Source organism: Solanum dulcamara, chromosome 6 (assembly GCF_947179165.1).
Source record: "Solanum dulcamara chromosome 6, daSolDulc1.2, whole genome shotgun sequence".
In the NCBI taxonomy this organism is placed as follows: domain Eukaryota; kingdom Viridiplantae; phylum Streptophyta; class Magnoliopsida; order Solanales; family Solanaceae; genus Solanum; species Solanum dulcamara.
The window spans coordinates 14,234,850-14,306,938 of NC_077242.1; the positions used below are offsets into that span (position 1 = coordinate 14,234,850).

At 33.9% G+C, this 72,089-nt stretch overlaps 3 protein-coding genes across 6 annotated transcripts; 1 reads left to right on the top strand and 2 right to left on the bottom strand.

The window, feature by feature from the left end:
• Positions 1 to 23,850: 23,850 nt before the first annotated feature.
• Positions 23,851 to 25,806, top strand: LOC129892234 (oxygen-evolving enhancer protein 2, chloroplastic). Its single transcript, XM_055967795.1, has 4 exons — positions 23,851 to 24,226; positions 24,571 to 24,803; positions 24,903 to 24,953; positions 25,346 to 25,806. The coding sequence occupies exons 1-4, from the start codon at positions 23,995 to 23,997 to the stop codon at positions 25,604 to 25,606; spliced, it is 777 nt and encodes a 258-aa protein (XP_055823770.1). The 5' UTR covers positions 23,851 to 23,994; the 3' UTR covers positions 25,607 to 25,806.
• A 711-nt stretch (positions 25,807 to 26,517) lies between these two features.
• On the bottom strand, positions 26,518 to 38,621 carry LOC129892233 (WD repeat-containing protein 26 homolog). Of its 4 annotated transcripts, none has more exons than XM_055967794.1 (6): positions 38,222 to 38,621; positions 37,548 to 37,664; positions 36,256 to 37,128; positions 33,933 to 34,031; positions 28,393 to 29,022; positions 26,518 to 26,887 (listed from the first exon to the last, which is right to left on the bottom strand). In XM_055967794.1, the coding sequence occupies exons 3-6, from the start codon at positions 37,051 to 37,053 to the stop codon at positions 26,675 to 26,677; spliced, it is 1,740 nt and encodes a 579-aa protein (XP_055823769.1). In that variant the 5' UTR covers positions 37,054 to 37,128; positions 37,548 to 37,664; positions 38,222 to 38,621; the 3' UTR covers positions 26,518 to 26,674. The 4 variants fall into 4 exon arrangements, with proteins under 4 accessions (XP_055823769.1, XP_055823768.1, XP_055823767.1 ...); XM_055967793.1 differs by having other exon boundaries at positions 36,256 to 37,155; XM_055967792.1 differs by lacking the exon at positions 37,548 to 37,664.
• Positions 38,622 to 41,897: 3,276 nt separating this feature from the next.
• Positions 41,898 to 47,516, bottom strand: LOC129892237 (2,3-bisphosphoglycerate-independent phosphoglycerate mutase). The gene is made up of 10 exons (XM_055967798.1): positions 47,317 to 47,516; positions 47,040 to 47,221; positions 46,818 to 46,945; positions 46,165 to 46,315; positions 45,788 to 45,991; positions 44,148 to 44,572; positions 43,681 to 43,873; positions 43,493 to 43,588; positions 42,935 to 43,090; positions 41,898 to 42,345 (listed from the first exon to the last, which is right to left on the bottom strand). The coding sequence occupies exons 2-10, from the start codon at positions 47,199 to 47,201 to the stop codon at positions 42,181 to 42,183; spliced, it is 1,680 nt and encodes a 559-aa protein (XP_055823773.1). The 5' UTR covers positions 47,202 to 47,221; positions 47,317 to 47,516; the 3' UTR covers positions 41,898 to 42,180.
• Between the last annotated feature and the right edge of the window lie 24,573 nt (positions 47,517 to 72,089).

The following is a 72,089-nucleotide window of genomic DNA, read 5'->3' on the forward strand; positions in this document are numbered from 1 at the left end:
AATCCCAACTTGGAAATGGGAAAATGTGAATATGGATTTTGTAGTGGGTTTGCCTCATACTCGGAAACGTCATGACTCGATTTGGGTAATTATTGATAGAATGACTAAGTGAGCTCACTTCTTACCGGTTAAAACTTCCTATAGTGCCGAAGACTATGCCAAGTTGTATATTCGGGAGTTGGTGAGGTTGCATGGTGTGCCATTATCCATTATTTCGGATCGTGGTACCCAATTCACTTCTCACTTCTGGAGATCATTTCAAAAAGGCCTCGGTACTAAGGTAAAGTTGAGCACAGCATTCCATCCTCAAACGGATGGGCAAGCCGAAAGGACGATTCAAACACTAGAGGATATGTTAAGGGCTTGTGTGTTGGAGTTTAAAGGGAATTGGGATGATCATCTACCTCTCATCGAGTTTGCCTATAATAATAGTTACCACTCAAGTATTGAGATGGCACCGTTTGAGGCTATGTATGGGAGACGATGTAGATCACCGGTAGGTTGGTACGAAGTAGGTGAGATGACCTTGTTGGGCCCCGATTTGGTACTTGATGCTTTAGAGAAGGTGAAGATCATTAGAGAGAGGTTGAAGACGGCTCAAAGTCGTCAAAAGTCCTATTCTGACACTAGAAGAAGGGATCTTGAGTTTAATGTGGATGATTGGGTGTATCTGAAGGTTTCACCCATGAAAGGTGTGGTTCGATTTGGTAAGAAAGGGAAATTTAGCCCTAGATATGTAAGGCCTTATAGAATTGTGAGACGTGTTGGTAAGGTTGCATATGAGTTGGAATTACCATTGGAAATGGCCATGGTTCATCCGGTGTTTCACGTGTCTATGTTGAAAAAACATGTGGGTGATTCTAGTTCCATTGTACCTATGGCAGTAGTGAATATTGAAGAAAACTTGACCTATGAAGAAGTTCCTGTGGAAATTTTGGACCGGCAAGTTAAGAGATTGAGGAACAAAGAAATTGCATCTGTTAAAGTCCTTTGGAGGAATCAACAAATAGAAAGTGTAACATGGGAAGCGGAAGCGGATATGATTAAGAGATACCCTCATCTTTTCCCCTCTACCCAAACCTAAGGTATTAAGTTGTCCTTGCTCAATTACTTGAAATCCTTACATCTCAACTTTTCTTGTCATATGCTTGCAAAATTATGAAATATATTTTAAATTACACTGTTGCATTAATGATAAGTTGTTTGTTAATACTCTACTCTACTCAAGCTAAGTCTTTTCTCATTCGAGGACGAATGTTCCCAAGGGGGAGATAATGTAATATCCCCTAAAAACGTTGTATACGATGTTTCAATTTTTGCCTAAACATGATACAGCCTCTGTATTTTGGTCATAACTTTTCATAGAAATATCCAAATTGAGTGATTCAAATTTCTGAGTAACCACAAGATCATTACCTACAACTTTTATGAAGACCATATTTTAAGATTCGAAGGTTAAGTAGGTCAAATAAATTAATCTTTGTAAGGTAGGATGCTGTTACGGAAATGAGTGTTTATAGAAGAAAAATCATATATCACTGTAGATTTATCCAAATTGGTTGATTCTTAAACGATATGAAACTAGACTTCCATATCTACAATTCTTATGAAGACACCAAATCCTAATAAGGAATTTATCTTATTCAAACGCAGCTCCCAAAAATAGTATTCTGTCAAAGATAACTCATTTCACCTACCATAGAAAGATCTAGATACATTTGACATCACTCATGACATAAATTGTCCTCCATTTAACATCATCCATGACATCAATATATTCCACTAAATTTTCAGATTTTTATTTATAATTATTTTATTTATTGTTAGGTCATCTTTTCCACCTATAAATACCCACCTTATTTCCTCATTTTATTCATCAAGCTTTCTCAAGCAAATCTTCTCTCTATACACATTCTCAAATATAGTTTTAGTTCTTAGTAGTGAAGAAATACTATTCAGGTGATTCATATATTCCGGGTAGTACACAAAACGTTCCGGCAAGGAGAGAAGCTAGGACTCAAGAGTGTTCATTAAGTCTTCCGGTACCAACTAAAGCTTCGGTTTCCAGGTATGTAAGGTTTCAATGAGAGTATTCCTTCCACTTCATGTCTAAATTATTTTGATTATATGATAAATTATGTTTATTTTCTTTAAGCTTTACTCTAAGTTATGTGGGTGTTTATCCATGGGTTCTTCCACCCATGTAGTCCAAAAACTCTTTCAATTAAATATCTTGATTTCAAGTAATATTTTCTTATGTAAATTCTTAATTTTACTTAATAGTATGAATTATGGTTAAACTAATGATTATTGGTCTATTTTGATGCAACATAATTTTATATGTATGAATTGATGGTTTACAAGTAATTCCTCTATTTATCTATTTAAAAGTTCTTGAAATTCATGGTGGGTTGTTTAAATCATGATTTTTAATTAATGGATTTCAAAGTATTTATGTATATTTATTTACATACATATTTGCAAGTTGAAGTGATTTGAACCCACCTAGTTTTACTATGTTTTTAATAAAGTTTGACTTGAAAGCTTTGACTCCAAATAAATATTTATGAAAGCAATATATATGATCAAAAAGAGAGTCTTATGGAATGAAAGAATGATGAAATGATATGAATCATGGATTCTTTATGCAATAAGGACAATTCTTGCATATTTGAATTATCAAATGTTTTAATGAGCTATTCTACCGAATATGATGTTTGAATTCTCAAGTTATATGCTATGAATATTTTGAAGTATTAAACTATTCCGTGGGATTGACTTAGCACCGAATGAGGCATTGATGTGGGATTCGGTAAGAGAATCCTAGTAGCAACCCCTTGTCTCATTAACTATGTGCCAACATAGGAGCCCTTGTAGGCTTAGGCTAATGGATCCATAAATAGCCCTTAAAGTTAAAGTTAAAGAAATGAATGAAGTTGACGGAGTTCTACCTGGCAAGTAGTCTCCCCGGCCAACGTAGGGGGTTATGTTGGATTCCATGTAATAGCTCGCATGGTCTTAAATGTCGGTTATGGTTAGCTTCCCACAAAATGAATGTTTTAAAGGATATCCATATGATTTATTATGCATGTATTACATTATGTTCCATATTACATAAATGTTATAATATTTTCTCAATGTTCATGCATCCTTATATACTTAGTACATTCAAAGTACTAACGCATACTCTTTTGCCTACATGATATCACCATGTAGGGATCGGTGCTCCTCCTCGTTCTCCTCCACGTGGCTAGTTGATATTCTATTGAAGACTACTTTTGGTGAGTTCCCATGTTCCGGGAACAATACTCCTTTGTCTTTCTAGCTTATGATATGTTAAGATATTTTATTATGGCATTTCTTCTATTATGATTGAGGGTGAGCTAGGAACTTGTCTTAGCCCCATTAAATCTAATAGTTAGAGGTATTGTTGGACATATGTAAGTTGAAGATTTATTATTATGATTTCCGCTTGTCTATTTATCATCATTACCTATGAAAGGCTAAAAGAATACTAAGAGGCTTGTTTGAGGTACTTTCGGGTTCCTCATTCGCCATGTCACGTCTAGGCCCTAGGCTTGGGTCGTGACATCTTCACTGCTTCAATCTTTTGGGGATCCACCATCACTCCATCCTTGGAAACCACGTGCCCTAAGAAAGACACTGAATCAAGCCAGAAGTCACACTTGGAGAATTTGGCATATAACCTTTTCTCCCTTAACAATTCCAGAACAATCCTCAGATGCTCTTCATGTTCTTTTCTGCTCTTTGAGTAGATTAATATATCATCAATAAAAACAATAACAAAGAGATCCAAATATGGCTTAAAGATTCCATTCATCAGACTCATGAAAGCAACAGGTGCATTTGTAAGCCCAAAAGACATTACTAAGAATTCATAGTGTCCATACCTGGTTCGAAAAGCAGTCTTCGGTATATCTGTTGCCCGTATTTTCAGTTGATGGTAACCAGACCTCAAATCAATTTTTGAGAAAACACAAGCACCCTCCAACTGATCGAATAAGTCATCAATGCGGGGAAAGGGATACCTATTTTTAATAGTCACCTTGTTCAGCTACCTGTAGTCTATGCACATACGAAGGCTACCATCCTTCTTCTTCACAAATAAGACTGGAGCACCCCAAGTAGAGGCACTCAGTCTAATAAAACCTTTACCCAGCAACTCCTGAAGTTGGACTTTCAACTCCCTCAACTCAGCCGGGGCCATTCTATAAGATGGAATGGAAATAGGGCGAGTGTCGGGCTCCAGGTCGATATAAAAATCTATATCCCTATCAGGTGGCATACCAGGTAAGTCTACGGGGAAAACATCTATAAACTCACGTACTATCGAAATAGACTCAATCGATGGCACTTCAGAACTATCATCCCTGAGATGTGCTAGGAAGGCTAAACAACCTTTACTCACCAACCTTTTAGCATGAAGAAAAGAGATAATCCGAACTGGGGCGGGAAGATAGTCACCCTCCCACACCAACTGATCCATCCCAGGCTTGGCTAATGTCACAGTCTTAGCATTGTAGTCTAAGATAGCAAAATTTGGAGAGAGCCAAGTCATACCCAAGATTATATCAAAGTCAACCATCTCCAGAATAATCAAATCTATATAAGTTCTGCTCCCTACAAAAGTCACAAGACAAGACCTATACAATTTCTCAACTAGCACAGACTCACCAACAGGTGTAGAAACACGAATAGGCATGTCAAGTAAGTCACAATGTAAATCAAGTCCATCAGCAAATGCGGAAGATACATAAGAAAATGTAGATCCAGGATCAAATAATATGAAGGCCAAGCTATCGCAGACCAGAAGAGTACCTGTGATAACAGCATTGGATGCCTCTGCCTCTGACCTCCTGGGGAAAGCATAACAATGGGCTCTGTCACCTGTCTGACCATTTCCCATGCTGGGTTGTACTCTAGTAGTTCCAACCTGCCCGCCACCCCGGTTGGAATGGCGACCACCACGACCTTGACCACCACGTCCTCCAGAATGACGGCCCCTCCTATAGCCGTCGCCTCCACCTCTAACTGTTGGGGCTCTATAACCCTGGTCATGCCAAGTCTGACTCTATCTTGGACAATATTTTCTGATATGCCCAGGCTCACCACATCCGTAACAAGTCTTAGGGTCAAGAATGGGTCTTTGTGAAGACGAAGAAGACTGAAGATAACCCCCAAAATTAGAAAAGGGTTGACTAATCTTTAACGGACCTCCATCTGAAACCTGTAATGAAGACTGAATAGCACGGGTCGAATAATCTCCAGAACTCTGTCCTCTGGAGTAAGAACCACTAAACTCACCTCCCTTATGAAACTTCTTGAACGTTGTCTCTTTAGCGAAGTTATCTGGCTTCACCCCCTCCATCTCTATCACAAAATCAACCACTTCCTGAAAAGATTTTACTGAAGCAGCAACTTGTAAAGTTGGAATCTGTAAATCTGACCTCAATCCCTTCACAAAGCGGCGAATCCTCTCTTTTGGACTGAAGCAAAGTTGAGTAGCATATCTGGCTAAAGCACGAAACTTGGCCTCATAAGCGGCAACAGACATCCTCTCCTGCTCTATATTCAGGAACTCGTCTCTCCTCCTGTCTCTTAAGGTCTGGGGAATATACTTCTCCATAAAACAGTCAGAAAAGGTTGCCCAGGTCATAGGTGGTGCCTCTGCTGGTCGGCACTCCATATGAGACCGCCACCACATTTTGGCGTCTCCTTGAAACTGGTATATCACAAACTCAACACCAAATCACTCTACTATATCCATTTTATGAAGCATCTCATGACAATCAACAAGGAAATCATAGGCATCCTCAGATTCAGTACCCCTGAAGACTGGGGGTTTCAACTTCAAGAACTTAACAAAGAGATCATGCTGGTCACTAGGCATTACTGACCCTGTAGTCAATTGAGGAAGCATGTTTGTTCCCAATGAAGCAGTGATGCGGGGAGCCACAACAGCTGCATGCTGAACTCTTAGAATATGAGGTGCTGGGGGAGCTTGTCCCTGATCGGATAACCCACTGAGATAAGTGAGAACCTGGTGGATCATCTCTGGAGTAGGCTGGGGTGGTGCTTCTCTCTCATGAACCAGTTCCTCCTCTACCTCAACATCATCTCTAACTACCTCATCAACTGGTGGAGGGTCGCTGCTCTCTCCCTGGCTGGCCCAGCTATCTGGACCCTGCCCCTGGTGGGCTTTCTCCCGCGGCCTCTCGTTGCTACTCTTCCTTTGCCTACAGCCCCAATGGCTGGCTCAGGTGCTCTTGTTTCTCTAGTTCTAACCATCTGCGAAAGTAAAGTGAAGAAGGTCAGATACTAATTTGTATCACCTAGATACCAATTGGATTCAAGTAATAGCATGAAAGAAAGAAGGAATAGAGTTTTCCTAAAGTCCCGTAGCCTCTCAAAGAAAAACTAAATTCGTCCCCGTACTGTTCCACAAGACTCTACTAGACATATCCTTGTGTGATGAGATCACTGAACCTAAAGCTCTGATACCAAGTTTGTCACGACCCAAAATGGGCCGTGAGTGGCACCCACACTTAACCTTCTAGGTGGGAGAACCAACGATACAAACCCCAACTAATAAATATAATAATAACGCAGAAACTTAAATAAATATGTTTTCCCCGAAACCTGAAAGTCATCACATGAAGGACATCTATATTTTAAAACTAAGTCTTAAAATGTCAAACACAAAAATAAACAAATAACAAGATATGTCCAAAAACTAAGGACATTATTCCATGACCGAGATAATCCATCACGAGCTAGAAGGATAGCTCACCCCGAAATCTGACGAACTAGAGACTGACTAGAGCTGAGGTCGAGTCAAAGCTGATGGAAGACTCGCTGCACTCCACAAAATAAAACAAAGAAAGATACAAGTAGGGGTTAGTACAGGACAACATGCACTGAGTAGATATCATCGGCCGACTCAAAATAGAAATCAACATGCATAAAGTAGTAGCGGGAAATCAACCATAGCACTAAACAGGTGGCAACCAACCAGATCAAGTGACAACACAATGAATAATTTCAGAACCAGTCAACAACATCAAGATCACACATGAGGACTCAAGCCTCCACATCACACTCTTTTGAAAAATGAGTTTTGGAGATTGGGTAGTATTAAGTCATTTTGATTTGTTTTTCCTTAATATTATCATGCCGGAACGTGACACCCAATCCAAATATACCGTATCAAAATGTGACACCCGATCCAAATATATCATGCCGGAATGTGACACTCAATCCAAATATAATTAATTTATCATTCTTCATTATTACATTCCACTTCATTAAAAATATTTCACCAAGCCTTCTTTATTCAAGGAACCATTTTTTTTGATAGGGCAAGTTCAAGATTATTGATTTCATGGCCTTGGAATTTCAGACCAATCACAACAACAATCAACCATCCAAACCACAACAATTAAATGCACAGTAAACTTCAAACATTACTCAATGAATATGTCACGACCCAAGCCTAGGGCCTAGACGTGACATGGCGAATGAGGAACCCGAAAGTACCTCAAACAAGCCTCTTAGCATTCTTTTAGCCTTTCATAGGTAATGATGATAAATAAACAAGCGGAAATCATAATAAATCTTCAACTTACATATGTCCAACAATACCTCTAACTATTAGATTTAACGGGGCTAAGACAAGTCCCTAGCTCACCCTCAATCATAATAGAAGAAATTCCATAGTAAAATATCTTAACATATCATAAACTAGAAAGATAAAGGAGTATTGTTCCCGGAACATGAGAACTCACCAAAAGTAGTCTTCAATGGAATATCAACTAGCCACGTGGAGGAGAATGAGGAGGAGCACTGATCCCTACATGGTGATATCATGTAGGCAAAAGAGTATGCGTTAGTACTTTGAATGTACTAAGTATGTAAGGATGCATGAACATTGAGGAAACATTAAAACATTTATGTAATATGGAACATAATTTAATGTATGCATAATAAATCATATAGATATCCTTTAAAACATTCATTTTGTGGGAAATTAACCATAACCGACATTTAAGACCATGCAAGCTATTACATGGAATCCAACATAACCCCCTACGTTGGCCGGGGAGACTACTTGCCGGGTAGAACTCCGTCAACTTCATTCGTTTCTTTAACTTTAACTTTAAGGGCTATTTATGGATCCATTATCCTAAGCCTACAAGGGCTCCTATGTTAACACATAGTTAATGAGACAAGGGGTTGCTACTAGGATTCCCTTACCGAATCCCACCTCAATGCCTCATTCGGTGCTAAGTCAATCCCACGGAATAGTTTAATACTTTAAAATATTCATAGCATATAACTTGAGAATTCAAACATCATATTCGGTAGAATAGCTCATTAAAACATTTGATAATTCAAATATGCAAGAATTGTCCTTATTGCCTAAAGAATTCATCATTCATACCATTTCATCATTCTTTCATTTCATAAGACTCCCTTTTTGATCATAGATATTTCTTTCATAAACATTTATTTGGAGTCAAAGCTTTCAAGTCAAACTTTATTAAAAATATAGTAAAACTAGGTGGGTTCAAATCTCTTCAACTTGCAAATATGTATGTAAATAAATATACATAAATACTTTGAAATCCATTAATTAAAAATCATGCTTTAAACAACCCACCATGAATTTCAAGAACCTTTAAATAGATAAATAAAAGAATTACTTGCAAACCATCAATTCATACATATGAAATTATGTTGCATCAAAATAGACCAATAATCATTAGTTTAACCATGATTCATACTATTAAGTAAAATTAAGAATTAACATAAGAAAATATTACTTGAAATCAAGATATTTAATTGAAAGAGTTTTTGGACTACATGGGTGAAAGAACCCATGGATAAATACACACATAACTTAGAATAGAGCTTAAAGAAAATAAGCATAGTTTATCATATAATCAAAATAATTTAGGCATGAGAGTGGAAGGAATACTCTCATTGAAGCCTTACATACCTGGAAACCGAAACTTTAGTTGGTACCGAAAGACTTAATGAACACTCTTGAGTCCTAGCTTCTCTCCTTGCCGGAACGTTTTGTGTACTACCCGGAATATATGAATTACCGGAATAGTATTTCCTCACTACTAAGAACTAAAACTATATTTGAGAATGTGTAAAGAAGTGTATAGAGAGAAGATTTGCTTGAGAAAGCTTGATGAATAAAATGAGGAAATAAGGTGGGTATTTATAGGTGGGAAAGAGAGACCTAACAATAAATAAAATAATTATAAATAAAAATCTGAAAATTTAGTGGAATATATTGATGTCATGGATGATGTTAAATTGAGGACAATTTATGTCATGAGTGATGTCAAATGTATCTAGATCTTTCTATGGTAGGTGAAATGAGTTATCTTTGACAGAATACTCTTTTTGGGAGCTGCGTTTGAATAAGATAAATTCCTTATTAGGATTTGGTGTCTTCATAAGAATTGTAGATATGGAAGTCTAGTTTCATATCGTTCAAGAATCAACCAATTTGGATAAACCTACAGTGAGATATGATTTTTCTTCTATAAACACTCATTTCCGTCACAGCATCCTACCTTACAAAGATTAATTTATTTGACCTACTTAACCTCAGAATATTAAAATATGGTCTTCATAAAAGTTGTAGGTAATGATCTTGTGGTTACTCAGAAATTTGAATCACTCAATTTGGATATTTCTATGAAAAGTTATGACCAAAATACAGAGGTTGTACCATATTTAGGCAAAAATTGAAACATCGTATACAACGTTTTTAGGGGATGTTACAGAATATCAATCACTATTAAGAGTCTATATATGATATAGAATAAAAACCATAACCTACATCAACCGAAGAACCGAAGTAAAGTAAGCTAATCCACCAATGTCTTTTCTTTCTTCAATGCCTTAGACCGTTTCCAATCTATCAAATATATAATATTTATAAGTAAACTAGTCTGTATACACCAATATTATTTATATGTTTAACGTAGACCCCACAACTCACCCATCTCTATAATCAATTTCCTAAAACTCAAGCCTAGGATTAAGTCTTAATTCATCCAAATAACACCAAATCATATTCGTATAATACAATATATTTAATAGTTAATGGTTGCAAGAATCTCGACAAGAATCAAACAAAAACTTTAACACAATATTTATAATGATGAGCCAATCATTTCTATATGAGTGTTGTTCCTAATTAGTCACTATTCTATCCCCGCAACAATCAATAATTTCAAAGAAATACACCCACGTTGCGGCAGCAACCAAGAACTCTAAAGAAATAATTTTATTTTCTTATTCCTTTCCAATCCAAATCTGCCCTACTAATCCTTTGCCAAAAATTTATTATTACTATTATTATTTTATATACTGTATGCATAAGAAGAAGAAAAGTATTCAAATCTATATTTCAAGTTACAAAGACAGTAACTTAAATTCGAGAGAGAGCAGACCATTAACCCTCCATCCTACCCTTCTAATCATTATTCTATAATATGCTAATCATTACCCAATAATTATTTATTATTAATCTACCATTAAACTAAATTTTTCCTTGCTCCAAAGTCCACCATCTTTACTGCAAGTTGACCAAATTTCCTCTTTTTTTCAAATTGTTAATATAATACTAATAAAATCTTCTATCCCCTTTTCTTTCACCATTCACATTATATAATAATGATAGTTATCACTCTATACATATCACAAACATAAAGAATCTTACCTGGAGACTTTGGTTCTTTTTCCTCTTCGGTGTGCAGTTTGGCCGCACTTTATTTGTAGAAAAGACTTGCATTATATTAACTCTATTAACTTAGTTTAATAAATAAAGTGATATAGGGTATTTAATAAATTATCACTTTAGCCCACCAATTAAATTATTTATCTAAAGTTACCCCTTAACTAAATAACTATGGTTATCAAATAGTCCAAATACCCATTAAAAATTTACGGAATGAGTCTTTTATGAAATAAAAAGTCCTAGTACTCAAAACGGCCTAATGGGTCGTTACATAAATATATAGATTATAAGATTGAAGGAGTAATATTTGATGCAAACACCAAATACGAAGGATGGAGTGTATGCATGTAATTCATAACTCGGCCTTAAACATACAATCGAAGGGCTTTCATCACATCTATTGGATTGATTCAGCCTAGGGCTCTTTCTAGTGGAGATAGTTTCCATGGTGTTATTTCTCTTTAACCCTTTAAAAAAAATCTGATAAACTTGAACAACTCAACAATGGAGGTATCAAATTTTTTTTTTGGAAATTAACGATGAACTTGTAAAGAGAGAGAAAATAAATTCTGAAAATTAACGATGAACTTATAAAGAAAGATAATTTTTTTTTTTACAAATATCGAAAAGATATTATTAAAGTGGCTAAAAACTGCATTGATGGTAATAAAAGGAGAGATAAACGTTTTACCTTTGACATAACCAATGTAAAAGATATAATTGAAACTATATTAATAGGCTGCTATTAATGAATATAAAAATAAAGAGAGAGAAAAGAGTTTTATTCTGATTGGAAATTCAAAGAATCATTAATTATCAAACCCCTAAAAATTAGCACGTTGATCAATAAAAAATGAGGAAAAACAAAATTAATAAAAATATATAAAAATAATTTCGAGGTGGATAAAAACTACATTGATGTAATAAGAGGAGAAATAAACTTTCTACCTTTGATATAACCAATGTAAAAATATAATTGAGACTACATTAATAGGCCGCTATTAATGAATATAAAAATAAAAAGAGAGAAAAGAGTTTTATTCTGATTAAAAATCTAAAGAATCATTAATTATGAAACCCCCTAAAAATTAACAAGTAAATCAATAAAAAATGAGAACAACAGAATTAATAAAAATATATAAAATTAATTTTGAAAATTAATTTAACCATTATAGAACTGTTCGTAACTTTGCACTCTAAAGTCTATTGTGTTTATGTCATCCACCGCCCCCTTACATCCTTTTTTATGGACTAGATACATAGAGCTGTGCTAGCTCGAGTCCAATACATATTTTTTTAGAGAAAATTATACAAAATAGACCTGATTGTGAAACTATTTACCCAAATTGGATTCAAGCCAAACTATTTACCCTTAATAGACTTATGACCCAAACTATTTACCCTCTTTCTCTCTTTTAATTTCGTGCATGACGTCATGCTGAAGTTAGCATCACTGCTATGAAATAATTCTCTGTGATACTCCATCGGTATATTGATACCATATAGGATTGAGCTTAATTCTCTGTGATACTCCGTCGGTATATTGATATCATATCGGTATCATATAAAATTGAACTCTTTTTTAAGAAATAAAAATAAAATAATGAATAGAAAATTATTAAAATCACAATCTTATTTATTAAACTCTAAATTAGTAAATATATTCTTTGAGATACTTCGTCGGTATATTGATACCATATTGGTATCATATACGACTGAGTTTAATCCTCTGTGATACTCCGTCGATATATTAATACCATATCAGTATCATGTAGGGTGGCGTTGATGTCAGCATGACGTCACTTTTCCCTTTTTGGGATATAAGTGGTATTTTCCTCTTTTTTATATCAATTTATGTGGCACAATTAGAATTTGAAGAGTCATTCAAATTTTTATATGGTATTTAAATATTTTAAGTTGTTAATTATTATGATTTATAATACTTTTTATATTATAAAATAAATTAACTTAGCAAAACAAGAATAAAGGAAGATATAAAGATAGAGTTAAGAGAATTATTGTATCTGTGTATCATAAATTGCATAAGAGCAATGGATATTTATAGCCACTACAAAGGAAGCAAAATGGAAAAGTTGGGGGACAAAGTTGGGTGGAAAAGTTAGGATAGGTGGAGGAAAATAAAGTGGACATGGACAACTACCAATTTTTGTACAACACTCCCCCTTGGATGTCCACGTGTAATGTGCCTCATTAAAAACTTTACAAGAAATAATATACATAGTTATCCTGAACACCCATAGATGTTGTGCCTCGTTAAAACCTTACTAGGAAAAACTCAGTGGGAAAAAAGCCTAGTGAAGGAAAAAGAGTATACATATCTGGTAATACACCTTGAGTGCTGCCTCATTAAAATCCTTACCAGAAAAATTCAATAGGACAAAACCTTGGTTAAGGAAAAAAAGAGTACAACGCATATTTTACTCCCTCTGATGAAAACTTCATTTGATATTTTGGAGACGATGCATTCCAATCTTATATCTTAGCTTCTCAAAAGTTGATTTTGATAATGCCTTTGTGAATAAATCTGCAAAATTATCACTCGAACGAATTTGTTGTACATCAATTTCACCATTCTTCTAAAGATCATGTGTGAAGAATAATTTTGGTGAAATATATTTCGTTATGTCTCATTTTATTAAGCCACCCATTCAATTGAGTTATGCACGCAGCATTGTCTTCGAATATAACTGTGGGTACTTTAATATCATTTTTCAAGCCGCATCTTTCTTTTGATGAAATTTATCATTGATCTCAACCACACACATTCTCTACTTGATTCATAAATTATTATTATCTCTGCATGATTTGAAGAAGTGGAAACCATAGTTTGCTTTGTTGAATGACATGATATAGTTGTACCACCATATGTAAATAAGTAGTTTGTCTGCGATCGACCTTTATGGAGATCAGACAAATATCCTGCATCTGCATAATCAATTAATTCTGAAGTAGATTTATTTGAGTAGAATAATCCCATATCAGTGGTCCCTCGAAGATATCTGAATATATGCTTAATTCCATTCCAGTATCTTCGTATTGAATAAGAACTAATTCTTCCTAACAAGTTTACAGACAAAGCTATATCTAGTCTAGAATTGTTGGCTAGATACATTAATGTACCAATATCACTAAGAGATGGTATTTCAGCACCAACAAGTTCTTCATCATTTTCATGAAGTCGAAATAGATCTTTAGTAATATCAAGAGATCTTACAACAATTGGGGTACTCAGTGGATGTGCTTTATCCATGTAAAATCTCTTTAAAATATTTTTAGTATATGTTGATTGATAGACAAATATCCCATTTGCAAAATATTCAATTTGTAGACCAAGACAAAAATTTGTCTTTCCGAGGTCTTTCATTTCAAATTTCTTTTTCTAACTTTTTACTTCCTTTGAAAGTTCTTCAGGAGTTTCGATAATATTCAAATCATCAACATATACAACTATTATGACAAATTCAGATCTAGACCTTTTCATAAAGACACAAGGGCAAATTGGATCATTGTTATATCCTTCTTTTAGCAAATATTTGCTAAGACGATTGTACCACATTCACCCTAATTATTTCAGCCCATATAAAGATTTTTGAAATTTTATTGAACAAGTTTCCCAGGAATTTTTATAAATTTCAGGCATTTTAAATCATTCAGGATTTTTCATAAAAATATTATTGTCTAGAGAGCCATATAAATAGGTTGTAACATCATCCATTAGATGCATGCTAAGCTTTTCACGAACTGCCAGATTTATAAGATACTTGAAAGTAATTGCATTTATAAGATACTTGAAAGTAATTGCATACACCACAGGAGAATATGTTTCCATATAATCAATGTCAGGTCTTTACAAAATTTCATGTGCCACAAGTCGTGCTTTATTTCTTACGACTTCATTTTTCACATTTTATTTTCGCACAAAGTCCCATTTGTACCCTACTAGATTTATACCTTCAGGTCTTCGGGACTATCGATTTGAAAACTTCACATTTTTCAAGCGAAGCTAATTCAACTTGAATTGCATCTTTCTAGTTTGGCCAATCATTTCTCTGTCTACATTCCTCTATTTTGTTGCATATTTCAATAGCAACATTATATGCAAAATTATTATCGATAATTATATTATTTCGGTTACATATTTTTTCTGATGAGACATAATTTATTGAAATTTCTTCATTATTTTCAGGCGCCTCAACCTCTTCCAGGGTTTTATCAATTGTTATGTCTTCTCGCTCTTCTTGAGCAGGTTCTTTCATATTATGATCATCTTCATTGTTAGCTCTTTTTCTTTTTTGAGGATTTTATCTTTGAAATTGATCGATCTATCACGTTTTAAGTGTGGTTTAGACTCATTTGCATTAATTAATTGTTCTACTGGGACATCAACTCGAATTAAAGCATTAGCACCTAGAATATGAGAATTAGTAACTCTTGATAGATCAGTGAATGCATCTGACAGTTGATTTGCAATATTTTGCAAATGGATTATCTTTTGAACTTTTAATTCACATTTATTTATATGAGGATCTAAATGAGACAGTGATAATGCATTTCAATCTATTTCCTTTTTCAGTTGCTTATTTTCTCCCCCTAATATTAAGTATACTAATTTATCAAAATGACAATCAACAAATCTTGCAGTAAATAAATCTCCAATCATAGGTTCCAAATATTTTATGATAGAAAGAGATTCATACCCAACATATATCCCCAATCTTCTTTGGGGTCTCATCTTTGTGCGTTGTGGTGGAGCAATTGGAACATATAATGTACATCCAAATATTCTAAGATGGGAAATGTTCGGCTCCTGACCAAAAGCCAATTGTAATATGGAGAATTTATGATAACTTATGGGTCTGATCCGCACAAGACTTGTTGTATGCAAAACCCACAATGAAATGAGAAGTTTTGTTCTCATAAGCATTGGTCTAGCAATTAATTGAAGGCGTTTAATCAATGATTCTGCTAGATCATTTTGAGTATGAACATGAGAAACCGAATGCTCAACTATTATCCCAGTGAAAAAATAATAATCATTAAATACTTGAGATGTGAACTCACCATCATTATCAAGATAAATTATCTTTATTGCATAATCTGGACATTGTTCTCTTAACTTAATTATTTGAGCAAGTAATCTCGAAAATGTCATATTACGAGTTGATAATAAGTACACATGTGACCGTCTTGTAGATGCATCTATTAAAACCATATAATATTTAAATGGTCCATATAATGGGTGAATGGGCCTACATATATCACCTTGTATACGCTACAGAAATGTTGGGGATTCAATTTCCACTTTGATTACTAATGGTCTAATAATCAATTTGCCTTGAGAACATACAACACAAAAAAATTCTTTAAATTGAAGAATCTTAAGATTCTTCAAAAATTGCTCATGTGAACTCTCAATTATTTTGCGCAACATATTAGAATCGGGATGGCCCAACCGGTCATGCCAAATAATAAAATCATTTGAGTTAGTAAACCTTTGATTTACTATGACATGTGTTTCAACCATGCTAATACTTGTGAAGTATAAGCCGGATGAAAGAGCGGGTAACTTTTCAAGTATAAAATTTTTGCCCGACATCATTGTAGTAATATAAAGATATTCATTTTTTTCATCATTTGTAGTCTCAATAAGATAGTCATTTTGACGAATATCTTTGAAACTTAATTAGTTTCTTTGAGACTTAGTGCAATATAAAGTTTCATTAATTGTCAAATTTGTACCTCTGATAAGTACAACTTTAACTTTTCTGGATCCTTCAATTAATCTTGTACTACTAGATATTGTATTAACATTAGCTTCTTTCATAATCAAATAAGAGAAATATTTCTTATCTCTTAAAATAGTGTGTGTTGTGGCACTATCGATAAGACACATATCATCATAATTAATTTTGGATCCAACTGATGACTGGAAATTTCCATATTCTTCATAAACAAAAAGATACATTATAAGAAAACGTGAAAAACTAATTTACGAATGACAACATAATATCAAACATAATGGAAAAACAATAACTATTTTTATCATATTTATCCCTAGTTAAATGATTAAATCTTCAGTCAATATTCATAAAGTCTTCAGCTTCCAAATAAGTAATATTTGGGAGACCTTCAAAATCATCATCTTTATAAGAAAAAATTGTCTTAATATCTTCATATTTATTTGAGGAAGTTGTTTCATTATCATCATTCCGAAAATTCAAGTGTGCCTCCACATTATTATCTCTTCTTTTTAGAGAGGCTTGATACAGTTTCACAAAATGATGGGGCGTACGACATTCATTGCCCAATGACCCTTCATACCACACCGGTGGTAAATATTGGCTTTATCCTTAGAAGGATTATTTTGAGAAACTTTATTGTTCTCATGTTTATTTACACCATGATGACGATAATTGTTTCGTCCTCTACTACGTCCTTGCCCATGTCCATGACCACGGCCATGACCACGATAATTATTGTCTTGATTTAAACTGATTATGTGCTGCTATAACATTCACTTCAGGGAATGGAGCAGACCTAGTGCGACGGACTTCATGATTTTTTATTAGCAAAGTATTATTCTGCTTAGCCACAAGTAGGCATGTAATTAATTCAGAATATTTCTTATACCCTTTTTCACGATATTGTTTTTGTAGTAACACATTCGAAACATGAATAGTGGAAAAAAATTTCTCAAGTAAGTCATCATCAGTGATAGTATCTCCACATAATTTTAACATGGAACTTACCTTGTGAATATCAGAATTATACTTTGTCACAGTTTTAAAATTTTAAAATCGAAGGTGTATCCAGTCATATCAAGCTTTTGGTAACACCGTAAGTTTTAGGTGGTGATATCGATCATTCAAATTATACCATAATTTAAGAGGATCTTTCACAGTTAAATATTCAGTTTTTAATCCTTCATGAATATGATGACGGGAAAAAATTATGGCATTTGCTTTATCTTGGCTTGATGCTTTATTTTTTTGTTTAATAGTATCACCAAGACCTTTAGCGCCAAGGTGAATTTCAGCATCAAGAATCCATGACAAATAATTTTTTTTCGGTAATGTCAAGTGCCACAAACTTAAGTTTTGATAAATTTAACATGATAAAAATTGAGATAAAAATTAATTTAGAAATAACAAAAACAACTAAAATTAAATTTCTTCAGTAGATATACCTGATATAGAAGTTAATTTATCTGGAGAAAATTAGAGTTTTGTGCTGATAACGTATTATGAAATAAATTAACTTATCAAAACAAGGATGAAGGAAGACAGAAAGAGGGAGTTAAGAGAATTATTGTATCTGTGTATCATAAATTGCATAATAGCAATGGCTATTTATAATCACTGCAAAGGAAGAAAAATGGAAAAGTTGGGGGGCAAAGTTGGGTGGAAAAGTTGGGATAGGTGGAGGAAAATAAAGTGGACATGGACAGCCATCAATTTTTGTACATCATTTTATATATTTTCATACATATTACTCTCTCTGTCCTAATTTACGTGGCATAAATAGAATTTCAAGAGTCAACTAAATTTTTTATGTCTTTAAATATTTCAAATTATTAATTGTTGTGATTTATTCTATTTTTCACATCATTTTCAGATATATGTTACTTTTTTCTCAATTTATGTGGCTCTGATAAAGTTGCGAGAGCCAATCACATTTTTTATGTCTTTTAATATTTTAAACTGTTAATTATCATGATTTATAGTAGGCTAGAAACAGATGTGTCGATGAAAAGGTGTCTGCTTCTAAAGTATTCTATGTTATGATTTATAATTGATCGCATTACCTAATAATACATGTTTTACTTTCTTAAACTTTATATCAAATCAAAATCAAGCAAATATTACTATGAAAGGAGCCAACACAGCACGTGGCACCAAAAATTATTGTACATTTTATTTATTATTTATTAAAAATAAAGGTTTTCACTATTCTATTTATTAAAAGTGAAGGTTATGATGCGTAATACACATAATCGGATTCGGATTGGCTAGTAAGCCTTATAGGTTGTGACAAAAACACCCTTCAGTTCAACTTTAATTTCTACAACCTCACATGTTGATCATGACATGTGTGCTTGAAGAGTCTTTTATATATGTATAATATAATGCTTAATAACACAAAATGCCGGTAAAAATATAGAGAACTTTTAATATTATTACTATTACTCTTCCCATTCCATTTCTTTGACACTTTTTCCCATATCAACTTGCTTTAAAAAGAATGACAAGATTTTATATTTTCTCAATCGGAGGCTTGCCACGTAGAATATTTTTAAGAGAGAAAGTTTTAAGTATCTTGAGTCAGTAATTCAGAAAAGTGAAGACATCGATGATGATGTCACACATCACATTGGATCGACATAAATGAAATGAGGCTTGCCTGTGGAATCTTAGGTGATAATTACTAAGCTACCACTTAAAGTTTAAGGTAAGTTCTACAGAGTGGTGGTTAGACCATCCTTGTTGTATGGGGTAGAATGTTGGCTAGTCAAGAACTCACATGTCCGAAAGATGCATGTTGCAGAGATGTGAGTGTTGAGATGGATGTGTGAGCATACTAGGTGCAACAAGATGAGGAATGAGATTATATGGTAGAAGATAAGAGTGGCCTCTGTGGCGTACAATATGAGGGAAGCAAGACTGATATGGATTGGGCATTTGAAGAGAAGGTGCATATATGCCCCAGTGAGGAAGTGCGAAAGTCTAGTTGTAGGGGATACGTGGAGGGTAGAGTAAGGCCAAAAAAGTATTGGGAGTGGTGCTTAGGGGATATGTAGAGGGTAGAGGTAAGCCAAAAAAGTGTTAGAGAGTGGAACTTAGATAGGATATGGTGAAACTTCATATTACCAAAGACATGACTCTAGATAAGAAGGAGTACCAGAGGTCGCGTTTTAGGGTAGAAGGTTTGTAGGGGTAGAGTTTTGTCTTGGCTTGCATTCGTTATCTATCTTCATACGTGTAACAGCCCAAAAATTTTATAACTAAGAGCTGAACCATTCTTCGTATGCATATAGGCCCGAACTCGATGACTTATAAGTTCTGCATAGATGTTAAGATCCTTTCCTCGGTATTTGAAATTTATTGGATGTGGTTTAGGGTCATAAGGAACCTCAAACAACAAGTCAAGTTCAAAGCATTCCTATCGGCTAAGTTTTCTCATGAGTTCATATAAGGGTCAACTTCAAATGATCATATTTCTCATCTATAAAGAGTTAGGTAGCCCATGACCTATCAAATTAAAGATATCTGAGTCTTCTTTCCAAAGCCATTAAGTTGCATCATTCAGAGTTTGGAGTAGAAAGTTATGGTTGTTTTACTGAAGTATATCTGGACTGGGCAATTCGACAAAATGGGGGTGCATCGCCGATTGAGCTCGCTGAATAGACCCGAAAAATGCCAAAAGCAATTATTTTAAGAGATCTAAAGCTCCCCTTCGGCGGTTCACCGAATAGGTCAGTGATGGGACCTCCAGATCGCTGATTTGGTCAATAGGACTCATTAAAAAGTCATATTTTTTCAATTTTTATGGTTTTCTTATCGTTCCTACAAGGGTATTCTTGACCTTTTACCCTAATTAACTTCTCTAAGTCTATCGTATGACCTAATAACCTCCCAATTCATTCTAAACCCTCAAAGAATCAAATTCATATGTTCTAATTTATTTCAAGAGGAGAAAAAATTAGGGTTTCAAAAGCATTCATCGAGTTCTTCAAAGTTCGTCAAGAATTTAATTATTTCAGGTATGTAAGGCTACCATAATGTTGGACTAAGTTCGTCCTTGTGCCCTACATCTCTATATAGTCAAGTTGAGTTTCAAGATTGAGTTTTTAATTCCAATAATACAAATTCTTGAATTTCTATATAATTCTATAGTGTTCTTGTGTATATTCAATTATATATTGATGATTTTCATGAGTTGAGTTTTGAGATTATGGATTCATGGTTGCATTCACATGAACCCTAATTGAGTTTTTTCTTAAATATTTTATGCACTGTTTTGAGTTAAAGAATTATTATTTATATCATATAATTGAGCAAGAGTTTGAGCATGAGTTAAGTTTGAGAAGTCTTTAATTATTATTTTGAGTATGAGTTAAGTTAAGTTTGAAAAGTCTTTAATTATTATTTTGAGCCTGAGTATTCAGAGTATAAATGAGTTGAGTTTTAATACACTTAAGCATCTATTTTTTAGATTGAGTTGAGAAGCTAAAGTATATTTTTAAATGCATTATTGAGTTGAGATGTTATATATCTTAAAGAGAAGACATGAGTTGAGAAAAATTGAGTTTTGAGTTAAGTCCAAAAGAGTCTAAATGAGTTAATTGAGTAAATACACTCATTTGAGTTATGAGCATAATAAATTAAATTTTGGGAGTAGTATTGAGCACCAATTTGGGTAAGAGTATAGAGCAACTCGAACCCCATAAACTACGTAGTCAACGTAGGATAGGATCATACCATTCATTCGGATGACTCCTCATTGTCTAAAAAGAGGACTTTTATTGGAATCAGAGATGAGTTTACGTCCCTTACCCTGGCAAGGTATTGGATGGCTGTGACAATGACAGAAGTTCGCTAGTATCATCACAAAGCTCATAAGTGATGGTTGTCGGTTAGAGAAATTATCCAAGAGAAAAGTATTATATTTTTATAGACAGAGTTGCATTTACTTATTTATATCTTTTGAAGTATCCTTTTACATATATTGCATGCCTTATTAAGTTGAGTTATTTTCAGAGTTGAGTCCTTTAAGTTGAGTATATTTGAGTAAGTTTCTTTTTTGACCCACATCATTTTATAATGCAGATACATGAGTTAGAGATCATCAAACAGGCGCACATTTGAGGATCTGTCTTCTCTAGTTTTTGGTGAGACCTCTTTGTATTCAGAGGACTCCTTCATTGTCATCTTTATGTTATTTCACTATTTCTTGAGGTAGTTGTGGGCTTGTCTTGGTACCTTTCTAGTAGTTAGTAAATATTTCATAGACTGAGTAGAGTGGAGTCATGTCGAGTCTTTTAGAGTTTGTTTTGAAAATACAACTTTCATTATTGAGTTATGATATTGACTTACATCTTTATAGAAGTACTTTAAGTTATTATTTAACTATTGATGAGACTATTTTAAAATGCCCACTTGATGTTACTATTTTATCGAGTTAAGTCTTTCGCTGAGTGAGTTAGCCAGGCCAAGTGGTTTGCTTGGGACCACTAATGGTTTTCGAGTGCAGGTCACATCCAGGGTATAGGCTCGAGGCGTGACGATATGTTGTGTATCGTGTTTCGATTATCACACTATTTTGTTATTGGTATTGTTTCTTTTTTATAGGTTTTACACTACTTTTCGTGTTAATTGTTATGCTTTCTCCATTGTTTTGTTCCTCTTTTACTTGAGTTTGATGCACTCGAGTCGAGAGTTTTTCGAAAACAGTCTCTCTACCTCCACAAGGTAGTGGTAAGGCCTACCTACACTCTACCTTTCCCAGTCCACATTTTGTTCTTGTAATACAGTAAAACCTCTCTAAATTAATATTGTCGGGATCATAAAATACTATTATTTTAGAGAGGTATTATTTAATCGATAAATTAATAATTATTAATTTAAAGAGTTGTTTTGAGATTCAATGAAGGTTGATTTTGATTACATCGTCCGAGGAATGAAGTCTTAAGAAATTTAAATGAACGTACTTGTGAGAATGACATTCATGAATTTGAGGTCATACTAATAATATCGATAGCCGCAATCAAATTGATGTCAATAGCTTGTTAGATTATTCGGATGAAAATGATACATGTTCAGAAGTCTAGAGCTTAGAAGAAATTATGAATACCATCGGAGAAAACAATGTTGATGATGAAGTGAAGATGATACAATACCTTTGAAACCAGTTACGCATAAGGAAGCACCTATCGCATCTAGAACTCTTCACAATTTTTTGGTGCAGTTCAAGAAGACAACATCAGAACTTTTAGATGCAATAAGAAAAGTTAGAGATGAGCTTCACCTAGATTATAATTTTAAAAAAAAATAAAAAAAATACTAGAATCATATTTCACTAAATTGTCTTAGATATTTTTGTAATTTTCAAGAATTATTAATTTATAATATTAATGGGACCATATATTTAGATAAGGGTCTTCTGAAAATGTATTATCTTATCGAAATCAATGATTTTTTCCACTGACCCACATTAGGATCGGAGAAAAATATTATCTTAAAAAGTTTATTAATTTACCGAGTATTTAATTTAGAAAGGTTCTATTGTATCACAAATTTTAAATTTTTTTATTTTTTTTATTAAATTTGTACCAAGTTAAACTCCGACAAACAAAACGAAATGGACAAAATTACTATTTATTTATACATGTTTAACTTATTTTTCACTTTTATTTTTATTTGGTATAATGATAACATGAGTTAAACTAACAAGTTTTGATAGAGAAACATGATCAGTGAAAATTCATATAGGCAATCCAATCTGTTTGGAATTGATATGTAATTATTATTGTTTATTACTCCCTTCGTCCCAATTTATGTGATTTAGTTTAACTTGGCACAGAATTTAAGAACGAAAGAAAAAACTTTTAAAAATTATGGTTTAAAATAAGTCATAAATATTTGTATGACTTTAAATTATTTCAATTTGGGTACAATTGAAATAATGACACGTTTCTATATTTAGTGACAACTTAATTTTAAAATGTCAATTGTACCCAAATTGGGACGAAGAGAATACCAAAATATACTTAGGAACATTAAAAGAAATTTTCGAGTTAATTTCATAGTCCTAAAAAAAATACAGATCATCAAAGGCTGCATTTCTACTATTATAGTATTTTGTATGTTGAAAGGAAGTGTGGTTGAAACAGCCTTACTCCAAAGTAAGCCCCACAAGAGTATGACATGGAGATTGCATTGGAAACTACAACAAACAACAATATTTTGAAAGTCCAGTTGGCACCAATCAAAGCCTCAAGAACCTTATCCCACATCATAAATCTAATCTTCCCCCACATCCAAAAACTAAGCCAATTTCCCTTCACACATCACAAAAGTATCTAAACCATATTGCCCCTCCCCAACATCACCATTCTAACAAAGAATTGGTATCCAATTCCAAGCCAACAAAAGAAAGAAAAGGCTAATTGTTGTTAAGAGTGTAAGTGAGCAATGGCTGCTTCCACACAATGCTTCTTGCACCAATACCATGCACTAAGGTCTAGCCCTGCTAGAACATCCTCTGTTTCATCCCCCAAGCCTAACCAATTGGTTTGCCGTGCCCAAAAGCAAGATGATACCAACAACAACGCCGTCTCTCGCCGATTAGCTCTCACTGTCCTCATTGGTACTGTTGCCATTGGTTCCAAGGTTTCCCCTGCAGATGCTGCTTATGGAGAAGCTGGTACTTTTTCTGCACTGTCATATTCTTATACTAGTTTAACTACGATAAACGCTCTCAAAGAATTTTTACACTATCAGATCAGAGTACATAACCATAATTTTGATAAACTGTCTCAAAGTATTTTATATATATGTTAAATCCTTTTGTGCACATTCATTATGATCTAAATATTGAGCAAATGCGACTATATAAAACAACTATCCATCCCTAACCTATGTTTCTTGGATCCTCAAAAAACTTTGGCATGTCTATATCACTTTCTTTTTGTGGGAGGATCCGAGCAACACTAAATGTAAACATGATTGCTTAATTGTAATCTTAATGATGGTGTTTGTGATATGCAGCAAATGTTTTTGGTAAGCCAAAGGAAAACACCGATTTCTTGCCATACAATGGAGATGGATTCAAGCTGCAAGTCCCAGCCAAATGGAACCCCAGCAAAGAAGTTGAGTACCCTGGTCAGGTTCTCAGATATGAAGACAACTTTGATTCCACCAGTAATCTCATTGTTGCAATCACTCCAACTGACAAGAAGTCCATCACCGACTATGGCTCCCCCGAAGACTTCCTCTCTAAAGTAATACTCTCTCCCTCTAAAAGCATGCATTTTATAGTTCAGCACAAGTGGTTAGCTCACAACTGAGTTTTGGTCTTGTTTTCTTTTGTTACTGAGCAGGTGGACTACCTGCTAGGAAAGCAAGCTTACTTTGGTAAAACTGATTCAGAGGTAAGTAATCATAACTACTAGCTGCTTTTCATATGAGATGAGTAAAGGTCACTAGCATTAAACCTCGTGGTAATCAAGCACTCTGCACTTCTATATAACTTGAGCAAGAGCATCTTCAATAATCTACCCGAAAAAGGCTCTCCATTTGTCCCCAACAAAGAAAAGATAGAATGGTAGCTTCGATTCAGTCACTATATAAGCTACCCCGTAAATTAGTCCTCAAGTGGCAGAATCACTTGGAATGAGTGAAGTACAAAACCATGTGTCAGTCCCAAGGAAGTTGAAGTTGGTTATATGGGTCCTCGTTGTCTATGTTGTTGATGAAAAGCACTTACTGAACTAATGTATAGAAGAATTATGACACAAGATGAACTGGGAATTTGTTTGTGCAGGGTGGATTTGAATCTGGTGCAGTGGCAACTGCTAACCTCTTGGAGGCATCAAGCTCAACAGTGGGAGGAAAACAGTACTACTACTTGTCAGTATTGACAAGAACTGCAGATGGAGATGAAGGTGGGAAGCACCAGTTGATCACAGCCACAGTGAATGATGGCAAACTTTACATTTGCAAGGCACAAGCTGGTGACAAGAGATGGTTTAAGGGTGCTAGAAAGTTTGTGGAGAGTGCTGCCAGTTCTTTCAGTATTGCTTAAGAATGGGAAAACAAAAGAACACTATTTAAGTTTGTATCTACTTAGTTCTTCCCCCCTCTACAAAACATATGGTGCTGAGATGAGTTGCTTAATTGGACTTCTTTTTTGCTCTTTCCAACCAACCCCAAAAAAGTTCTTAAGACATGTTTCAAGTACTGTTGGAGGAAGCTTAATGTTAATAATTTCATATTTTCTTTGCATATATTTGACACCCTCTACCGCCTCCCCCCCCCCCCCCCCAAAAAAAAAAAAAACACCCACACACACACTTCAAAATCCCAAGAACATATGTTGATGGGCTACTCTATGTGTTAAAAGGTCTAGAACCACGGAGTGATGTAGTAGGATGGATCCCTTCACTTTTAATCAGAGATCTTGAATTCAAATTTTATTAATAGAGAAATTCCCAATAAGGGCAGCATCACCCTTAGATGGGCAGCCAATAGTTAAATGAAAAAAGATCATTTCAAGAAGAGAAGTCTATTCTAACAACAAGGTTTTAGTAATAGATGTAAATCTTGTGGAAACTGGATCATCTCAATAGGAAAACTAGAAGCTTTACTCTTGCAAATTGGATATAAGAGTAAACAAAGGGAGTTTTCAATTTCCTCTGCTCTTCTTTCTAGTAGAAACGTTGACGAAAAGATTCAAAAGAAATGACAAAAAGAATTTATCTGGTAAAGCTTCTAGTTTTATAGTGATGTATTCATGTACCAATAAGGCAATAACATGCCTTAGTTAACAGTGACAACCCATCTCAAACTTCCATTCTTCTCTCTACAATTTTGGGAAATAGAGCAAATGACACTGCATCTAACCTGTTCAAACCATTAACTATTTACCCACCTTAAATAGCAAGGGTCAATAAAAGACGCAAGCAATCATTTAAATGGAAAAAAAAAACTAAAATATGGAGGTATACAATATATTAAATGGACTGAATGCAAATTTCACATTCTTGTTTGTCATAAATGTTGGTTCGACATGAACGTACAGAATATACACAGAAACCAGTGATAAAGATGAGAGATATTTGTAACACTACACACTGCCCTTTTGCATCTGACTTCAACTTCGCCCATTGCAGCAGTTCACACCATTACCAGTGCCATGTTGCTTCATGTTTACCCGATTCAAGCCCCATATACGAATTGTATGATCATCACTCGCAGATGCCAGCATCTGAGGATTTCCTGGGTTCCAGCTAACACAGTTCACCGACCCTGAATGTCCAGCCAGTGTCCCAACAAGTTCACCTGAGCCTCTGTGCCATATATAAACCTAAAATATTGCAATTGACCGAGATCAGAATCTCTCAAGGATATAAGGTTTATCATATAGATTATCCTCCCCAGACCCTACTTTGTGAGATTATACTGAAAATGTTCTTGTACTAGGATCAAAGTCTCTCTAGAGGATACAAGGTCAATATCTGACAACATATTTCTGTGATTTGTTCCCAGTAATACAGAGAAATGGAAAAATCACCTTTTCACTATCAAAAATTTACTTCTCTATCGTATATTTCAATTGGAACCAATAAAATACATTTGAATTACAACTAGTAATATTTTCCATCCTAAAAATTTACATTGAAGAGCACACCTAATAAGATTAATATCTCTTTTTTTTCCCTCCAAATCTTTTTTCCTCAAAAAATTAGACTTAACCCAAATAGGCATCTCTTAGTACTCAAATGTGTCGTTCGCAATGTATATTATATTGAAGAGCACTCCTATTTTGTGACGTCCTATTTTACAGATTCAAATCAATATTATCCACAACCATTACAGAGTACAACTCTACAAATCAAAACGATATCTTGAATTTCCGGGGAGTATCATTTTCATAAACAAATTAATTGCATATCCAAGTACACATATATTAGCTATGATTTTTTGGACTGATGAGCAGACTAAAAACTTGATTCCACGCACAGCATTTGGACATTAGAATGTTGTTGTGAGATACTACATCAGGAATATGCCATGAAATTCAGTATGTGTTCCACACCAAAGCTTACAAACTTATCTAATTCCACAACAATTTCTATAAATATTAAAGAATATATGATCACTAATTGCAGAAATGCAGGCCATACAACATTCTGAGCTTTAAGACTCTCATTAATCTCATGAAGAATATACTTGATGTGTTCATTATTCCTATATTTTTTTAAAAAAAAAAACTTGAGTTTTCCTTCTTCTTTGCCAACTATTATAAATCTGCCTCACACTTCACATGGAAGTCATGTCCTGATGGCAGTAAAGAGAAGCATGGCATTGATATAAACTCGTGATTATTGAGAGCAGTGGTTATCACAAAGGCAGTATGTGGATACAAATAGTATAGAACACTTCACTCAATATAGAAGAAACTCAAAAATAAAATTTAAAAAGTCAACAGATTAGCTGAGGCAATTATGAAATACTCTAACAAGACAAATACAGCAGAAATAACTCTTTAGGGCATATCATTTTACAAGAATCCTAGGAAAAGGCAAAACAAACAATGTTACTTGCGTACAAAGTATAAACATGAAATGTTATACGCCAAAAACGATAACTTGTTAACAGAACTTTTTATGCAGGAAAACATAGTTTCCTGATTCAGGTAAATGAAAGATGCTTTTATGGTCAAAAGACGGACCATATGCAATACGCATCCTAATTTGAGGAATAGAATGTCAATTTATTCATGTACTAATAAGCATAAAGGCACCCCAACAAAAACAAATTCTGCAAATCAAATTGATTGTGCTTCTAGATCAACAAGAGAAGTAGTACCTGTGAGTCCTCGCTTCCACTGGCAATAAAAGCTTGATCTAGTCCTCCAAAGCAAGACCTCACAACAAACCGAGAACGTTTATGCCCCTTATATTTGGCTACAAGTTTTATAGTTCCCTCTATATTCCAAAGATGAATTTCTTGGTTCGAAAGACTAACCAATACATACTTACTGTCCATGGACAATACAAATGAGATTATTGGTTGATCCTCCTGAATTACTCTCTCTACTTTTGATTCCCATCCAAATAATACAATCATATTTTCTTTACAAACAGAGACAACATGCTTCCCATCACTTGTTATCCCCAAGTCCGATATTCTAACAGTCCTGTGGCCTTTCCAACACTCAAGCTCTTTCCCTTCCAAGTCCCACATACTAATGCTTTTGTCAGTTACACCACAGAATATTCTTTTTCCATCAGGAGCCCATCCGCATGAGATCAAACCAAGGCCATTTTTCTCATAAATGTGTATACATTCACCGGACTCAGCATCCCACCGTCTGACAGCTTCCTCTTCACCACAAGTGAGAAGCTGATGGTCATCAGGACTCCATGATATATAGGATACAGGTTTCTCATGACCAGAAAATTGGTGCTTCAAGCAGACACTGCCATCCAATTTGACCTACAAAGAGCAGAAAATGAGGGATGAACTTACACTCCATCTATTATCCTGATTAGTACAAATCTTCATGATTAACAGCTCTCTTTCTTTTGTTCCCAGCACTCCCTCCCCCCAATCCCACATAAATACCAACTTTATTCTATTGAACTTCTAAACACAAACTTTTTCTATTTAATTTTTATCAAACATGAAATGCACCTGATATTAGAATCTTAAAATTTGGAGAGTGAACCTTGCATATCATATTCCTCCAAAACATAATCAAGCACCAAAAAGAAGAGGACATGAAACCAATATGTCCAATATTAATCATTTGATAAGCAAAAAGAGGCATTATTCAGGAGTAAATACATTAAACTCTGATTTCCAACTTACAAAATCAGGTGAATAAAGCACACCTAGACATCTGGAACTCTCTGACATTTCCTCCTCATAAGGTGAAGTAACATTAACTATCAGCTTTCATGTTATCTAAAGGACATGGAACTCTTCCATGTGTGTGTTTCTATTTAAACTTTAAAAAGGAAGGATATCAATATGAAATGACTACTCCCCCCATTTCATTTGATGTAAGGGTGTTGAAATTTGTTTTTAGTTATTGCAGTAGTTTTTGGCAAAATATGTTGTTTAGTTTAAGATGAATTTGAATTTTGAATTTTAGTTAGGTTGTTTGAGTTGTTGAGATATTTTTAAGTTGTTTTAAATTTCAAATTATGCAGATTACGTGTTTTATGTTGGCTATTTAAAGCCCTTCAATGCTTAATAAGATTATTAAAAGTAATTCAAAGTCATTTCAATCCATTAAGAGTCATTTTAACTCCTTTTTGCTGCCCCATCTTTTCAGGAAACCAACAGTGGTATCAAAAGCTTCATTGATCTTACGGGATCCCTGAGTTCTTTCAAAGAACTACCATACCATTTTTATCCCGTAAGGGCTACCCATTTTAACCCGTCAGGACTACTATTTTTAATCCGTGCTTATTTTCAAAGAGTAGGGCGATTTTCAACAAATATCAATGTCAAGCAGCAGTTTCTCTTTGAATGCCCAAAAAAGTTTCACTGACAAAAACTTTCAGATTTGGTTAGTGAAAATGAAATCATATTTTATAACTTATGTCATATGTGTTGTTGTGATGGAAGAAAAATACTTACAACAACACTTTGCAAATCCTACAACTGTCCAAATAAAAGCACTTTCAAAAGAACTTCTACACAAGACAATGTCATGAAAAGTGTTTTTGAAGCAGAAAATCAAAAGAAGAAAAAGAAAGAAAAAGAGAAAGATCAATATTCAAAAAATGTGCAAGTTCAAAAATAACCAAGAAAAATTCAGTATCAATTACTAGAGAAAAAATTGAGGAGCAGTTTTTAAAATTGCAGTAACTAAAGCAAAGGAGGAGTATTGAAATTTGCTTTTAGTTACTACAGTAGTTTTTAGCAAAATAAGTTGTTTAGTTTAAGATGAATTTGAATTTTGAATTTTAGATAGGTTGTTTGAGTTGTTGAGATATTTTAGGTTGTTTTAAATTTCAAATTATGCAGATTATGTATTTTATGTTGGCTATTTAAAGCCCTTTAATGCTTGATAAAATTGTTGAAAGCAATTGAAAGTCATTTCAATATATTGAGAGTCATTTTAACCCTTTTTTGTTACCCTATCTTTTAAAAAAAACCAACAAAGGGTGATTGATTCAGCACAGAGTTTAAACATGCTAATTTGACTTATTTAATATATTAGTGATAATGGAAGAGAATATTAAAGTAGAAGTGGAAAAGAAAAGCAAACATCACATCAAAGTTGAAGCATGAATAGTTCAATGAATCCTTTAAGTTATTGAAAGTTGTATTAAATAGAATGGTGTCAAACATTTTGCAACGCACCAAAATGGAAAGATTGTCATATAAATTGGAATGGAAGGACAAAATAAAATGAAACTAAAGCTAGAATATAAAATTTAACGTTGATTTTGAATTCAACTAATTATCCCATCATATTGAATGCTTAGTGCCAACTATCAGTTAAAACATCTCTGGCGTCTAGGTTAAAGAATCTGATGATAAATCCCAAATTAAGTTTTAGAAAACATCCGTTCAACCCAAAGGTTTGTTATAAATTCGATAAATCTCCAATGCAGAAAATGGCAGACAGGCAGCTTAGTACTAACAAGGATCTTATTTTTCATGTCATTTATTTTAGCAGCTTCTGTAAATCTGTCCACCAGATTTGTAACTTACTCATCCCTTTCATAGACATGCACATTAACACTTAATATGCCATCCATAACTATTTGGCAACATATTCACCTTTAGCCATTGCATATTCTCCATTTATTCCACTTGATGCAACTCTATTTCCTGGCTCCTTCCTAAATTTGGAGACTATTTAACTTAAAGTTTCCTCCTTTTTTCGATAAGGTAACTTACACTTCAAATTTTACCCTTAATGGCAAGCTTTTACAGCTACACAAATGTCATGGCAAATTTAAAACCACAAGTTTCAAAGGTCTTATAACCGCACAAATGTTACGGTGTAAATAAGACACAAATTTCAGAAGTCTTCTGCATTTCTTAACTCCGTGCCCAGTCAAATAGGTTCGAAACAATTGAAATTGAAAGAGTAATAACTTTGTTCTAACAATGGAATAATAATGAGGCTATTCTAACAATGGAATAATAATGAGGCTACAAAATTTAATTAGGATACATTGAACACCTCCCAGAAAACTAACACCTCAGCCCATATATAAAATCAGCTTGCAACTGATTTTTTTGGGGGGGGGACAAGTAAAAGAGGCATTAGCAAGTATTGATATAGTTCAAAGCTTCGATGGAATGTTGTGAAAGGAGTACAACCAAAAGTATAGTTACAGCTTCACCACCAAGAGTTAAGGATTATGGTGGGATGGATAGAATCCCTCCATCCTTAACAAGGGGTCTCGGATTTGAACCCTGGGTATGGAAAAAATCATGGTAGGGAGCACTCCCCTCACCCCCCACCTGGGCCTTATGCGGCGAATACGGATTAGTCGGGGCCCCATTGCGGGTAGCAGAAACAAGTGGGAATTAAAAAAAAAGTATTAGTTACAACTTCGATATCATCTATTTTGTGCTGCACCAAAAAGAAAGTAAAAGGAAAGCAAAATCATATCACTTTGATTACTCATTTTTTCTGGCTCTATAACAAGTACCCTCTTTTTGCTTGATCCTAGGAAAAGATCAAAATATTCAAATAATTAAAAATGATATAGTGCAAAGTACAAGTCAATGCATGATAATAATTAATATAAATCTCCTCTTACACGATAAGAACTTGGCAAAACACAAGGAAATATAATCATAATCACACTTAAACACAACAGAAACATTAACTGCTGCATAGTTGGTCACAATGCAAGGAAGTTCCAGTAGCTTTCAACATAAAAATTGAATCATACATTCAAGTCCTACTTGAGTTTAACAGCAATACCAGTCAGAAACCATAAATGCGTCAGTAGTAGTCACTGGATTAGTCACTGGACTTTTAACACTCGATCAATGGCAGACTACTTTTCTTCAGATTGCAAAGTAGGATTCTTTTTTGAGACAAATTGCAATGTAGGATTCTTGATAAGTTTAATTTTTAATACGCTACAAATCATGTGGATCCGAAAACCAGAAGGATGAGGAGGCTTCACTTTTAGATGTAGACATGTAGAGTTGTCTCTGCGTCTGTCTAGGTTTGCAAACAGATATACATGCTGTACTCCCTACTTCAGAAATTCAGTGTATGGATGGTTAACTCGGATCAATAGGGACACAAACTATCTGATTATAGTCAATCCTAAAAGATCTCTCGTGGAAGTATCTACAACTTGCAACTATGGTGGTGCTTTCTAATAATTACACCTCAATTTTAAACTAGTTAGAATCTATTATATTTCTTTATTTTTTGTATTGTGCTGTCCGGGCCAGCTTGTGTGCCTCGACTATTCCACCGGGCATCTGCTACCTTCCATCAACAAAGGTACGGGTAACTCTGTCCACCAAGGCTCAAGCAGATGGGAAAAGCCTATTACATTGGATACCCGCTACCTTCCATCAACATAGGTATCGGGTAACTTTGCCTGCCAAGGCTCAAGCAGATAGGAAAAAATTAGTTAGCATTTTTTGCCTCGAATTTAAACCTAAGAGCTCGTGAGAAGAAATCCCCTAGTTGGAATAGGCTATATGAATCCTTTATTTATTTATTTTTGATAATCGTGGTGTCTTGTCCAGCTTGTGCGCACCTCGACCCTGCCACCCCCCACTAGCAATAGGTACTAAGTGACTTTGTCCACCAAGAGTAGGGTAGAGAGAAAGAAATCACCTAGTTTTTTTGTCTTTGCTGGGATTTGAACTGAAACATCATGGTTCTCAACCCAATTCACTAACCAGTAAGACACACCCTTGAGTGCTATATGAATCCTTTATATCCATTCAACTTCACGTGAGCCCATTTCATTCCGTTAACAATTTAAGTTTCTTTCCAAAACTAGGAATTAATAAATCGCAGGCATGTCAGTTCATTTTTTAAACTGACATATAATCAAATTCAAAAAATCCTCTTAAGCACCTGATCAAATGGAAATATGCCACTAAAAAGGGAATAAACCTTAATTTCAACAAGTTGATATCATTGTGTTCATTTTGTATTACTATATGAGGTCGCAGAAACCACAGAAGTTTGAGCACCCATATGTGGCACTCCATGAGACTGTGAAGCATACAAGATATTAATCCTTTAAAGGAGACGTAGAAAACCATATGAAAGCAACTGTGACTAAGATGCAAAAAGTGGAGGAGAAGAATTTCAATAAAAAGTAAAGTAACAATTGATCTAAGTTGAAACACAACTACTGATATGATGACAAAATAAAGAGAATTTAAAATACCTCCCATATGATTACTTTACATTTGGCAGATGAGGCTAAGTACTTTCCATTATGGGAAAACTGCAAGCACCAGACTTCATCATTGTGTTCATGTAATATCTGATGCAGTAGAAGCAATGAAGAAACAATTAGCGCTTAAGGTGATTAACAAATTGTATCTGCAAGAAATCAGACTCCACTATCAATGATTGCTCTAAAATGACTTATAACACAAAAAACAGCTTGTTGGTAAATGACAACAAGCAGAAAGCCAGTGAAGCTCAATTTTATCAAGCACATTTACAACTCCTCGGCCCTTTAACCAACCCCTCTACCCCAATCCAAGGCTAATTCCTTCTTCTTTCACTTAAATCACCGTGGATCCAACCACATCGCCTGGTTAAACATCCCAACTATAAGGTCAATTTGCAAATGGTATAAACTACATGAACAATAAACCAAACAAAGCCAAAAATTAGAGAATAAAAAGGACATACTTGTTTACACACAAAACATATAATGACAAGAGAAAGGGAGCCCAATCTCATAATAGAACGAAAAAAGATGTTGTGCCTACAGATACCAACTTTTTCATTGATTCAAAAGTGAGGCAACAATCCATGAAACATTTCATATTGTTGTGACCAAAGAATTGTAAAATGGTGGAAACAAGCTCAGTAAGGACCTGAAGATCACAAAGCTCCCAGAAACCAATAGTGCTTACCTATTAACTCCAGCATCTTTCTAAGACATAAGAAATAAAATTGCATTCATTTTCTACTGATTAGTAAACAAAAATTGCATTTATCAGCAAGCTCATTATGATAGAACTGCAAGCATTGCCCATGTTAATTTGCTCATGGACCGGGGCTGCAATGAATATGCTTTTAGTTAGAGTTCCATTGTCGATAACTACTCAAGAGGAGCTGGCATTGGAGATCCACGGCATTGAAAGCTGGACAGTCAAATCTCTGTTCTTCATTTGTTATTAACTGAACAAAGTATTCCATAAGCTTCTAGTCTTCTAGAGAGTTTATATATGTACTTGTAGTATATAGATACACTGAAGCAATTTGCACAGTTTCTTTTTGTGTGAGAGCACTAACTTGTTGCATTATTAATAAAAATTCGTTTTGAAGGGGAGCATAATGGTAAGAATTGTTTGGGTGTGACCACAAGATTACTGGTTCAAGCCGTGAAAACAACATCCAATGTGAGGTGAGGATGCAAGGTAATCTGGCCCTTCCACGCACCCGGCACATATAAGGAGCTTAATGTACAGGACTGCCCTTTACCCAGAAAAGATAAATCCTTGTATTATTTCTAAATGTTCCGACCCCATGTCTTACAACGATTTAATATTCCATGTAAATCCCACCCAGTTCAAATACAGTAGTAAGATCAGTGTTATCAAAATCAAAAAGTACAAAAAAAGCTCTAAGGTCCACAAGGGATTTAAGCGCAAATAAAGTGTGGGCTTTAATGAAAAAAGGTACAAAGAGAGAAAAAATACAAATATATTTTTAGTCCAAGACTAATAAATATAAGCATGAATGACAAATACATGAACAAAGAAATTGAATAAAAATAACGATAAAGTGAAATATCAATTGTTTAATGTCACCTCTTCAGAAGAGGCTCATTGGCAAGTTAAAGAATGCCTTAAAACTGTGATGATGACACTGAAGTGCATATTAAGTAAGGCAAAGCGCTCAACACATTTTGAGCCTCGCTTCGGGGCTTATGCACGCCTTTAACAAAACTGTGTCAGACAATCCTTGTTTATTATTGTTACAACTTTAAAATTCAAAACAAGCTTTTAAAAGAGCATAAGAAAAATTGGCAGAATCTTCAACCACAAAGAGTTAAATGAAACAAAGTATGAATTCAATGAATGCTTCTCATCCTAACGCCAACATATGTTATTCAAACAATGACATAAAATAGAAGACGCAATGCTTTTAACAACAATGACAATGTAAAGAACGCAAAGGAGAAAACTTGACCAATACTTTCCATCATATTCATTTACCACCACTAACTATTGACTCAGATAATGACAGGACAAACTTGTGCATGATTGCAAGATGCATTGATCATTGAAAGAGTTTACTTTGTGTCTCACACAGCTGACACAAGTTGTGTGAGGCTTCTTTTTGGTTCACAAATTGGTGGACCAAAAGTGTAAGACTAGCGTCCAGTAATTTGTGAATTAAAGCCTCACACAACTTGGGACTGTTGTGTGAGGCACAAAATAAAGTTTCTCTTGAACATGTCATACAATCAAGAGCAGAATGAAAAGGCTTGTATCAAAAAGAACATCCAATTATTAATGTGATCTAACCTGCACTGTTAGAGATGGAATATGATCTCTTCCGCACTGATGATCAGTGAGCAGTGACATTTCACCTACCACAGAGTTGTGAAATCTACAAGCATCTAGTTGCAAGTCAAGAGCCTGTTCAACAAGATGTACCAATCTCTTTTCTGGAATCATAACTGTTGCGGGAAGTAATCTTTGCAATTCCTCTAGTAGCTTTGTACGTGACTTTACTCTCACTATACCTTGACCTGATACCCCAGTAAGAACCAGCTGAGAAGGTGCTATAATGAAAAAGGAAAGCTGATGGACTCTATCACTGTTTATGCAAAGTGGTGAGATCTCGCCCCTCAGTGTCTTCAGAGCATCCATGACTTTTTCTTTGTCCAACAATTCAAAAAACTTCTGCTCCAATATCACAAAAGATGCCAACTTCACAATTTTTTCATCCACCAGACCAATCTTTCGCAATGTGTTTAAACTTTCATCCCATTTACCATCAAGAATTTGCTGCATAAACAAATTTATGACAGAAGTGTGCAAGGGTATCCCTGACTCTTCCTCTAGAAGGGCCCGAGTCTTTTTGTAACCAAGAGAATCTAATGCCTCAGTTATAATCCGAACAAATTCAACTTTCTTGACAACTCCTTTTGTACCAACAACCTCATTGTCCCCTTGAAGAGCCAGGGGTCGAGCCATTGAGTCACCCAATGAACAACTTGCAGGATCTCTAACAAATGTCCCGTCTGAAATATCTACCAATTGACCGGAGGATACCTTCACACGTTTTGATGGCGGTTCATCATTGTCCTCAGCTCCCATGAAACAAACACCTCAGCCCATATATAATAGCAGAAGGAAGACAAAACTGAAAAGTTGGAATTGTAGGCCTAAATCCTGCAATTAATAAAAGGAGACTCTCCTCTGTAACAGCAGAAAAGGAAATAACATAAAATCAATTAAAATAGAAACAGAAAAAAGAGAAAGAAGGCAATCCACAGGATCCACTTTCAATGATCTAAGATTAGAAATAGAAACATAGTAATGAGACAATGAGCAAAACAGAGAGTTGAAAGAAAAAACTGCAACTAACAAAAGATTACGCTAATCTCTTTTATATGTAATCATTTTATTGATGAAAATTGCCCAGCATTGAGCAAGAGCATCGCCTGATACTAATATCAAATGCGAACGTACCCAATAAAATATATGAAAGTAAAATTGCTTGGACAGATTCACAACAAATACAGGATTATGGATTCGCAAAGTAAAATTGCTAGGGTAATCATACTTCCAAAATAACAAACAAGGTTTACCTTATTTCTCTACAGGATTATGGATTGGTCATATCAGATCTTGGCAACTAAGTTAATTCCTCCCCTAGCAAGATTTGATGTAGCACGCACGCACGCACCCACTGAGCCCCCTCAAACCTGTTATGATCAAGAATGATAGTAAGATACACTTATATAGCACAAGATGGTGACGAGTCTCAAGCCTCTTAAACCTGCTATGATCAACAATGAACTATTAAGGAGGATTTCACTCCAATGAAATTACATTTACAGCAAATCTAAACCAGCTCTCTCTCCAACAGCAGGAACTAGGGATCGTGATCCGATCAATACTAAAAGCATCCAATAACAAGCTTACAAGTTGGTGCATTCCTCATAAAAGAAGAGAAAAAAAAAAAGCAAAAAACAATACAACACTATGGCATCACTTTATACATGCACTCAACTCAAAATGCATCTGCTGTCCAACTAGTCTTGAAGTTCCAGATGGGCTAAACTTAACTTCTGCCAACCATACTCTTCTTAGTAAATAAGCATATACTACAATAACCACCCAAAACCCAACTAGAATAAAACGGACTTTAGATAATCCATCCACGAATACCATTCAACAAATCCAACAAACAAAATCAAGAACAAGAATCAAACCAAACCCAGAAAACATTTTCCGTAAAAGAAAAGCAAAGAAAGATTACCAGAAAATAAAAGATACGGGGAGAATCTGCAATACCCAGAAAGCAATTTGAAGATTCAGATCAAAATGGATACATAAACTGATTGAAAAACGAGTAAATCGGAAATGGTTTTATCCCAAATTGTATTCTTTATTCCCTTTGTTTGTCGGTAAGCTAAGACAAGTAGATTAGGTGGGTTAACAAGCACTCGATTGAAAGAGGGGAAAAGATAGAATTACAAGAAAGCTAAAAAAAGGTATATGATTGATTGTTGGGATACAATTGAAATGTTGTAGAGAGATTTGGGTATTTGTTAATGGAGAATTGTGAATAGAGAAATGGAGGAAAGAGGTGTTTGGCATTTTACTTAATAAGGGTCCCTTTGGTAACAGGTATTATACTAATCTTTTTACGTGGATTGGAGAACCACCTCTCAAAGCTTCTAGGTGGCTTATTGTGGGTGTTAAATTCTTCATATATGTGCCATTACAACAATAGTTGTGGTAAAAAAAAAAAGTCATGTGTATGTAGTTTTTATTTTAAAATAGAGATTATTTTTGATTTAATATATTCAAAATTAAGTATGTAAAATAAATATAATAGTAAAAGAATTTATATTGAAAAAGGAATTGAGAATGAAATAGTAGTAATGATAAATAAGATGATAATCGAAATAAGGAAAAAATATGTGATATTAGAATTAAAGAATAACTACTAAAAGAAGAATAACATTATTGATAACACTCAACTATCTATTAACATTCTATCTTAATTTTCGACTTTTATATATTTTTATTTAGGATCATAACATCGATAAACAACACATGTGTCATTATCATATAATATACAATAAGCTTTCTTTATTTGTAAACTGAAACTGTAAGATTAACGGATGATTTCATATACCATATCATGCTCAAGTATTACATATTTACAAATATGTTAAAGCGTTGATGCTTCTTTTTATAATTGATGAATTTAAATTTTAAAAAAGGAGTATTTTTCTTTCTATATATAATAATGTATGTATATGAACATGTTTTTACCCTATGAACGAGATTATTGAATTAAAGTTTTAAAATGATGAACTTTAAAGTGGCTATTTTAAAAACATGTTTTCATTCTATAAATGAGTTACTGATCTGGAACATGATTTAGAGCCCGTTTGGATTGGCTTAAAAAAAGTAACTTTTATGTATAAAGTGTTTTTAGAACTTTGAAGTGCTGAAAGTTATTTTTATAAATAAGCAGTTGAGTGTTTGGATAAAAGTGCTTATGATGTGAATTTTAGGGTTAAAAGAATAAAAAAGGTAGTTTAGGAATTTAGTTAAAATATAAGGGATATAAAAGTAATTTCCATGGTCAAAGAAAATGACTTTAAGCACTTTGGAAAAAAAAAGTTAGGAATCCTAACTTTTCATTTTTGACTGACTTTAAGAACTTTATGGCTTAAAGTCAGCATTAGGCAAACACGTCCAAAAGCTAAAAAGGGGCTTTAAGTTGGTTTTGACCAACTTAAAGCCAATCCAAACGGGCTCTTAAGGACTTCAAACATGATTTCTAAATAGAATATTGAATTAATATACCTACATTAATGAGAACGCTATTAAAAAATGATTCAACGTATTATGTTATAATTGATATTTTTTGAGCTTGTATGGGGACCTTGCTACTCGAGAGTGAGAATAGTCTTTGAGGATTGAATTAATGACCCCAATAAATTGCTATTGCTACGGTCTTGTTATTCGAAAGGAAGAATAATTTTTGAGGGATTGATAGCGTCGATGGATTGCTCTTGAAGTCGTTGATCCGCCTTAAAATTGACATGATGAATGTTGATTTGTCCATGAGTTATCGTGATGGAGTTGATTTGATCATGAATTTGACTGATTTGGTTGTGCGCCTTGAGATTAGGCATGTTAATCAGATAGTTGATTTGACTTGCGGCTTTCAATTGCCTTACATGATTATTGAACATAATGAATTGAAATTGGTTATTTAAATGATATCTATCTAAGTTTTGTTGATTTCACTTATATTTTTATAAATTTAATTATTTCATTATTATCGATTTATCTTATTTTTTGTTTTGTTACTCTTGTCCAAGACTCATTTAATATTCAATATTCAAATATATCATTGTTAATTTTTTCGATATGCTAGACAACAAAAAAAACAGGTACAGACATATTGTGTAAAATAGGAGTACTTGCTACTTTTCGGACTTTTGATGAACTTACACTATTGCCCGTAAGACTCCAATAATTCTTTATTGCTTTATTAGACTTTCGAATTGCATCTCGAGTTGCTCATTTTTTTTATAAAGACTTCATAAATAAATATTGTGTTGTGGGTACTACATAAAGTTATTTCTTGATTTATTGGTAAACATTGTTATTTTAGTTTCTAGATAGTTACTAACATCGTTTGTGTTATTCTTTCTTTCGTTAATTAAATTGTCTTAAGTTATATATATGCATAATTGAATTAGGTAATAATGATGGACCAACCATGTGAACTATCATATCTATAAGGGTTTTTTTACGTGGTTCTGTAGCATCAGATGTTTGTTGTGCCAGGATTGAAATTTGGAGCGTGATATTTTTCTAGGTTATTGAACATCATACGTAAGTTCTTTTTTTTTTGTCCCTATATTGTTGCAACAATCTCCTAACAAAAGGGATGATTGTAGTCGAATCCCTCAAAGATAAACACACCCCTCCTAGACTTTCGTAGTGTTGCTTAGTAACTTAATACCTCTATAGTTATTACAATTTTGAATATCACATTTATTCTTGTAAATCGGAACCATAGTACTCCACCTCTATTCCTTTGTGTTATTATAATTGTCCTAAACATGACATTAAACAACTCAATCAACCATCCATGTTTGTTTATCATGTGTTCTTCCAAAAATCCATCGAGATCTTATCTAACCTGATCACTCTTCTTCTCCCCATCTTACGAATAATCCTTAACCTCTGCAACTTTTAAGCAACTACAATATCCAAAATTTATATGTCTCTCTGATTGCTCCCCTAGCATGATATTCATGTTCCCTTTTTCATTCAATCGCTTATGAAAATACATTTGACATCACCATCTAATGTGTGCCTCTTTCATTTTCGTCCTTCTAATGTGTGCCTCTTCTATTAATACTTTATCATTCATCTAATGTGTGCCTCTTCTACTAACACACTGTCATTCTCATCCTTCTAATGTGTGCCTCTTCTACTAACTTTGTCATTCTCATCCTTCTAATGTGTGCCTCTTCTCCTAACACACTTTATCATGCTCACTTGGTCCAAGTCACAACCCCCCGCACCCTCCACACACCTCTCTCATCTTGGCGGAACCTTCACACTCGAGCTCTTCATAGTTCAAACATGCGCTCAAAAGCTATCGATTTAGCTATCTAGCTTCACCTCTCATACCTCTCTATATTCCTCCTCGTTTAGGCTTTTCACTAACTCCGTATAAGCAACCTTTTTGACTTCAACTTTTGCTTGGAGCTCACCATTCCACCGAAAAACTTGAACGGACAATATAATCTTTAGCTCTGTAACCTATGAATAAATTTCCTTTTTAACCCCCTCCCTTTTTTTTCCAGATCAACCTTTAAGAAAAAAGTAGACACGAAATGATATAGTAACTTCAACTGGACCGTACTGTTTCTAGGACAGATAAAAGAAATATATAGCATCAAACAGCTTATGTATTTCTGCCACATATAGTGAAGGATTAAGAATTCTTGTTCAGCAAAGGAAAACTCAGACATTATGCCTTTAAAGATTACAGGGTTTGACATGAACAGTATATCGCACTCTTCCATCATAGAATCACAAGGCCGTGTGGTAGAATGTCAACTTCTGTTAATATAAGCTCAAAAATGTCTTATTCAAATAAATAGAAAGTGTAGAATGCAGTCATTATCACTTGCTCCTTGTGCCAAAACTTCAACCCTAAGGTCTATGAGATAACTAGTTGTCAACAACCTCGATCAAGGTTGGCTCGTAATCGCTAGGTGCCTCGAAGCCGTGCAGATTCATAAAGGTTGAAGCCACATTTGCAAGCCCACCAGTGGGGAGATCTTTGCGGAATCTCACACCGGGTAAAAGTCCAGGACCACCAATTGCAATAGGAACCTATAAAATAAAAACAAGGCAATTCAGGAATCATTTGACAAACCAAACCAGCAATAGGATAGCATTCATTACCATCAACACTCCAAACAGAGTAAGGCTACTAGGCTAGTACTTTTGATTATGTTAAAAGCATTATTGATGGATAATGTGCTCATAGGTTTACAAGTTGAGCAAGAGACTAAGCATGTACAACACAGCATCTACATCACTTGCAAAAGACTGCCTTGCACCAAAAAGATATCAAAATAAAAGACCTCTGCTGAAGGCTAAGTACATCTTCCTTTTTGCCTTCAAATATTCGATGATACTTTTTTCTAACCAAACTCTCCACCAAATCACAGCTGGGATAGTGTTCCAATGTTCTAAGATTAGTAGTTGAAGTTCTCCTCATGAATGAACACAATCCTCAAATTTCCTAACCACAAGTACCCTTCCGTACTTGTACTGATTCTGTAGAGCTAATGTACACTCAGGGTAACTAAATAGGTGTTCTTAAACTCAGGGTACCCAGGGTAATCTCAGAATGGTGGCAAGGAACTAGTAATATAAATTTTAGGTTTCCATTGCTGAAATTGAATGAATTACTTACAGGTTCAAGAGTGTGAGAAGTGAGAATCTGAATGTTTCCATTCTTGTCAAGTAATGGCTCTCCCTTCTTGTTTCTCTTAACCATATCTTCAGCATTTCCATGGTCAGCAGTAACTAAAAATATTCCACCCACTTGTTCAATAGCATCAAGGATCATCTGCAAAAAAGATGAGTCGCAACCAGTAGTGATGTCAATGACAAGTATCTTGATAAAATATGTTGGCATAAAGATGTCATCACTTCGCCTGAAAATTATCACCCACTTCACAGATATCTGAAGTACCTTCAGAAATTATGTCAAGAAAAAAAAAACACTGAACATAACCTGAAATGCATGCTTTAGCCTCAAGTTCAAGTAAAAGAACTTCAAAACCATATTGGTTCTATGCTCCAATGACTAAGACATGAATCATCTTGGTAAAATAAAAAGCATATTGGTTAAAAAGAAAAGCATCATGGAAATCAATTCATCCAAATCTTGCAGCTCATCCAAAGAGTGGTGGCATGGCCTAAAAAACTTTTGACCCTCGGAACAATTAATCCAAGGAAGCGCTATTACCTTGACACCATCATCAGCAGCCTTGCAAGCTTCAATTGTTGCTTTGATGTCACCAGTATGCCCCACCATATCACTATTTGGTAAGTTGACCCGTACCTAATAAATAATTCGGAAACCAGAGTAAGCTTGCTATTTAAAAAGATGTCTTTTGAAAACACAAACAGTCACAAACCAACACCATATATTACCTGGTCAAATTTGTGGCTAAGGATGGCCTCCCTAGCCCTTTCAGCAATCTCCAGTGCCTTCATTTTTGGCTTAACATTAAATGTAATCCCAGAGTCACTTGGAATTTCCACATACTCTTCCAATTTCTCGTCAAAATACCCAGAACGGTTTCCATTCCAAAAGAAGGTGACGTGACCAAATTTAACAGTCTCACTGTTGAAACAAGTATCAAAGTTGTTAAACAAGTTCAAAGAAAGTTCAAACTCTTATATATTAGGTGTTTCTTCTTGCCGAAAATTTTATTATATTTAGAATGGCATATTTATCTTCCGACTAACTACTTAATTCATTATTTTATTTTATTTTTTGAACACTAGAGGCTGGTTGACTTCCAGGCTTTACAATGTTAATAAATATAGCAAATTAGCAATTTCTTCGGCAAGGTATTCCAAACAAAGGCACCAGAAGAGGTATCACATCAACTCACCTACAAGCAAAAGTCCGAATACCATTGCGCACTAGATACTCCCCAGATGTCCTGTCAATCTCTGGAGGAGAAACAAGGTATTTGCTTGGAAGCTTCAATTCACCATCATATTGGAGCATACCGGCATAATGGATTTTAGGGACTCGTACACGATCAAATTTATCGAAATTCTCGTATTCAAGGGCCTTTGCAAGCATGACCATACGATCTGCTCTGAAGTTGAAAGTCACAACAGCATCACCATCCAAAACAGGCCCAACAGGCTTTCCGTTATCATCAACAATAACAAAAGGGGCTAAGTACTGATCATTGGCATTTGGTTCCTGCCTCAACTTCTTAATTGCCTCAACGGGATCCTTGAACTTGTGTGGAGCCTCACCAAGAACTTGTGCATCCCAACCTCTTTTTACGACATCCCAATCATTCTGCATTAAAGGAATGACTCATAATTAACTGTAGGACATGAAGAATGAAATCCCATATAGTTTGCTTTAAAGCAAAAAAAATTTGGTATGACAACCAATCAATAACAGTTGCGAGGGAAGGATAATAGAAGATACTACAAGCCTGAAGCATCAGGTCAACTAGACCATATTGATCTTCTCAAAGTAGGAAGAAGCAACCGAAGAAAAAAAAAACTCTGGAAGAATCACAAGAACTGTTTATATCACAAACAACAGAACACATCTATGTTGAAGTAGTATTATGGTTCCGCAAAAGTATTTGCATCTTGGAACTCCTTTTTTTTTCATTTTTGATAACCAACTATGTGTTTTCGGTCTTTCAAGAATATTATGATGTTAAAAGCTGTAATTGAGGATTATACTGTATATATCACTTAGATCAGTTAGGGAGATCGTTAGTCTATTAGAGGATCCTATGATGTTTGTTCTGATTCTATCCTATTTTAGGACATTCCTATTCACCACTATCTAAACCAAGATAGCTTCAGGGCATATTCAAGCTCAGAATTCCCAAAAATCTCTTCATCTCTTCACTCATTGTGTGGTATAAAGCAAGATCCATCCTATTGTGTGGTTATCCAATGTTGAGCCTCCAATATGTGTTATTCAAGCTCTAGTTGTTTAGACCTAGGTGTACCGGGTGTTTGAATGTCCCACATCAGGTGGGGGAATGGGTTGTAGTCTTTTTAGTCGGACTTTACCTCAGTTCATGAGCTAACTTTTTTTTTTTGGGATCAACTTCATGAGCTAGCTTTTGGAATTGTGTTGGCCCCAATTTTCTTTAGGAGACAACAGCTGATAACAGAGATGAAATGTTGATATCAGAAATAGTAGAAGCGGTACCACAACAAACAACAAAACTAAGATTGGAGAGTGATGAATTGAATTACTTCTTGAACAAACAAATTATGACAGAAGAGTGCAGACAGTCACAACAAGAACTTTATCCGATTATCTTATTCCACATCAAAGATGTACCCAGCCAAGTCGAAGAAAATATGACTAGACGAAATTCTATCAAGCTAATTTAACCAAACAAGTCAATGGGTTACTGAAATGAAGGCTGTTCTAAGCTTTATGTTGGGCATTAGAAGCTTCAGACAGTATTAGGAGCAGGAGCAAACATTATTGAAAGGAAAATCCAATATGGCACATATCTAAAAGCCACAAATTTACCTCATAACGATCCATGGTAACATACATGCGACCTCCACCAGATGCAACCCGGGCATCAACACCTTGTTCACGTAATTTTGCTAGATCATTCTCAAGGGTCTCCATGAAGCCCACACTAGAACCATCCAGAACATCACGTCCATCAGTGAGGGCATGGACACGAATTCTTTTGGCACCATGTGCAGAAGCACCTTTCAACAACAACTGCAACCAAAAGCAAATTTACATGTAGGGTATCTTTTAGCATTAGAAAATTTGATTAATAAAATTCAAGGGAAAACAGAACTTTTTATTGATTTTTGAAATGAGTGACAACAATAGGTATCTGCAATACGTAATCAATCATCATACTACTGTTTAAAAACTGGCAGCCGTACCAGCAATTGGTCAAGCCTGGAGTGGACACCCCCATCACTCAAGAGACCAATGAGGTGCAGAGTTCCTTTCTCAAAACATTCTTGAACGTGTTTGAAACCTTCTCCATCGTAGATTTTCCCAGAGGCAAGGGCTAGGTCAACAAGCTTTGCACTGCAACGAAACACATTAAAGACAATAATAAGCAACTATCTACACTTTTGGACCAAAAAAAAAAACACAAACCCGTGTTAAAATAGCTCCCTTAACCCAGAGATTGCATAAAATCATCTGGAATAAGGCAAATTTTAAAAAAACAAGTCCTCGATCACGATTAGTGCTAGAAATAGGAAGTCAAAAAAAATATTCTATTTGCACTCTGATGTGGGGGAGTAGTACAGAGGTACAGCAACAGTGGAGCCAATAAAGGAGTGAAAAGAATTAAGGATCAATTTGTTCCTACAATATTGATCGGAAGTATGGACATAGTAACTTAGTTGCATTTATTACATCACATTAAAATTTTAAAAAACCCATTTCAGAACGAAATTAACAGGTAAAGATCCCAAAATAAAATTTCAAATTCAACAACCTACAAGATCTCTTAAAAGAAGTCCAGCAAAAACATGATTTTTCAAAAGGCAAACAAAAGATTATAAGAGAAGAACTAGCTGACCCTTGAGCAAAGATCCTTCCAGCACCAAGAGCATTGTGACCAACTTCACTGTTACCCATGTCATCCTCTGTAGGAAGCCCCACAGCATTCCCATGTGCCTTAACCAATCTCCAATGTTCAGGAGCACCCTATAATTTAATTTTAACAAAGACCCAGATAAATAAAACAAATCCTAAATCCATAAAGCAAGAATCTTTAACCAGAAAAGGAAATCCAATAGACCTTTTTAAGTGAGTCCATAACAGGCGTTTCAGCAACAGATATAGCGTTATACTCATTAGGTTTAGCCTCACCCCAACCATCTAAAACAATAACAGCAACAGTTTTTCCCTTAGGAATCTTAGGATGGTCCTTCAATTTCCATGCATCTCCTGAACTACCCATATTCTCAGATCTTAAAAATTCTTCACACAAAAACAACAACAAAATTAGTAAATCAACCAGATCTACACAAGAAAAAAAAAACTTCCAACTTATTTTTATGTAGAAGAGGAAGTACCTTAAGCGGTGGTGAAGAGAAGAGAGAGCAAAAAGGTGTGTAGTGGAGAAAACAATGGAAGAGTGGAGGAGGGGTCTGTCTTTATTGGATTGGTGGGGGCTGAAATACCGGAGGCCTACACTTGTTGATTTTTACTACTAGAGAAATTTCAAAATATAGGAAAACTCGGGAAAAGTGAGATGGGTTAGGTATTTCACGTGAGAATCTTGAGAGAGGAACTTATTTTTTTTTAGTCGATAAAAAATAAATTATACATCTTCATATATGACGTTTAGTAGTAGGTAGATAAGAAATGAATTCTTTATATATATAAATTAATCTAACATTTCATCGATAATTTAGATATTCAGGTGAAATAATTAATTTCTACATAAATAATATTTATATAAAATAATATATAAATTTATTCATATTTAATTTTTATATTATTAATAATTACATAATTTTAACTTGCTATCAAATGGTGTCTCGTAAATTTTAAGAGTTTGTAATAAGGAGAAAGATCTAAAGATGCATGACTTGTGCACCAATAATACAAAACGTGGTTTGATAGCTCATTTAAATGTAAGTTATGCATGTATTAGATTTTGCATACATAATATTATGTTTAATAATTGATTAAGATGTAAATTATTTGTGTATAAAATTAATATGGTGTTTGGTTTGTATATAGTAACTCAGAAAATTAATATATGTATAAATTATGAGAGAATTTATGTATTATTTATGAAGGATAGAAAGTGAAATAACTAATACATACATAAATTCTATAATAATAATTTTGAATTGTTAATACCTGCATAATTGCTACCCTTAGTTTGTGACATAAGGTGGATATTTTAGGATTAAAATATATTTGTTTAATTAAGGGTATAACTAATATCATATTAATTTATACTTCAAACTTCATGTTATTTTATTTCATCTAAAAAGCAATATGAATTAGTATAAGAAGTAATATTTTATAATTTATAATTTATAATTTTGTGATAATTTTGTTTGCAACCCAAATTATTTAAAACATTTATTTTTTTTTAAAAAAAAAGAAATAAAAGAATATTTCGGGTGAAGAAGGCAAAAGCAAAACGGAAGAATAAGAAATGGTTAGGTGTGAATCGCGATGCATCACGTTGTTTTTGAAGATAAATTATTATTAAAAATTGAATTATTGATTTAAGTCAAAAGGGGCAAAAAGATATTTTTTTAAAAGCTAGGCGTGAATAGTGATGAATTATGTTGTCTTTGAGAAAATTACTATACAACAAAACAAAAGATGTTGATTTTTTTTTAATTAATAAATAAAGGCAAGAATATGCTAATATGCCAAATTAGTTATGCTTAATTAACAAGAGTGATGTTTTGGTAGGCGGCACGGCTCAACTTTGGCCGTGGTATGGTCCAACTAGCTTCCTTGGCCCTTGGGCCTTCACTTGGGTCACGATAGAAAATTTACATAGATATGTTATATTAAAAAAATATTTATTATTTATAATAAAAATATTTTTTTTGTTGAATATTTATAATATAATTATAATATATACTATTGAGAATAATTTATAAAAAAACATATAATATAAGTTTTTATTCATTAATAGTATATTTGTCACACATTTTAATACACTTATAATACATTGTGTCAATTTCTTATCAAACAAGCATAATATATTTTTAAACACTTATAATACATTTATATTAAATGCATAATTAACTTTTAATACATAACAGATTTATCATGGTATTGTTATGTATTGTTATAGATGGTAATAAATAAAAAATATCGTTAAAATTAATAATCATTTATTAAAAAATACTCACTCAAGTACTGATTGATGAGATGCTTAATGGAGTTCATGCTAAGTTAGAGGTGTGGAGACAAACTTTGGAAACTAAAAGGTTTAGGTTGAGCAGGTTCAAGACGAAGTACGTGAAGTGCAAATTCAATGACGTGATGCATGAGATAGGCGTGGAAGTGAGGCTTGACACATAAAATATCCCCAAGAGAGATAAATTCAGGTATCTTGGGAATTATAGGGACATCGTTGATGATATTACACATCTTAATTATTCATGCAGCGTGGATGAAATGGATGCTTGCCTCGTGAGTCTTGTGTGATAAGAAAGTACTAGCAAAACTCAAAGGTAAGTCCTATAGAGTGGTGGTTAGACCGACATTGTAGTATGGAACGGAGTGCTGGCCAGTCAAAAACTCTCATGTCTAGAACATGTATGTTGCAAAAATGAGGATGCTGAGGTGTATATGTGGTCATACTAGGAGCTATAAGATTAGAAATGAGGATATTCAGAATAAGTTGGGAGTGGCCTCTATTGCAAACAAGTTGAGAAAAACAAGACTGAGATGGTTTGGACATGTGAAGTGGAGATGCATAGACTCACCAATGAGGAGGTGCGAGAGGTTAGTTATAGAGGGTACGAGGAGGGACAAAGGTAGATCGAAGAAGTATTGAAAAGAGAGTTATCAAGCACATAACCTTAGATAGGAAGGGGTGGACGACACACATTAAAGTAGTAGGTGGTGTAGTATTGATTTACTTAGGATGGTTGATGTTTGTCATTGTACTAGTTATAGTAGTTCTTGTTTTCTATATTTATTATTATTTTTAATAATCCATCCTAGCATGTTATTTATATTGTTTCGATTATCGCATTATTTTATTGTTATTTTTGCTTTCTTCTAGTAGATTTTTCACTATTTTTTTGTTACCTACTATATTTTCTTCATTTTCTTCTTCTTGTTTGTACCTGAATTTGCTGAACTCACGTCGAGAATTTTTTAGAAACAGTCTCTTTATCTTAACAAGTTAGTGGTAAAGTCTACGTACATTTTACCCTCTTTATACCCCCCTTGTAATATTTCACTAGATATGTTGTTGTTATTGTTGTTGTTGTAGTTTTTAGGCCAAATATATATATAGCTCCTTTAACTTGTCCCTAAAATTTATTTTGGCACTTCAACTCTGCTTTGTTTCATTTTAACCTTCCAACTCCATTTTCAATATACCATTTAAATACAAAATGCTGATTGAGCATACTAATGAAATTATTCACTTTCCAAAATATGTGAGGGTTCCTTTTTAATATTTATTTCGTCATTTTTATCGTTAACAGCCTTCTCCCCTATTTATTTTTATATCTTCTCCTCAACCTCATTTTTTCTTCATCTACTTTACTTATCCATTTATTTTCTTCATCTACCTCCTTTTCTATAATTCTCTTTATGCTAAAGATACTATTTTTTTTATTTTAATTTATATAATTCATTTTGCCTATATAAAATCTTAAATATCAATTATATTCTACGTTATAAAGAACTAAATAAAATGTTGAAATAATAAGTAAAGAGCTAGATTGAGGAGAACGATGTCCTATCTAAATTTAAAATTATAATTACCCGACTAATGTCAAATAATTTATTGATGCCACATAAATTGAAAAAGATGGATACACTCATAGTAACATAAATTCGATGTTTATATAAACTTGTGTCACTAATCATCTGAACAATAAACTTTGTAATCAATTGAATATATATATATATATATATATATATATATATACACATTTTTATATTGCTTAAAGATAATAAATTGATATAATTAATGAAAATACTGAGTAGATTCGAATGACTTGGAGAAAATAAAACATGTGGCATTATTTAATTGAATATTTTTATATTATTCTTTTTGTCTAACACGCATTGAACACTTATACTAGGTAGGGATTTTTGTGTTTGAATGGTACATGAAAAATGGAGTTGGAGGGTTAAAATGAAACAAGGCTAAGTTGAAGTGTCGAAATTAAATTTTGAGGCAAGTTAAAGGGATTGTGTGTGTGTTTGATTGTATTTATGAGTTTTAAGTTCTTAGAAAATTCAACCATTGATTCTGAGGTTATGTTTGACAAAGCCTAACTTCGTATATGTATTTTAAAGGTATATTCCTTCGTCTCAATTTATGTGATGTAGTTTGATTGGGAACAAAATGTGGAAAGACTTTGCAATGTTAAACTACTTTTAAGATAGATAAATTTTTAAATAGCAAAGTACACTTTTGTGATTTTTTGTCAAATACGTGAGACCCAACATGGGTAATGGGTAAATATTGATAGTGTCATTAGAACTCTGTCAATAAAGAATGTATTATTCTTTTTAGATTGACTAAAAAGTAAAGTACATCATATAAATTAAGTAACTAACAATGCCATAAATTCGAACATTAGACCCAAATTTTAGATGAAAGTAATTTTTTTTTAATTTTTCTAACATCTCTTTTGTTTATAGTTAATGAAGATTCTTTGATTAATTATTCATATAGCAATCATTAAGTTTGTATATTTTCTAAATATAAATGGTACTCATTCATATCTTAATTATTAAATGTGTTTATTTTTTACTTTTACAATCACTTGTTAGATTTGAATAGGTATGAATGACTAAAATTTATAACAAAGTCTTAATGTTAATAAGATGTCTAATCAATAATATAATGATGGAAATTCATCACTACTCTATCTACATTTTTCCTAACTGTCGTCGTTGTCCATCATTATCAACTATCGTTATTGACCACCAACAATCATCATCCTTGGCCACAACCATCATAGTTGCAAATCACCACATTAGTCGTGTAACGATCCAAAAACTGGTTTAATGACACTTATCTTATTCCAACTAAACAAGTAAGCCTAAACAATCCTCAACAAGGGTAAATGCATAATTAAGAACATAGAACAAGTAACTAATGAACATTACGCAAAAATCCAAAGCCATAACTATAAAATTATTTCCAAAATCTGGTGTCAGTATACAAGCCACTAATTAATAATATAGATAAAAAAATACAAGTATGAATATTTTCATATCTAAAATAAATCAAGAACATAAAGTAAGGGTATGTGACACCTGCTGAAGCAACTAGCATGTAACACCCCACACCTTTCCATTTTTGAAATCCAATCTTTCGTCGGAAGTATCTAAGGTTGAACCGGATAGTATCCTACTAATGCTCATGTTTTAAGATTCATTACAAATGGATGGAAAAGTGTATTGTAGGTGGATTAGGATCATAAAAGACCCTTAGTACTAAGTTGAGTTCAAAACTTTTCTACCAGTTAGATTTTTGCATTAGTTTATGAAAGAGTCAAATTCAAACAATCATATCTCCTAGAATATGAGAATTTAGGTATCCTATGACCTATCAAATTAAAGGTGTTTGAGTCTTCTTTCCGAATCCACCAAATTTGCCTCATTTGGAATTCAGAGTAAAAAATTATGGCTATTTTAGTGAAGCTGCTTAAGACAGGAGAGGACCACAAACCGTGGTGAGCAATACAGGCCATGGTGCCTTCCGTTAAACTCAATACGGAGTATTGGCCTTCCGTGAAAGTCACTTTTTCAGCCAGTTTAAGATCCTGGGATTAGTGGTGAGCACCACGACCCGTGATGGCTTCCATAAACCTCAATACGGTCCGTATTGGGTTCCATGAAGGTATCTGACTCAGTTTTTATGAGGTTATTCCAGTCTTTTTCCCCCCTTTCTCAACCTAACCCACTACGTTTTGGGAATACATTTAACTTTTTATTAGATCCCGAAAAGGGGTTTCCCCTCATTTAGACATATACGTTTTGAGAGAAGCAATTAGAGAGAAGAAGAGCTAGGATTCAAGATCTATAAGACAGGTATTTGATTTTTCGATGAGATAATATTCTTTCTAGGTATGTAAGGCTAATCACAACGTTGGATTAATTTCTTCCTCGTGCCTACACATTCATTGAGTTGATTTGAGTGAGTTTTGAGGTTCGATGAGTTGAGTTCTTGAGGTCATCCATAATTTATATTGAGTTTTATATATAACTTCTTATGTATTGATGATGTTCTTGAGTTATTTATATTTTCTATTGGATTTTTTTGTGTATAAATTCTATGGTGTTCTTGTATATATTTTAATAATTCTTGATGAGTTTCTTGAGTTGAATCTTGTTGAAAGTATGGATTCATATTTACATATACATGCATTCTAATTGAGATTTTATTCTAATTTTATGCATTAATGGAGTTTTTTAAAAATAATTTGTGAACGTTTTGTATTAATTATTTTATGCACTATTTTGAGTTTAAAGAATGAATATTTTCATCTTTGATTGAGAAAGAGTTTGAGAAGTCTCTAAATTATTATTTTGACTATAAACAAGTTGAGTATTATTACATTAAAACATCTATTTTGAGGTTGAGTTGAGGAGTTAAATCATTCTTTAAATGCATTCTTTGAGTTGAGATTGTATCCATTTTAAAGAAAAGAGATGAGTTGAAAAGAGTTGAGTTTTGAGCTAAGTCCAAAAGAAACTACATGAGTTAATTGAGTATTTTAATCACTTGATGTATATGAGCATAATAAAGTATTTTGAGAGTAATATTGAGCACCAATTTAAGTAAGAGTAGAGTCAACTCAAACCCCATAAACTACATAGCCAGCGTAGGCTATACCTCTGAGTCCCAAAATAATTCACTTGATTGATTATGAATCCAGTGAGGTTGATCGTCCCTTACCCTGGCAAGGTATTAGATGGATGCGGCGATGACAGTGCAGAGCGTTGTATCATCACTAGCTCATTAGTAATGGTTGTCAGTTAGAGAAACTCTCGAAAAATGAATGATTTGATTTGGTTGAATTGCATATTATTGAGTCTATTTTAAAAGCACTGTTTATTTTAAACTACATTCTCATTGAGTTAAGTTGAGTATTTTCAGAGTTGAGTCCTTTGAGTTGAGGTTGAGTATTATCAATTGTATTTCCTTTCAGCTATTTTACATACTCGTATTGATGCCTTATGATGCAGATATAAGTGTTAGAGATCATCAACAGGCGCTCCGTTGAAGATCTATTCCCTTCTTGATAGTGGTGAGACCTCCTTGCTTCGGAGGAATCATTTTTATTTTATTCATTGTTTTGAGTAGTTCTTTGGAGATAGCCGTGGACTTGTCTCGGCACCTTCTAGATAGTTGATAGAGACTTCGTAGACAGAGTTGGAGTTGAGCTAGATGGTCCTTTCAAAATCGGTTTTTAAATGTAATCTTATTATTGAGTTACGTTATTCCTTAAGTATTTTAACCCTATCAATTATTTATTGATGTTGATGCTTGAGTTGCCTACTTGGGTATTTTTACTCCTAAATTTAGTCTTTCGCTGAGTGATTGAATGAGTGATCCGACCAAGTGGTTCTCTTGGGGCCAATAATGGTTTCCGAGTGTCGGTCACGCCTAGGGTACCCTCTCAGGGCGTGACATAGTAGCTATCTCGTGTACTTCATGATGCAAGCCTCGGGCTCTGATGCGGGGAGAGCTTAGGACGTATCGAACTCGTGACCTACACAAGTGTAAAAAATCAAGAGAGTGAGTACCAAAACAACAACAGTACTCAGCAAGCGTCCCTAGCTGATCCTAAACAAAGCGATGACGAGCACCCTAAGTCCTATCACACTAACCAAACCTCCTAATACTATAACCTGCACAGAGATTCAACAACCAACCCATCCTAACAGATACAATAAAAACTAAGGACACACAATAGAAGTACTCAACGAATAAGAAACACCATCAAGTATTCAACAATATCAATAATTGGGAGAAGAGAATTTCAAGTAGCACTTACAAAGGAATCAACCACGAGATAATAGATCACTCACATACATCAATCAATGATAACGAGGTGCAAATACAACACAAATGTCATATAAATTGATCTATTTTTGTGCTATCGACATACACCCATTGCAAGAGCAATACAAAACCCATGGAGGACTCGCTAAGTCCATGTACCCACCAGAACTATTTTCCATCGGTATAATAACTCTCACTGAAACCATTTTACATCAGCATAACACTTGCTGAAACCATTTTCCTTTGGCATAATAATGATACAGATCTTGTCGTAGAGTCTCAACATATAACAAGTACACAAGATCAAACGCATAATAAGACAATGACAATTTTCATTCAACAAATCAACTGTGCCACTCATGGGCATACCACCAACAAGGAAAATCGTAATAGCCATCCAAATCGCACATAGCATCATATACAATAATGATTCAATACATACAATTTAAATTAATATGCTTGACTCTAGTGTTCGGATGGATACTTGTCACTTTATTCACATGTACACCCCTTTTTTTATTCCCCATTACTTCCAAATACAAATAATCCACACTTAAAGTCTAAGCACTTTATAAAGAAGTCACAAAGGTCCACTTGCCTTTAAGTGAATAGATCAACTCAATACTTGGGCTTTTTATTTTATGTCGAGCCCTCAAATCACAAAATCTAATCAAATATAGAAAAAAAAAATCAAATATAGAATCTTCATAAGAAAACATAAACATTGATACCCATTTCGTTATTTTTGAAAACCTGATCCAAATTGGAAAAAAAATAAACTTGAAGTCTAAGGATAAATCTAAATTTTTCTTAGAAAATATGCTACCCAAGGGTTTAGGAACTCACACACAAAGTTGTATCAAAAAATGAGTTGGAACCCATGCTTAAACTCTATTTTACTTAAAACTCAAGTTCATGAAAAAATCCACATTTTGAATCTAAAAGGAATGTTTTGATTATAAAATCATGGCATAATAATTAGGTAATAAAGGATTGGGGTCAAAATTACATACCCAAATGTTTATTCTCGAAAAACCTTTTGAAAATCTCTTTTACCGACCTCCTAGGGTTCAACACTAGTGGAATGCGGAAGAAATCCCAGTGTTTGAAATTTTAAGTCTCTCAAGGCACTTTATTCAACACGATCACGATCCATCCCACTCAATTGTAAAGAGGAAAATTAGGTCAACACATTAACTGACCTACGCGATGGAAACAAAGAGTACTCGATCGTGATGCACAAGATAGAAGCCTTCGCGATCGCGTCAAACATCACGCGGTCACAACTCACTGGGAACTATACTTACGAAATTGCAAAAGAATATCACGCGATCGCAAAGAAGGAAATATAAGACATCATATACAATAGTAACAATAAAACACCAAGGCACATAATTCTCAGAAAGGACCTTGGGATTCGCTTAGAATCCCGAGCACACTAACTAGATATGTTACCCTATTAAACTAGACATTTCAGACTCAATGAAACTATCGAAATACAAATCTGAGATCTTCTTGATCTGGCACCTGTTAAAGCCACAACTAACTATTTTCCACTTAAATGATCAAAGATACCATCGGAACCTCCAAAAATTAAACCAAAGCTCTACCTAGATCTAAAATCACCTCCTGAAATCAACTAAATTGACATAAATCCAATTCGAGCGTCCTAATTTCGAATGTTGATCAAAGTCAACTTTGGACTTCACTTCCATTAAAGTCACAATTCAAGGGCTCAAATCACCATAAAAATCTTGGAATTGAAAACGACAACACTCTTAGACCAAGCTACAAATTATGGAGCTAATGGAATTGACAGAATTCCTGAAACTCGTAACTCCAGATGACGACTAAAGTCACTTATTTCAACTCAAAAGCCTCCAAAACTCTAAACTTCCAATAAAATCTCAACTTTTTGATCCATTTACATTTCTAATCTCATAAACTGACCAAGCATGACACGAGGCAGCTATCAAGAAGGGTGAAATGGTAATTTTTTAAGAATCTCCAAACATGACCTTTAGGGTCATTACATTATCCACCACTAAAAATCATGTTTGTCCTCGAACATAAAGTAAAAGAAAGTACCTAAAGCCTCGAAAAGCTGTGGATATCTAACATGCATATTTACCCGGTCTACCAAGTAGCATCCCTACTGAACGATGCTTCTATTGGACTTTCACGAAGCTATCTCCTTAGTCCTTAGTTTTTGAACTTGACCATCCAAAATAGAATCCTCCTCAAATATCAAGTACGGATCCATAATCATAGAATTAAGAGAGATCACATGGCACTCATCGGGTACATACTTTTGGAGCATGGAAACATGAAAAATAGGATGATAAACTAGGTGGCAAGACCAACTTATAGGCCACCTCTCCAATTCGCTCTAAGATCTCAAATGGGCCAATGAACCTAGGGCTAAGCTTGCCCTTCTTTTCAAATCTCATCATACCCTTCATGGGTGACACCATAAGCCATACATGATCACCCTCCATAAATTCCAAAGCTTGAACTCTCCTACTGGTATAGCTCTTATGTCGACTCTTGGCTGTCAATAGTCTTCCTGAATCAAATGAACCTACTCCATAGCTTCTCTAAGAAAATATGTATCCAAGTTTCTCACCTCCATGACATTGAACCACCTAATGGGAGATCCACACCTCCTACCATACAATGCTTCAAATGGGTCCATCTTAATGCTGGAATGATAGTTGTTATTATAGGCAAACTCCGCTAAAAGTAAATATTGATCCCATCGATTACCAAAATCAATCACACATGCTCAAAGCATATCTTCTAACATCTAAATCATCCACTCCGACTGTCCATCGAGGGTGAAAATGTGTACTAATATCCAATTGAGTACCCAAACCATGCTGAATAGCCCTCTAAAAGTGCAAAGTAAAGAGAGAATCTCGATTGAAATAACGGAAATAAACACCCCATGCAATTGAACTATTTGACTGAGGTAGATTCGAGTCAACTTATCTGATCTATACTTCACTTCGACCAGAATAAATATGTGGACTTAGTCAGCCTATCAACAATCACTCGAATGAAGTCGTAACCACCCATGATGGTAGGCAAACCCATAACAAAGTCTATAGTGATACATTCGTACTTCCAAGTAGAAATGAACATCCTCTAAGAATACCACCAAGTTGTTGGTGCTCACACTTAACCTGCTAGCAACTCAAACACTTAGCTACAAATCCCACAATGTTTTTCATTATACCGCACTACCAGTAATGTTGACTCAAATCCTGATACATCTTGGCTGCTCCAAGGTGAATATAATACATCGAATAATGTGCCTCCTCCAAAATCAATCTAGTCAAATAACTCACCTTAGGAGCACAAATCCTACCTCCAATCCTCAATACACCCTTAGAATCAAGTATTATTTCCTTATCTTCACCTTTCAACACTTTATATCGAATGATATATAATTTCTCATCCTCAAACTGTGTCTCCTTAATCTACTCAATCAAGGAAAAATGGGCCTCTAAAAAGGCAAGAACACCACCATCCTTTGAAATCTACAACCGAACAAGGCTATTAGCCAACCTCTGAACATCTCTAACCAATAGTCGCTTCTCAACTCGAATCGAGGCAAGACTTTTCATATTGAAAGACTTCCTACTCAATGCTTTAGCTACTATATTTGCCTTATCAGGATGGTACAAAATAATTATGTCATAGTCTTTCAACAACTTCAGCAACCTACGCTACCTCAAGTTTAAATCCTTTTGACTGAATATATATTGAAGGTTCCTATGTCAATGAAAACCTTACAATGTAAGGACATACAAGTAATGGCCCCACAACTTCAGCGCAAAACCATGACTGCTAACTCTATATCATGGGTAGGATAATTCTTCTCATGAGTCTTTAGTTGCCTAGAAGCGTATGCTATCACCATACCCAAGTCAACTCTAGAAGTATCACAGTCCACATTAAAGCCTTCTTCTCTAGTATGGTCAGAATCGGAGCCGTAGTCAACAAAGTCTTTAGCTTTTGAAAGCTCACCTCATACTCATCGTACCATTGAAAGTCCACCTTCTTCTGACTCAATCTAATCAATGAGGCTGCAATAGCAGATAAACCCTGCACAAACCTCCTATAGTAACCAACCAACTGTTGACACCCAATTTTGGTTCTCTGTGCTCAAAATTAACGTCTTCAGATTTTTGATTGTTAAAGAGCACAAAATATAATATATTTTTTTACACATTTTATCATTTTTTATTTTTTTTATTAATAATCATTCTTATTTTAGGATTTTTCATAAATTAATTCTCATATTTTCTCTTTTAATAATTTATGGACAAGCATTCTTAGTTTCGTAAGTAATTGAGTTCTTATCTATTTATTGTTATTGTAAAATTCCAATAGAAATGTTGACACCCAATTTTGACTTAATTTTTGTAAAATTAATACTTTTGAGTTTTTTCTTATTTAATAGTTCAAAATATACATTTCATAATCTTATAATAATTTATTGATAATTATTCTTATTTTTTAAAATATTATGATTTTTTAATATATATATATATATATATATATAATCTTTTTTAAAAAAATATTTATGTTTTTCTCACAGTTTGTTAAATTTTTTGAATTCAATTTTGTTAAATCATTATTTTTCATTAAATTATATTTTTTACATGATTATATTTGTTTCATATTTATTTTAGCATTTTTAACATAGTCTAAGAATACGTTGAAATACGGATAAATATTGCATTACTCAAATATTTAAATTAGCTTGTTAAAGAACAAATGGACTAATGGATTATCCACTTGAAATATTTGTGGATTGTCCACTTGAAATATTTATGGATTGTCCACTTGAAATATTTGTGTGGATTGTTCATTTGAAATATTTGTTTAATTTAGGTAGTATTTTACTTTATCTTTTTTTGGCTATAAATAAGCCATCATTTGCAATATAAGAAATACACAAAAATAGAAGAAAATTTCTACTACTCTCTCTATATTACTACTTTCTCTATATTCTCTTATTTTTTCTCCTTTATAAAATTGTCAAGTTAGTTAATTTATAACACGTTATCAGCACGAAACTCTAATTTTCAAAAAATTAATATCTATATTAGGTATATCTACTAAAGAAATTTAATTTTTAAGTTATCTTTGTTACTTTTAAATTAATTTTCATCATGTCAAACTTGTCAAAATTAAAATTTGTGGCACTTGATATTTCTGGCAAAAATTATTTGTCATGGTACTTGATGCTGAAATTCACCTTACCGCTAAGGGTCTTGGTGATGCTATAATTGAAGAAAATATAGCATCAAGTCAGGATAAAGTAAAGGTTATAATTTTCCTTCGTCATCATCTAGATGAAAGCCTGAAAATGGAATACTTGACAATGAAAGATCCACTTGAATTGTGGAAAGACTTAAAAGGGAGGTATGACCACCTCAGGGCAACGGTATTGCCGAAAGCTCGTTATGAGTGGATGCACTTACGGTTTCAAGATTTTAAAACCGTAATTGAGTATGATTTTGTTGTATTTAGAATAACTTCCCAATTAAAATTATGTGGGAAAATTATAAATGATGAGGACATGTTAGAAAAGACACTAACTACTTTTCATTCATCTAATATAATATTACAGCAGTAATACCATGAAAAAGGTTTTAAAAAATACTCTGAATTGATCTCATGTCTTCTGGTGGCTGAGCAACATAATGCCCTTTTAATGAAAAATCATGAAGCCCGTCCCACTGAAACTGCTCTATTATCGGAGGCAAATATGGTAAAAGCACATAGACAGTCTGAAAGAAGACAAAATAAAAATCATGACCACAATAATGTGAATGGACGTGACAATGATAGAAGACGATATATAATCATCGTGGTGGTGGTCAACATAAAAGGGAGAACAATATCAGTTCTCAAAATGGACCTTCAAGAAGTAACTGTCATCGTTGTGGCATGAAAGACCACTGAAAAAATAAATGTCGAACGCCTGAGCATTTTGTAAGACTTTATCAAAATTCTTTCAAAAGAAAGGCAAATAGAGGTGGTGCCTCTTCTTCTAATGCTCGGATAGAGTCACACTTGACATTCGAAAATAATGTTGAGGCAATGCCTTTGCATAATGATAATATTAAAGCAAATCTGGCTTTGAGGAATGATGATTTTATGACCTCAATGATATTACTCATTTGGAGGTTGAAGATATTTTTAAGGATCTTAATTGATAAATTAATTTCATATTTTTCAATATGTTGTCATTTTTTTATGTACTTTGAATTATCGTGTTTTTACGTTTATGCATTAAAAAAAATCAGGGCCACATTTTTATGATAATTATATTTATTTATTACATTATGCTATTTTACAATATTGTAATTAATTACTTATGGTGTGCTATTATTTAATCTTAATATCACATTGTTACTAAAAATAATATTCGCTTTATTTAATGTCATTATACTAATTGATTGTTTTTGTTAATGTTTTAGACATTAATATTATATAATGGTTGTATTATTTTTGCCAATAAATAAATTATCTATACATGATGAATAATATTATATTTTTATTTATTTTATATTTATTTTTAATACTTATATATAATATTTATTTAAGGTTAATAAGTATATTTTGCCATAAACATTTTGAATTCTAAGTTCATTAAACTAATTCACTAGGAAATTATTAATTTATATAAAATTATGTTTATTATTAACGTGTCACACCTCAGTTTGTTAATTCTTATTCTAATAATTTGGTACGTTAGGTTATAATATAATTCCATAAACTAAATTATTGTAACAATTATCATAATTGAATCATATAATTTTTAAATTCTAAATTACCATAATTTAACTTTTAAGAAAGAAAAAAAAGGGGACTTATGTTTTTCTAGCAATATTGTTACTTATTTTAATTCTTATAATGCATTTTTATTTTATGAAGATAAATAAATTTGTTAGACTTTAATTGGATTCAAGATAAATAATGGAGATATGTGTCTATGTGTCTTTTGAATAGTGCCATAACTCATACGATATTAAAAGAAAAGAAAATACTTCTGTCATTTGATTATGAAAAAGGCCTATGTCAATACAATATCTGGTAGTACAAAATTGATTGAAGGCTCTGGAAAAGCGGTCTTATTACTACCCGGAAGAACGATATTAGTAATTGATAATGCATTGTATTGTAGTAAGTCTCAAAAAAACTTGTTAAGTTTCAAGGTTATTCGCCAAAATGGCTATCATATTGAGACTACAAATGAAGGAAAGGTTAAATCTAGTCAAATCACCCACCTTAGGAACACAAATCCTACCTCCAATCCTCAATACACCCTCAGAATCAAGTACTGTTTCCTTATCTTCACCTTTCAACACTTTATATCGAATGATATATAATTTCTCATCCTCATACTGTGTCTCCTTAATCTACTCAATCAAGGAAAAACGGGACTCTACAAAGGCAAGAACACCACCATCCTTTGAAATCTGCAATCGAACAAGACTATTAGCCAACCTATGAACATCTCTAACCAACAGTCGCTTCTCAACTCGAATCGAGGCAAGACTTTTCATATTGAAAGACTTCCTACTCAATGCTTTAGCTACTATATTTGCCTTATCAGGATGGTACAAAATAATTATGTCATAGTCTTTCAACAACTTCAACAACCTACGCTGCCTCAAGTTTAAATCCTTTTGACTGAATATGTATTGAAGGTTCCTATGTCAATGAAAACCTTACAATGTAAGGACATACAAGTAATGGCCCCACAACTTCAGCGCAAAAACCATGACTGCTAACTCTATATCATGGGTAGGATAATTCTTCTCATGAGTCTTTAGTTGCCTAGAAGCGTATGCTATCACCATACCCAAGTCAACTCTAGAAGTATCACAGTCCACATTAAAGACTTCTTCTCTAGTATGGTCAGAATCGGAGCCGTAGTCAACAAAGTCTTTAGCTTTTAAAAGCTCGCCTCATACTCATCATACCATTGAAAGTCCACCTTCTTCTGACTCAATCTAATCAATGAGGCTGCAATAGCAGATAAACCCTGCACAAACCTCCTATAGTAACCAACCAACTGTTGACACCCAATTTTGGTTCTTTGTGCTCAAAATTAACGTCTTCAGATTTTTGATTGTTAAAGAGCACAAAATATAATATTTTTTTTTACACATTTTATCATTTTTTAATTTTTTTTTATTAATAATCATTCTTATTTTAGGATTTTTCATAAATTAATTCTCATATTTTCTCTTTTAATAATTTATGGACAAGCATTCTTAGTTTCGTAAGTAATTGAGTTCTTATCTATTTATTGTTATTGTAAAATTCCAATAGAAATGTTGACACCCAATTTTGACTTAATTTTTGTAAAATTAATACTTTTGAGTTTTTTTCTTATTTAATAGTTCAAAATATACCTTTTGTAATCTTATAATAATTTATTGATAATTATTCTTATTTTTTAAAATATTATGATTTTTTAATATATATATATATATATATATATATATATATATATATAAAATCCTTTTTTAAAAAATATTTATGTTTTTCTTACAGTTTGTTAAATTTTTTGAATTCAATTTTGTTAAATCATTATTTTTCATTAAATTACTTTTTTACATGATTATATTTGTTTCATATTTATTTTAGCATGTTTAATACAGTCTAAGAATATATTGAAACACGAATAAATATTGCATTACTCAAATATTTAAATTAGCTCATTATTTTGGATTCTTAATTTTGAGCCATAATTTTGTAATATGTGTAATCTTAAATTTTCTTTGTGAACTAAAATAAAGTGGAGGGGGATATAAATATTTCCCAAAGGGACAAAACCCAAAGAAATACCATTTTGTCAATGACTTTGTGTTTGATTTCTTTATTTTATTATTGTTTCTACATGTTTGTTCACATAAGATTCCTCCTGATTTATTAAAATTGATTGTATGCACTTATAAATATTGTTACTTTGTCATGATGTGGTTATGGTACTATCTTTTGTTCTTTGCATGTTACTTTACATTTTTAGTTTATTAGTTTCATATGATTGTGTGTTTAAGAAAAGTGGCCAATAAAAAATCTCTCCGTTTATTTTTGACTTCCCATTTTAAAAGATGAAAAAATTAGTTTAAATTTACATTATATATTATACTTTACATTATAAGTTACGTCGATTTCCATCTCATATTTATAAGATGGATTTTTTTTATTATTATTCATATTTAAACCTTGCTAATATTTTTACTAAGTGTTTTTACAGGTACCCAGCCCAAAGCTGCTTCTCGAGTAAGCTATTCAAATTTAATGAAGTTCAAATATTATTTTAATTTATTATTGTGTATATTATTGACGTTAGGCAAAACTTAGGTCATAAATACTTCTATAAAGAATACTTTTTTCTTTAAAATATTTTTCATAATTTATCCTCATTGATATTGTAAGTTAAAAAAGGTTATTTGAGAATACTTTTTTTTTATAAAAGAAATATTTTTCTTTTTACACATTACAAACGGTTTCTTTATATGGTAAAAGAGTTCTCTTTTTTTTTTCATATTAATAAAAGGCAATTTTTTTAATATTGCATAAAAACTACCTTTTTTATATACATTTATATCGTCTTTCTCATATTTTCATACACGTAGTTGATAATATATATGATTTACTTGATACATACTCTTTTATACATATATTTTTATATAATTTTAGTACATATTTTTTTATATATATATGTGTGTTATACTTGTAAATAATAATTTTATCCCTCACTTTTTGATAAATTAAGTCTAGCTGGGTATCACATTTTGTGAATTTCGAAGGATGTTTAACATCTTCCCTTTGGAATAATGTAAATCCTTACTTAGAATCTAAATTGATTTTTTCGAAGATGAAAACATGAGTCATACATGTCATACATCAGAGAGATTTCCTTATTTTTCTTAATAAATTAAGTGGCGACCCCATACAACAATTAATTCTTTTAGAGTTTATAAGTTGTACTTTCTTTAATCTCAATAAAAATAGGGCATATGACCAACCTAACAAAATTGTGAATCTTGGTAGGGGAAGTAGGCCTCGTCCAACCCCCAACCTCTTCAATTTTGGTCGAATTTCACTATAATACTCTCATTAGACACCACGTGTTCTAAGAATGCCACTGAATTAAGTCAGAACTCACAATTGAAGAATTTTGCATAAAATTTCGCCACTCTTAGCTTCTGGAGTACGGTCCTCAAATGATAGACATGATCAACCTCGGTGTTGGGATACACTAAGATAGTATCAATGAACACAATGACAAAGGAATCTAGAACGGATAAAACACCTCATTCATCAACTGCATAAAGGTTGTCGGGGGTCAAGTTATTATACCCCATACTTTTGTACTTCGAAATATTTCCTTAAGCTTCTTAAAAGTTGCCACGTGATTCATATTATCTATAACATTATCAAATGACTCTAAAGAAGGAAGGATATGATGCCCCATAATAGTGAAGGTTGGAAATAAAGTTATAAGGATTTGAAAGGAGTCGGAGGCCAAATAACAAGTTGTGGAACTCAACTTACTTGCGTAAGCCACCAACTTGGATATCCTACATAATTGAGCTACTTGAGTACACATCGAGCTTAAGTAGGAAATAATACATAGGCTCTTAAAGTGAGACGAGATTACGAATCCATGAAAAAGAAGCAAGTAGGTGATGCACCTACTTGGACCAAGTAGGTGACCCACCTACTTAGGGTAGACCCTACGCTGCCACATGGCAACCAAGGATTGGGTACATGGCGTAAGGTGGCGCCTTAGGGGCTGGACATGTGGCATCTCCTAGGGGCTCCCACATGTCACCTCCAAAAGTGGGATATATATGCTGAAATTATGACAAAGGAAGTCATTTTTCATCTCTTACACTTAAGGAAAATTAGAGAAAACCTAAGGAGAAAGAGAGAGTAGCTACGACAGCCCTAGGATTAAGGTAAGCCCTTTGATTTTTATTCGTGAATCAATTATTTAAGGTTTTCTACGATTAAATAACGGTGTTTAATAACATAAATTAAGGGTTTGGGGCAGCACAAAGAATTAATGGGAAGTTCATCAACTTTCGGCAAGTTTCAGAGGCCCGTTTGTTAAGGTATAATGTGATTCTCTTTTCCCACGTTTTAGTAAGGGTTTGGACATGTAGGGATTGGAAACATGAAAATATGCACGTTACGGTAGGTCATGTAGGGGCTGTTTTGACGATATTCTAACGGGTTAAAGTTTGGCTAGTGTCATTGTTATTGTAGAGTTGTATTGATAGTTGTTTTGTAGTGTTGCAGGGCTGGAATTATGTCTAAATATGGGTATAAGTTCTGGTGGTTGCAGTCACATGACCCCGTTTTGTGTGGTTTAGATTTTACGAAATAAAGATTGAAAACCTTATTTTGGTATCGTGATTTTGGGCGAGTCATTGGGAACTTGTATTGTGTACTGTTGTAGTGATTTGGTTGTACATAGCTGCTGGTTGTTGTTGGTAATATGACTACTAAGGTTAGAGGTTAAATCAGAAATTTGGATAAGGCAAGTTATAGAGGAAACGTTGCCTAGTTTTCGTTAACTTCGGAACTAGTCAATAGACTAGTCAAGAAGGACGATCAAGGAAATGGTTCCTATAAATACGTGAATATTAATGTAGCAACTGAAAAGTCGAAGGTCATTAATATTGGTATTACTTTAATGATTAATAGGTTAAGGAGGTAACAAGGCGAGCTGGATTACAGTTAATCCATAAGAGATATGTGAAGCTACCCTTTCATCTCTTTTGACATGTCTTAGATGTAAGTATTATGTATGTGAAATTAGGAGCTATTCCATTCTTAAAGCTCTGAGTATGAGTTAAGAATCTTGTTCACTTCTTACTGATTAGTACTCTTATGATGAAAAGTAATACATGTAAAACTTGTCTTTTCCTACTTCTAGAAAGACTGGACTATAAGTAATATAGGACATGGATTTGGAGGTGAATCCATTTATAAGTTCTGGGTATAACTCGTGACTTGTAGTCATTTCTGAATATTAAAGGTCTGAAAGTAGTTAAGCTACTATTCTCGAGCCTTCTATATAATGAATAGTAAGTGAAGATATCAGCTCCTCTTCCTAAAGGCTCTACAGTGATAAATATATCTAATTGCATAAGTTATGTCTCTGATTGCATGAGTTATGTTTCTGATTGCATAAGTTGTGTCTTTAGTTACATGAGCTATGTGGCATTGTCTTGATACATGTCTGCGATTCCTAAGGCCCCAATTGATGCAATTCCTAATGACATTTAAAGGGTACTTCAAATAACTCCTTTCCTGGTCTTTAGGTGATGGTTCACTTGACTGTTTCATTGAGTCTCAAAGGGTGACTTAGTTGCATATGGTTTTTTACTACTCTACTCGTGCATACTGTAATCCTTCTTTCTTTGCATCCCATGATCGGCCGGATATTATATCGAGTGCAATTTTACTACTTCTTTCACCGAGTCCAGGCCGGATACGTATGATTCCATGTACAAGGAGATGATTTCGTCTGTGAGGCATGGTATATGTTATGACGATACGATTATTCATCGAGTCCCGGAATAGCTGTACTATGATGGTATGTGTTGTAATATGATGGTATGTGTGTGATGATATATGTGGTGAAATAAGGAAGGAATACCGAGTTCCTCACTAGAGGGCTGAGATAAGTATGTATATGATGCCGATATGCTATAGATGTACCCCACTCCCTTCACCGAGTCCCTCACTAAAGGGCCGGATACTTTATGTAGGCATGCATATAAAAATATAGTGATACATTTATGATCCTGAGCCCCATAATGGACCGGATATAATATGATGACATATACGATAAGATTATACCGTATACGATGATATGATGCCGTATATGACGACATGATGAAGTAATATACATGATGAAAAGAGATGACAACATGATGATACGATGATATGTTGATATGATGAAACAATTATGACACCAAGTTCACTAAAAGGCCGGGTACAATATATGATAATGTATATGACTACATGTCCTAATATGCGGGCACAGTGATTGCTAACTGTCATATTTGTTCCCTGCATCCCTATTTCAACTGTAACTTCTTTATATGGTTTTATGATTACATACTCAGTACATATATCGTACTGACCCCCTTTTTATGGGGGGATGCATTTTATGCCCGCAGGTACAGACACACGACTCAAGGATCCGCCAGCTTAGGGTTCCACCCAACGAGTTTGAGAAGAGCTTCATTATATTAGAGCCCGGCTTTTGGTACTGAACCTTGATATATATATTTGCTTATTCAGGGGTATGGCGAGGGCCCTGTCCCGTTATATGTCATCGTTACTATTCTCAGAGGTCTGTAGACATATGTGTGGGTTGTATATACGTGTGTGTAAGTTATGTATCTATGTATGTTATTCAGTTGTGCCAATATGTGAGTATATGACAGGTCTAAGGTATACGGGAGTGTCCGGCTTGAGCACCCGTCACGGCCTACGGGGTTGGGTCATGACAAGCCAAATAACATCACTAAAAACACATAATGGCCATACCATGTCTAGAAGGCTGTCTTCGGGATTCTAATGCCCTAATCTTGAACTGATGATAACCCAATCTTAAGTCAATCTTGGAGAATATCACCGATCCTCGAAGCTGATCAAATAAATCATCAATGTACAAAAAAGGATACTTGTTCTTAATAGTCTCATTGTTCAACTGCCTATAATCAATGCACCCCTCATAGAACCATCCTTCTTCTTTACAAATATAACTGGTGCACCCCATAGTGATATACTAGGGCGAATGAACCCTTACGATGCACACCATAGTCGCTAGGGCGAATGAATCCCTTACTCAACAAATCCTACAATTGATCCTTCAGCTTATTTAACTCTGTCGGAGCCATATAATACAGAGAAAAAGAAATGGGCTTAGTGCCTGGCTCCAAATTAATAGCAGAATTAATATTTCTATCAGGAGGAACAACTGCAAGGTCAGTAAGAAATACATCTAAGAATTCTTGAACAATCAAAATAGACTACTTGAGAGGTGGACCAACACTAATATCTCGAATGAAGGCTATATAGGACAAGCATATGCTATCAACTAATCGTTGGGCACAAAGGAAGGAAATAACTTTACTAGGGTAAGAACCACTAGAACCCTTCCACTGTACTCTTGAAATACAAGCATCGCTAAGGTCACAGCCTTAGCATGACAGTCAAGAATATCATGATAAGGAAAAACCAATCCATACAAAAAATGACATCAAAATATACCTTTCTCAATATGATCAAGTGTACCCAAGTGGCATAACTCTCCAATGTTGTAAGAGAGGATCTGTATACTAGATCCACCACTAAAGGCTTACCCACTAGGTTAGAAATATGAACTAATATAGGCATGCGATCAAATATCAAATCAAATCCAACAACATAAATAGGTAGACATATAAGTGAATGTAGATTCTGATTCAAATAATACAAAAGTAGATCAATGGTAGACCGAAACAATATCTATGATATCAGTATATGAAGCCTCAACTTTGGGTCTCCCCAAAAAAGGATAATAATAACCTCCTCTACCGCCTTCGGTCTAAACTATATCTTTACCTTTACCCTGTGGAACCATAGCACCACTAGCATCTCTACTAGGAGTCCGACCACTTTACTTATTTGAGCTTTGCCTTGGCCTCTAGTCGGAGTCACTGGTGGTCTTCGTGGAACTCAAGGACTAGGCTGAAGGTCCTTCCCGCCTCTACGTAAGGCATTGCCATAATATATGATTGGGATCCCCACAAATAAAATAGGATCTTTGAACAAGTTGTGATAACCCGGAGGAACCAGTATAGCCACCTCAATTCGTAGACCTCTGATGTGAACCATGAGAATTTTGGCCCAAACTATAGGGACCATGGGTTGCATAACTATCCTCTGACGTTTGCATGGCTACATAAACTGATACACAATGTTGGAAAGAGCCACATCTCCTAAATGATCTTCTACCTCCAAATGAGGCATTAAAACATTGACTAGAAGTACGGGAACTCTTATCCCTTATATCCCCAAACTCATTGCACTCCATCAACTCCGCCTCCTTGTCCACTCCAACTATGGACTGAGAAGTAGCTCATTATGGGATGATCTAAATATTGAAATAGGATAATTCCTTCATAAATCTGTGAGTCCTCTCAACATCATCAAGAATAATAGCTAGAAAATTCCTAGAAAATTGATAAAAATGGGTCTTATACTCTCAACAGTGAGGCCTCATATTTCAAACTCTTAAATCTTAGCCTGCTCTCTTCACTCATACTCAAAGAAATAAAATAATCATAGAAAGCACGAGCAAACACCTCCCATATCGCTGATGGAGATCCAACAGGTCTAGATCCCAAGCAAACTCACCACAACTCCCTAGCTGGACCACACAACTAAAGTGTAGTGTAGAGAACCCCATGTGAATCAGCTAAGCCAACTGTCTCAAGAAACTCTTGACACACAACCAAGAACTCGTGGAATCCTCACTTTTTCCTTCCTAAAACTAAGATGGATCCATCTTTCTGAACTTCTCATAATGAAGTTGTTTCTCTTCAGATAACGCTAATAAAGGTGCATCCTGGGCTCCAAACCTGAAATTAAGGAAACTTCACCAAAAGCTGATAAAGTGTGACCTTAATAGAGTACCTGTTGATGATCTTGAATACCTGCGTTTGCATTATAAAATGATGTAGCATGGAAAGATGCTAGTATATGTAATGTACAATATATAATAAATCCGAATGAAATCATAACTGAACTGAATACTCAAGTTGAAAGAAATGCTGAAAATAACTTGACTAAAAGGAAACCATGAATGTAATGAAAACCTGTAAAACTTCACAACTGAGATATGCAATGATATCAAATACTATAATAATATATATTTACTTTTTTTGGAGAGTTTCTCTAACCGACAACCATCACTATGAGCCTCTTGATAATACGATGTTTTGCCCACATTGCTAGAGCCATCCTATGCCTTACCAGAGCATAGGAAAACAACTTAATTTATGGATCCATCTAAAAAGTCCTCTTTTGAGATTGAGTGAGGAGTCGCCCAAATCAATGGCACAATTCTATCTACACTGGTGGCATAGGTTATGGTGTTTGAGTTTTCTTAACTCGTACTTAAATCGGTGCTCAATACCTCTCACAAAACATGCATATGCTCAATAACTTTAAAGATATCCCATTTTAGGGGGAAACTGAAAATCTGTTACTTAGAGTCTTTGCTCAAAATACTTTCTTTAAACTGATTTGAACTCAACTTTATTTCATTGTAAATTATTTTCACAAACTGATAATGCTTTATTTAAAAGACATGCTTTTCTCATTAAAATTAATGCATTTGGAACCCTTCAGTTCCCTTAAAACTCTTCTACTTACTAATAGCTTTGAAATACTTTTACTTTAATAAAAAATAATGCATAATACATAGCAAGGTAAAACTTCAACAACTCAAATATGGTTCGCATGAAAAATAACCATGAACAACAACCAAGAACTAGAATCATATAGGGAATCATAAGTTCAATGACAGAGAATCAAATTCAATAACAAAAATCATAAAATCTCAAAATTCAAGAAAAAGGGTTGGGTTAAAACCCTATGTTAAACTCCTGTTGACTAAATGTAGATGTAGGACGTGAGGATGAACTTACTCCAACACTTGGAGTAGCCTTATATATCTGGAGGAACTAAATTCTTTGAAAAACTTGAAGAAAACACTTGAACCCTAATTTTTCTCCTCTTGAAACCCTATTTTAAGACTGAGTGTAATTATGAGAGGAAAAGGGTTGAATGACACTGATAAGGGACTTATTTGTTTTCAAAATGTTAAGGATTTTACTTGAAAAAGGTGGAAAAGGACTCAAATACCCTTTATTAAAACTGATAAAAGCCATCTACAAAAGGCCATCTACGGCCCATACAATGTTCTACAGGTCGTAGAAGCCACTCATAAAGACTGACTAGAATTTGAGGGCCTCTAATGTTTGGGTCTAC

Bases quoted from the DNA above. Each gene is read 5' to 3' on its own strand.
- LOC129892234 (XM_055967795.1), top strand. From the start codon at position 23,995: ATGGCTGCTTCCACACAATGCTTCTTGCACCAATACCATGCACTAAGG. The intron at 24,804-24,902 runs GTAATACTCTCT...GTTACTGAGCAG, and splicing joins CCGAAGACTTCCTCTCTAAA to GTGGACTACCTGCTAGGAAA. The intron at 24,954-25,345 runs GTAAGTAATCAT...TTGTTTGTGCAG, and splicing joins TTGGTAAAACTGATTCAGAG to GGTGGATTTGAATCTGGTGC.
- LOC129892233 (XM_055967792.1), bottom strand. From the start codon at position 37,053: ATGGGAGCTGAGGACAATGATGAACCGCCATCAAAACGTGTGAAGGTA. The intron at 34,032-36,255 runs GTTAGATCACAT...CTACTGCATCAG, and splicing joins TTCCATCTCTAACAGTGCAG to ATATTACATGAACACAATGA. The intron at 29,023-33,932 runs GTATTTTAAATT...TGCTCTTTGTAG, and splicing joins GTAAAGTAATCATATGGGAG to GTCAAATTGGATGGCAGTGT.
- LOC129892237 (XM_055967798.1), bottom strand. From the start codon at position 47,201: ATGGGTAGTTCAGGAGATGCATGGAAATTGAAGGACCATCCTAAGATT. The intron at 43,589-43,680 runs GTAATATATGGT...ATTATTTATTAG, and splicing joins TTAGCCACAAATTTGACCAG to GTACGGGTCAACTTACCAAA. The intron at 43,091-43,492 runs GTAATAGCGCTT...TCTTTTTTGCAG, and splicing joins CTGCTGATGATGGTGTCAAG to ATGATCCTTGATGCTATTGA.